Source organism: Carettochelys insculpta, chromosome 2, assembly GCF_033958435.1.
Source record: "Carettochelys insculpta isolate YL-2023 chromosome 2, ASM3395843v1, whole genome shotgun sequence".
Classification (NCBI taxonomy): Eukaryota; Metazoa; Chordata; order Testudines; family Carettochelyidae; genus Carettochelys; species Carettochelys insculpta.
Window position 1 is genome coordinate 115,218,677 of NC_134138.1, and position 72,089 is coordinate 115,290,765.

The 72,089-nt window shown below is 45.3% G+C and overlaps 1 protein-coding gene across 4 annotated transcripts; it reads left to right on the forward strand.

The window, feature by feature from the left end:
- The first annotated feature begins 476 nt into the window (after positions 1-476).
- Positions 477-54,541, forward strand: KIAA0319 (KIAA0319 ortholog). 4 transcript variants are annotated; one of them, XM_074985882.1, is made up of 19 exons: positions 477-1,187; positions 3,968-4,163; positions 9,745-9,832; positions 11,399-11,525; positions 13,022-13,109; positions 14,624-14,716; positions 16,406-16,538; positions 19,134-19,362; positions 24,276-24,399; positions 26,142-26,274; positions 27,552-27,700; positions 29,303-29,454; positions 30,885-31,023; positions 33,737-33,896; positions 38,206-38,348; positions 41,018-41,140; positions 41,950-42,040; positions 50,476-50,567; positions 51,320-54,541. In XM_074985882.1, exons 1-19 carry the CDS (start codon positions 492-494, stop codon positions 51,496-51,498), a joined length of 3,135 nt encoding a protein of 1,044 aa, XP_074841983.1. In that variant the 5' UTR covers positions 477-491; the 3' UTR covers positions 51,499-54,541. The 4 variants fall into 4 exon arrangements, with proteins under 4 accessions (XP_074841983.1, XP_074841985.1, XP_074841986.1 ...); XM_074985883.1 differs by having other exon boundaries at positions 492-1,187; positions 9,745-9,843; positions 11,428-11,525; XM_074985884.1 differs by lacking the exon at positions 9,745-9,832 and having other exon boundaries at positions 11,428-11,525.
- The last annotated feature ends 17,548 nt before the right edge of the window (positions 54,542-72,089 follow it).

A 72,089-nucleotide genomic window follows, 5' to 3' on the forward strand; every position in this document is an offset into this window, starting at 1 on the left:
ACCTGACATCTGGTCTGTGAGTATCACAATATATGTCTTTTGCCGTCAGAGTTCTAATGTTCCCTGCTCGGTTACTAGCTTGCTGAAGGATGTTTTGCAAGTCTCATAACTTCTTTGCCTCAGCATCTGTATTTAGAAAATAGGATAAGAGCTATTGTGTAAGAAGCTTTGAGACAATCTGATGAGAAATGAGTCCCAAATATCACTCTTAATACATACACATCTTCAAGAATTAGCAAGGACTGTAAGAAAAATAATGGAGAAACTTGTGCATGGTAAAAGAATTTATATTCAATCTTAATATGGTTTACCTTTTTCCCCCTTGTATGAAAAAGTCCTTCTCAGGGATGATGACAATTTATACAACTGTTTGATTGTACTTCTCTGCCTAACATCAGTCTGTTGTTTCAGGATATTTCTGTGAGCAGTGCAGGGAAGGAGCCACATACTCAGACGCAGTGATATCTCCTAATTTAGAAACCACTAAAATCATGAGAGTTCCCCATGCCGTGTCAATGTCCGACTGCACAGCGGCTTGCTGCGATCTTTCGGGTTGTGACTTATCCTGGATGTTTGAACGGCGCTGCTACATTGTGAACTGCCAACATCAAGAAAACTGTGAACCTAAGAAAATTGAAACAGTGAAGTCTTACCTTACGTTTGTACTTAGGCCTCCTCAGAGGCCAGGCGCGTTCCTAGGGTATGGAGAGGTGCTGCCCAAGAGGCTGCACTCGGTGGGACTACAGGGTGAGCCCTCCGAGGAAGTGAGTAATCTGAAGGAGCTGTCTTTGCTGGGTAAGGATCACAGGCTAGAGGAGAGGCCTGACTACACCGATGACTACAGGGACTTGGAGCAAGACCCCTTTCAGCTGAGCATCAAGCATGAACAGAGGGAAAGTACTGATTACACGGACTGGGGCCTGGTGATGACCAGTGAAAATGACTTCAACTCTTCAGTGGCTGGTACCAATGACAACCAGGAGGATTTGGCTGAAAAGCAGAGGGAGGGTGGTCCCCTGGAAAATCTCATGAATAAAAGTGGGTCCAAATCAAGTGTTGTTCCTGTTGAACATGCCAAGGAGAAGCTGCCATCTCTCACTCAGATGACACCACTCCCAGCAGAGTCCTCAGAAAATGAAGCAGTCAGACAGCCATCTTTACAAACCAGTGACAACCTGGGGAAAGAGGTAACACCTCAATAGCATCTTCCGAAATCCCTCGTTAACGTGCCCCTTCTGGAAGGGAGTGGGTAGTGTGGCTACAGCCCTAGAGAAATAGGCAAACAGTGAGGTGGCAAAATTTGCAGATGATTCTAAAGTGCTCAAGAAGGTAAGAACAAAACTGACTGTGAAGAGCTTCAAAAAGATCTCTCAAAACTAAGTGACTGGGCAACAATATGGCAAATGAGATTTAACGCTGATAAATGTGCAGTATTTTACACTGAAAAGAAATAATCCCAACTGTACATGTAAAATGATGGGTACTAATTTAGCTAGAACTACTCAAGAGAGAGAGATCTTGGAGTCATTGTGGCTAGTTCTCTGAAAACATCCACTCAATGCGAAGCAGAAGTTAGAAAAGTGCACATGGTGTTAGAAATCGTTAAAGAAGGGATAGAGAATAAGACAGAAAATATCATTTCTCCTCTCTATAAATCCATGGTATTCCTGCATCTTGAATACTGTGCACACATGTAATTGCCCCATCTCAAAAAAAGATATATTGGAATTAGAAAAGATTCCGAAGGGCGACAAAATGATTAGGGGTTTGGAATAGGTGCCATATGAAGAGAGATTAAAAGGGCTGGAACTTTTCAGTTTAGGAAAGAGGAGACTAAGAGGGGATATGATAGAGGTCTATAAAATCATGACAGGTATGGAAAAAGCGAATAAGGAGAAGTTACTTACTTGTTCCCATAACAGAAGAGCTAGAAGCACGAAATGAAATTAACAGATAGCAGGTTTAAAACAAACAAAAGGAAGCTTTTCTTTATGTAGCACACAATAGGCCTGTGGAACTCCTTGCCATAAGATGTTTTGAAGAATGGGACTGTAACAGGGTTCAAAAAAGAACTAGATAAATTGGCATCCGTGGCTATTAGTGAAATTACGTAGGAATGGTGTCCCTAGCCTCTGTTGTCAGGTGCTGGAAATGGATGACAGGAGAGAGATCACTTGATAATCACCTGTTCTGTTCATTCCCTCTGGAGCACCTGGTATTGGCCACTGCTGGAAGACAGGTTACTGGGCTAGGTGGACCTTTGATCTGAGCCGGTGTGGCCATTTTTATGTTCTCATGAAAGCTACTTTTTGAAAATGGGAGAATGTGGACCTTTCATTGGTAATATTTTTTTCTTCATGTTCAGCATATTCTGGTAACACAAATCACTGGGCTCCCTTTACGCATAATGTGTATCTCTAACAGTGTGAGCTCTCTCTAGCACAGTGCCTCCTGCTGGTCTGTCTGGGAGTTAGCCTTGGAGCACCCCCTGCTGTCCAATGTTTCCTCCTCAGTAACTTGTCCTCTTCTCCACCACTTCAGGCCTATGTCACTCCTGGCCCATGGTGTCCCTTCCCCTCACAGCACTGCCCCATGGCAGTGCCCCCACGCTCTGTGGTCCTTCTTTCCCCGGGATCCCCACCCCCTATACCCACTTTGCCTGAGTGACCAATTGCAAATCGTCATTTAGCCCCTAGTTCGGGGCAAACTTCAGTCTAAAATGGTCACTCATTGTTGGCAAGGAGATGTGGACTTCTGCCTTCTGCCCTGGCTGCCTCCCTGCATCCCTTTTACCCCTCAGGCCATGAAAGCAAGACCTCAGCCTGAGAGTTCCTCCCACCCCTCCTGCTGCCAGTCTCGCAGCTGGGACTGCTGAGGTGTTGGTACTCAGTACTCGGTACCACCACAAAAAAACTCTGACACTGTATTCACTGGATCCCCCTTGTCTACATGCTTACTGATTCCCTCAAAGAACTCTTAATAGATTAGTAGGGGTTCTGCCTGCCCTTCCCAGCAATGCTGTGTCTCAGGTACCCTTTCTGGCCCACCAGGCAGCCTGGTCCTTCTGGCTCCACAGCTGGAGCCAGAGTGTCTCCATAGCTGCGTCTACACGTGCACGCTACTTCGAAGTAGCGGCACCAACTTCGACGTTAGGCGGCGAGACGTTGAAGTCGCTAACCTCATGAGGAGATAGGAATAGCGCCCTACTTCGACGTTCAGTGTCGAAGTAGGGACCGTGTAGACGATCCGCGTCCCGCAACGTCAAAATTGCTGGGTCCTCCATGGCGGCCATCAGCTGGGGGGTTGAGAGATGCTCTCTCTCCAGCCCCTGTGGGGCTCTATGGTCACCGTGTGCAGCAGCCCTTAGCCCAGGGCTTCTGGCTGCTTCTGCGGGAGCTGGGGATCTATGCTGCAGGCACAGGGTCTGCAACCAGTTGTCAGCTCTGTGTATCTTGTGTTGTTTAGTGCAACTGTGTCTGGGAGGGGCCCTTTAAGGGAGCGGCTTGCTGTTGAGTCCGCCCTGTGACCCTGTCTGCAGCTGTGCCTGGCATCCCTATTTCGATGTGTGCTACTTTGACGTGTAGACGTTCCCTCGCTGCGCCTATTTCGATGTGGTGCTGAGCAACGTCGAAGTTGAACATCGACGTTGCCGGCCCTGGAGGACGTGTAGACGTTATTCATCGAAATAGACTATTTCGATGTCGCAACATCGAAATAAGCTATTTCGATGTTGGCTGCACGTGTAGACGTAGCCCATGAGCTCAGCAGCTCCTGCTTATACTGCCGCTGCCTGGCCCTGATTGGCTGCTACCTGGCCTCACCTGTCCTACCACCCATGGTCGCAGCCCTCTCCCAGATCTGGGTGTGATCCTTATTTCACCGGGGCGGGGCGATTACCCTGCTACCATATCTGAATAGGAAAAATGATTAACTCATCGTAATTATACCGTTACTGTTCCTCTTTTAGGTTCTAATGCCTTCCCACGTCCCTCCTTCAGACGCTTTGGAATCTACCCAAGCTATTGCAGAGAGAACCCAAATCCCGACGGCAGCCCCATGGAGAGCAACACAAGATGGGATCACATCACTTCCAGCGAGTGCCCTCATCTCTCAGGCCACTGTTGCACAGCTCCTCCCATCTCCTACACCTGCTGCCAAAGCAGGTAACTTTTCCTCCAGGCAGAACTTTTTAAAATAAACAGTAGAGAAATGTTCATTTTAAGGTGGTGACTCAGGTTGCACAAAAAAAAAAAAATTGAGCGCCAGAGTTCACTGGCATCTCTTTGATGACGGGGAGTATGGAAAGGTGTAGAAGGTCCTTTCAGCTGAGAAGGACTGACTATGAAACAAACCTCCAGAGCAGAGCAGGCTAATCTAGAGTCTTGTAACTGTCACCGCATGCTGCAAGACTGGCCCCGTTGGATAAAGCATTCTCGGTCTGGGTCTGTCTGTGGTGCACTCTGAGCTTGAGGATGTGGCATTTGCACACCACCACTTTAGCTTTCACACTGCATTGCAAACCCGGGCTTACCATTGTGGGGACTGGGCATCACAGCCATGCGATCACGTCCATGCTGCACTCGGCAGACCTTCTGACTTGCGTCTTAGGCTTTAGCTGCACCCATGCTGCAAAATAAAGAGGATTTGGACCTGAGTCACAGCAGGACTTGGACTCTGGGCCAGTCTACCAGTAGGGTCCTAGGACCCAGTTCTGAGTGCTTGCTGACCTGAGTCAGATTGGGTTGCACGGGAGTAGCAGGGGGCCTTGGACCGAAAGCTGCGTAATAATGTCCGTGTGCAGACCTATTTTAATCAGTCAGCGTTTAGCTTGGCCACTAGTAAAACTCGAGTTCAGCTTAGAGGAGATCAGGTAGACGAGGAAAGTCATTTGCTCCCTGCTGCTGCTGGAGTACCCGGCAGAGGGCCTCTGTACTTTCTTGCCAGGAGCCTTGAACATCTCAGCAGCACATCCAGGCCAGGGATCTTTGCTGACTTTGTGCCTTGAGCCAGGAGCAGCAAGCTGAACCCAAACCTGCAGGAACACAAGACCTTGAAGCTGGTTTCATCCCCCTCACTACCATGACAAAGGGGAAAACGGTAAAACGGACCCCTGAGCAATGAGAAAGCCCCACCTTTTGCAGTAGTGGGTGGCTGCAACCCCAGGGCAGGCACCTCTTTTCTTGTACACACCTGCCTGCCCTCAGTAGCACACATGAAGGGAGAGGAATGAAGAGGACTCCAGAGCTACGTCTACACGTGAAGCCTACATCGAAGTAGCTTATTTCGATGTAGTGACATCGAAATAGGCTATTTCGATGAATAACGTCTACACGTCCTCCGGGGCTGGCAACGTCGATGTTCAACATCGACGTTGCGCAGCACCACATCGAAATAGGCGCTGCGAGGGAACGTCTACACGCCAACATAACACACATTGAAATAAAGGTGCTAGGCACAGCTGCAGACAGGGTCACAGGGCAGACTCAACAGCAATCCGCTCCCTTAAAGGGCCCCTCCCAGACACAGTTGCACTAAACAACACAAGATCCACAGAGCTGACAACTGGTTGCAGACCCTGTGCATGTAGCATGGATCCCCAGCTGCAGCAGCAGCAGCAGCCAGAAGCCCTGGGCTAAGGGCTGCTGCACACGGTGACCATAGAGCCCCACAGGGGCTGGAGAGAGAGCGTCTCTCAACCCCTCAGCTGATGGCCACCATGGCGGACCCCACAATTTCGATGTTGCGGGATGCGGATCGGCTACACGTGCCCTACTTCGACGTTCAACTTCGAAGTAGGGCACTATTCCCATCCCCTCATGGGGTTAGCGGCTTCGACGTCTCGCCGCCTAACGTCGATGTTAACATCGAAATAGCGCCCAACACGTGTAGCCGTGACGGGCGCTATTTCGAAGTTAGTGCCGCTACTTCGAAGTAGCGTGCACGTGTAGACACGGCTCAAATGAGACTTGGAAGAAGACAAGAGGCATGTAGCACTCTACCTCCCTTCTCCTCTAGTTGCTCAGAGCCGCATCTTTACTTCACTCTCTGAAGATTAATCAAGTGCTGCCATGGAACCATAGGGTGTCTCTTAATGCACTGATGCTGCATCCATTTGAGCCCCTCAGGAAGGTCTCCATGTATTTACTCTCCACCAAGAACTCCTTGCTGGGAGGCATTACCTCCATTCAGAGAGGATCAGAGCCTGGGGCTTCATCCGAGGAGAAGCACTTTACACAATGGTAAGATGGCTTTTCAAAAAGACACAGCCCGTATCCCCAAAACTTGCTCACTTTTTTCAGAACTAAAGAAGTTGCAACTCTTTCCACCCAAGAGAGAAGGTCTGGCAAACACTGGATATTCGTGGAGACCTCCACTCTAAGTTATACAAGCCTTTTGCAAGTTCAACACTCAATCTGCTCTCTGTCATTCAAAGAAAAGAGAGCACCAAAATCTACTGTAGCAAGATGGTTGGAGCTGTGCCTATCTGAAGCCTTCAGGACAAGACTCTATCTCTAGCAACCGCCATCAAAGCCCTTTTACTCAGAGTGGAAGCTGCTTCCTGGACTGAGAGAGCTCCTGCACTGGATGGGGAGGCTTGCTGGGCAAACCTGCTCAACATTTATGAACTGGATGTTTAGGCATCTGGCAGTAGACTGCTCCATGCTGTGCTCTCTCAATAGACTCATGGAACACTAGAACTGGAAGGGACTTCAAAAGGCCATCAAGTCCTGTCTCCTGCCCTCATGGCAGAATGAAGCACAGTCTGTCATCCCTGTTAGATATTTATCCAACCTGTTCTTAAATATCTCCCATGATGGAGATTTTACATCACCCTCGGCAATTTATTCCAGTAATTAGCCACCTTGACCGTTAAGAAATTTTTCTTAATGTTCCATGTAAACTTTCCTTGCTGCAGTTTAAGCCCATTGCTTCTTGTCCTATTTTCAGAGGCTAAGGAGAATTAATTTTTCCCACCGCCTTTTAACACCCTTTAACACCCTTTTAGGTATTTGAAAATGCCTATCATGTCCACTCTCTCTCAGCCTTCTTTTTTCCAATCTAAACAAACCCAGTCAAACATGTCAATAGTACACAGGTGGTGGAAAAGTGAGGTCCTATTGCATTAGTTAAGTGTTGTTTTACTTTATTCGGTGTAATCTTTTTTTAGTTGTGGCTGGGCTGCTTGTGATTCCTTTGGAATGCTTCCAAGAGCAAAACCATTAGAAACTGTTCCAGAAGCCTGTTATCAGAATCCCTGAGAGTTGTCTAATTGATGACTCTGGAACACACATGCATGAATTGAGGGCTGATTTGTGCCTTTAAGCACAACAGACACAGTTGGGTTTGGCGGTCTGTGTAGAGCTCTGGAGGCTGAGCAGATGCAAGCTGGGGTATACTGCAGAAAAAGAGAATGCCCTGGGGCATGCTAGGGAGAATGCATGCAGCAGTAGCATTTATGGGCAAAAAGAGTCAGCACTGATCTCTGGGTGCTAGCAGGTCTGTTGGAACTGACTGTTTTGATTCTGCCTGGCTATGCCTTTTTCGAAATTTAGTCTGCTTCTTAATTTGCTGCCTAGTTCCTGGTCTGTACTAAATGAACATGACCAATGAGTGGCTTTCTGGAAGCATCTTTGGGATTTGCAGATTGGAGCAGGCTTCCTTTACTCTCTTCTTTCTATAACAGGATTAGCCAAAATATGGCCCTTAATTGGCTGTGTGCATACCCTCTAAAGAAATCAGATGGAAATGGGAAACTCAAGGAAAAGTAAATACAGATCAAATGCAGCCATGCTCTGAGTCTCATACATGTCCTTTCTAATTCACCATTTTTACTCTTCAGTCTCCCAAATTTCCATACTTTTGTGAAGAGAAAAAAACACCTTTTCTGTGGGGGAAAATGATGTTTTTTGTTTTAAAGTAAAATGAATATAGATAGTGTCACAAGGCTGGACTTTTATGTTGGGTCTAGAAACTATTTCATATGCCCAGTGTGGCTGTTGGCCCCAAATATTGTGCTAGGGGTGCTATGTGAGGTTCAGATGAAAGCTGATGATGCCCTGAATCTATATAGGCTACTTGTGTATCTGTCTCATGTATGTCGGTAAAGTTATAGATTTTTAGCTCTGCAGCTATGTGAGAAATGTTTCAGTGCTGAGGCTCACAATGGGAGGTGTGGCTCCACCCCAGTCAGGACAATAGACTGAGCAAAGGCCCAGATGGCCAACACCCATTTTGTGATGGTGGGATTTTCCTACTGGGACTGCAACAAATGGAAACTCAGCACAGTGATCCACCTGGTCAGGTGGTAAGACGAGGCCTATGGAGAAGAATGGAATTTTACCTCCACACATGAAGAGCCAAAACATGGGCCCTGGCAGGAACTTTCTTTGTTCTTCAGTCCTCATGAGTTAAGCCTGTCTAGACTGGAGGCCCATCCCTCAGAGGGATGATGTGGATTTAGCATTGGAGGGGTAGCCGTGTTAGTCTGGATGTGTAACAGCAACGAAGGGTCCTGTGGCACCTTATAGACTAACAGAAAAGTTTTGAGCATGAGCTTTCATGAGCACAGATTCACTTCATCAGGTGCCCAAGCCAGAAGCCACAAAAGCGAACCCACAGACTTCTCAGCAGCTGTACCAGCCCAGACCAACAGCCCCCAACTTAAGGTGAGAAGCTCTTAAGCCTATTTCACCAGACACCAAACAGGTTCTTCCAGACCCCAAAAGGGCCCTGATGAAGTGAGTCTGTGCTCACGAAAGTTCATGCTCAAAACTTTTCTGTTAGCCTGTAAGGTGCCACAGGACCCTTCGTTGCTGTTTGTGGATTTAGCAGTGTCCCTCTTGAATCTTTTGTCTTGTGGCCTCCAAGGGTCCATGTCCCAGCTTGTGGACCCCAGCAGGCCAGGATCTACAATGCTCCAATGACTGAATCTTTGCGACCTGAAATGAACTTTCTGAGATTCTCAAGATTCAGCAAGTGACATCTCTGGCCTGCATCAGTAGCCATGACTGATGCATGTAATGTATTGCTGTAACAATTCTTCTCTCTAACCCTGTTCTTCCTTTTTTATTAATAAACCCTTAGATGTTAGATCCAAGGATCTGACTTCTGTGTGGTTGTTTGGGTAAGATCCAAGTATATATTGACTGGGGTTTGGGGCTGGGCCCTTTTGGGGTCTGGAAGAACCTGTTTGGTGTCTGGTGAAATAGGCTTAAGAGCCTCTCACCTTAAGTTGGGGGTTGTTGGTCTGGGCTGGTACAGCCGCTGAGAAGTCTGTGGGTTCGCTTTTGTGGCTTCTGGCTTGCCAGTGGGGCTTCTGGCTTGCTGTAGAGGCTGGTTGGATTTGCCTTAGAAGGAAGGACATCCCAGCCTGGGGCTGTGAGTGGTGTGGATTTTAAGCAAAGTTACCCTGGGTTGATTTTCTCTGCCTGGGGCCAGAACCCTGTCCTATTACAGATGGTGTACCAGAAAAATCACAAACTGATTTAAAACAAAAATGAATTAATTCTGATTTCAGCTTTTGGGGGAGCCATTCTCAGATGTATGCTGATAAGAGAAGATTAATCTGTAATCAGGGCTATTCTTAATATTTTATTAAGAAAATTAAACTCTCCCCTACCTTCCTCCAGAAAGTCACTGGATAATGTACAATAAATATGCAAATCTTGTTATGATTTCTTTCAAATCCATTTCCCCTTATTCTACTTTTTAAAAATGTAATGTCTTTATCTTTTTTCCTTACAGTAAAAGAACTTGTGGTGTCAGCTGGAGATAACATACAGGTGACTCTACCAAACAATGAAGTTGAACTGACTGCCTTTGTTGTGCCTCTGCCCCCCACAGGTGAATTTAACTCTCTTTTTGAACAAGGAGACACAAAATATTGACACATGAACACAATTTGGCTTTGAGGCTGTATGTACAGCCACAACTAGGAGGTATCCATGGGACAGAACTTCCCTTTCTAATCTGCGGAGACATTTCTCTGTGGGACCAGCTGCAGAGGGGTATTTCAAAATGGGTTTTAGAGATTAGTGGGTGTGGTTTTGTGTTTCAGCATGCAAATTAATTAACCAGAGTCTTCTCTGGAGCTACACAGATTTACACCAGGGTGACCCTAAATGAATTTGTCACTTACAATACCTGCTAGAAACAAATTCATGCTGCAAACCCATAAGCTGAACTTTTCTTAATGCTGTTTATTCTGGAGCTCCTGATGCTCTTTGTGTGTGAGTGTTTAGCAACAGGACAGTTCAGGAGCTCATGTCGGTGTTGAACAGAGTCAGTACTCCTGCTAAAGTACCTGCAGAATGCGTTAATTTGTACTCCTCTGCCCTCACCCTCTTTCATACTACTGAGTTACAGCATGTAACAGCAGCCTGACACACACTGTGCAGCACGGTGATTCCAATCACAAACTCAAACATCAGGAATTTTCATAGAAGAGAGAGAGAGGGTAAAAAGCGGAGCCCTGGATGGATTTGAGCTGGTACCAGTGCTCTTCAACATAGTTGTAAAGGATCTGGAAAAGGGGGTATACAGCAGGGTGGCAAAATTTACAGATGATACAGATTATCAATGATAGTTAAGTCCAAAACTGACTGTGAAGAATTACAAAGAGATCCCACAAAACTGGGTGACAAGGCAAGAAAATGGCAGATGAAATTCAGAGTTGATAAATGCATAGTAATTCACCTTGGAAAACATGCAGACGATGGCAGCAAAAATTTTTAGGATATGGAATTTTCTATAAAAGTAGAGATTCTACAGATTGGGTCTGTCCAGTTTTTTGAAAAATATGACTGAAAGGGGGATAAAATCATGAGTGGTATGGAGGAAGTGAATAGGAAGGATTTATTTACCCCTTCCCAGAACACAAAAACTAGGGGTCACCAAATAAAATTAATAGGCAGCAGGTTTAAACAAACAAACAAGAGGAAGTACTACTTCACCCAGTACACAGTCAACCTTGGGACTCTTCACCAGGAGATACTGTGAAGGTGACAAGTGTAAATGAATTCAGAAAACAATTAGATATGTTCATGGAAAATAGTTCAATCAATGGCTATTAGCCAAGATGGTCATGGCCATAATCCCATGCTCTCGGTGTCCCTGTGCTTCTGCCTAATACTGGACAGGGGCATGGATCTTTCGATAGTTGCCCTGTTCTGGTCGTGCCCTCTGAAGGACCTGGCATTGGTCACAGTTTGAAGACGACATACTGGACCGAGCAGACCATTGGTGTGACCCAATATGGTCATTCTTTGTTTTTATTAAGTGATTGATTGTTTCTGATTACAGTATTATGAATAGTAAACATTCAACCTCACTTTATTGTTTTCCCCATGTATCTGTATAGCTGTTTAGATTGAAGGCAAGGCTAAGAATTACAGTACAGGTTGTTTTCCCCCCCGCCCCCCCCAACAGAAACAGCCTACAGCTATGAGTGGAGCTTGATCAGTCACCCTGCTGACTATGAGGGTGAAATGGAGCGGAAGCGTACCCGGGCACTGAAACTCTCTCAGGTAAGTGGGATGTGATTTAGTGTCCCTTCACTTTCAGAATCACGGCGTGAGATTTTGTAGTCTGCATTGGAGGGAACTTTCGTTCAGTATAAGTACCACAGTTGTGCATTCTTCAGCATGTTGTCAGATTCATTTCTACCTGCTGTCCATAAGGCTGCATCATCAGCCCATGTGATCAGCATAGCTCTGCTGAAGGCCATTGCAGTGTTATGCGCTCTGTTGACATCAGCTGAGGATCTGGCCTAACATTTCTGAGCAGAATGAAAAAGTAGGTGAGCTGTAGAATTAGAGTGAAATGAGACCCTCCATATTTTTAATTTGTATGTTGTCCATCACAGAGAAGTTTTTATTCTTGTGTTCCTGACTGTCAAGGTTCTCTTGTTTCTTCTGCCCATATCACAGACTTCACTCAACATATAGCTGCATCTATGCTAGCAGGGTGTTTTGGAAAATCAGGGTCTTTTTTGAAAGAACACGTGGAGCATCTGTGCACACAAAATGCATCTTTTGATCCAAAATCGAAAGAACATGGCCCTTTTTCCAGAAGCCCTCTTCCACTCCCAGATCAGGAAGAGCATCTCCTTTTGAAAGCATCTTGTGGGGTTAAAAAAAGCACATGTAGACACTCACAGGTCCTTTTTTTCCAAAAGGCCGGTGCTCATGATGCTGCATTTTGTGATTCCTGGCCTGCTCTTTCAAAAGAGTGGGGGCTGTGTGGACGCCTTCTATCAAAAGAGTGGGTCAGTCTTTGATTGGCTTTTGTGTGTGTGGATGTGCTCTTTTGAAAGAAGATCTTCCAGAAGACCATCTTTTGAAAGATTGCTGTAGTGTAGATGGGGCCATAAAGTTTTCAGAAGAGTCTGATGATCTTTTAGTGGAAAGCAAATGTGTCTTAAATGACTCTGTCTCAGTCCTGGAAAATGACCAATGCACTTTGGCTGTGGTCGCACTTGGCCAAAATTTTGAACTGGCCATGCTAATGGCCAAATTGAAGAATACTAATGAGGCACTTAAATGAATATTCAGCACCTCATTAGCATGCTGCTGGCCGCGGCACTTCAAAAGTGCTGCATTTCGCTCATGCGTGGCGGGGCTATCCAGTGGTCCTTTTTGGAAGGCCCCTGCAGATTTCAAAATTCCCTTATTCCTATCAGCTGATTTTGAAGTACGCATGGTCCTTTCAAAAAGGACCCCCGTGTAGCTGAGCCGCGCGCAAACAATACACGGCACTTTTGAAGTGCTGCGGCCAGCAGCATGCTAATGAGATGCTGAATATTCATTTCAGCACCTCATTAGTATTCTTCGATTTGGCCATTAGCATGGCCATTTCGACATTTTGGCCAAGGGTGGCCACAGCCCTTGTGCGTGCCTTTATAGATGGAGCCCTGGATTTCAAGTTGTTCGTTTACTGTCAGATGCGTAAATCTGTGAATGTTCAGATGATCTCTGTGTGAAACACCAGCCTGTAACCTGAAACATTCTTCTGTATGTTTCAGCTATCAGTAGGCCACTATGCCTTCAAAGTGACTGTTTCTGGAGAAGATGCATTTGGAGAAGGATTTGTAAATGTCACAGTCCAACCAGGTAAATCAGTTTGCCAGAAGAGCAACTAGATTTTTCAACACAAGAGCTCATTTGCCACCATTTATTTGAAGAACCATTAGTGATTTAATGAAATAACTAGTTATCTAGCCCACACAAAAGTATTTGCATTTGGTCCCATGCTTTTCTTCAGGAAACTTGTTCTAAACTGGATTAAGTGCAGTGTGTGGAATCCCAAGCTGTTCCCCTGCACCTGTGCAGAGGGGTTGGGATGGCCTTACTTCACCTGTCTCCCTGTAGACTTCCCCAAACAGGGAGACAATGAGGGCTGTTGAGGGCTGACTGGTTTAACTTAGGCCATTGTGAACAGTCAGTGGCCATAATCCCTCTAATTTTTCCCATTCATGTTGCAGACTGAATTTTATTCTGTGTATCAGTGTGGAGTTGATAGGTGGCAGGGGTGGGGATGAGGGATTTGGAGTGTGGGAGAGGGTTGGGGTGCAGGAGAGTGAGAGCTCTAGCTCAGGTGTGGGCTCTGAGGTTCAGCTGGGGAAAAAGGGTTTGGGATGCAGGTTGCCCTGCCATTGCAGTGGGGAGAAAGGACTCGCAGTAGCTGGGGAGAGCATCTCTTGCCACTTCTCCCCAGAAGCAGCACCTCATGTCTGGGGAAATGTGTGTCTCCCCAGTGCGGCTGGCCTGGACCTGTGGTCAGGAGAGTGGCACCTCTCGTGTTGGTGGCTAGGGAAGAGGCATCTCTGCCCCTCTACAGCCCTGAGTGCCTGTGTGGCCCTTGTTAGGCTGCTGCGTGGCTGAGCAGCTTAGAAGTACTTAGGACACCAGCCTTGGGCTGCTGGAGCATAGAGCATGCTGAGCTAGTACCTTTTCACCTGCCCCGCCCTACAGTGCCCCAGAAGGTACAGTAGGTTTTCTAAACCTGCCTCTGCTAACTGTATGCCACTAGGGCATTCCCTGCATCAGGGGACTTCCTGGACACGCCATCGACACAGCCTTAAATCCACTTTGTGTTGCTAGAATGGCACAAACAAAGGCTTAGCCTGGGCTAAAGATGTGGACCAGTAGTGGTACAGGAGCATGTTGTTCTTTCTCCCTCATCTCTGTGGTCTGGATGCTGAATGTAAAATGAGAGGGATTACTGTGTGTAGACCTGCAGTACGGCTCCAGAACTTCATGGAGTACTTCAGGTATCCAGCAAACTTAATTATAGGTCTCAAACTTTACAGGAAATCAATTTTCTGGTGGTGCTAGATGATCATTTGAGCAAAGCTGATCTGTTTTCTCTTGTTTAATTATCTGGCTCATACTTCTTGCAGTATTTTAGGTGCTGGTCTTTAGCGTCTAACCCTAGAAAATAATAAATTGTTGGGTGCAAAGTTGCATTTGATTTCACACAAAACCTGCATGATTTCCCCCACTGCCTGAGCATTAATCTTTTTGCTTAGTGCTTAGATGTGGATTCGGCAAATAGCTATATCAGCAAAATAGAGTCCTACGCACAAGTCTTTAAACATAGTTTTCTTCTCCTTTTCTTTGTACAGCTTTCAGAGTAAACCAGCCACCTGTAGCAGTTGCCTCCCCCAACGTACAGGAGTTGTCTTTGCCTACAACTTCTACCTTCATTGATGGCAGTCGTATGTACAGGGCAACTCTTTGTTTTTATGCTGTGATCCATATATAGAATTGTAATGTTGTTGCTTATGGGTAGCAAATGTAATGTATTACACCACCTCCCACACCTCATACAATAACCTCAGTACTGCCTGTTTACAACATTACATCTGCTATCTCTGTCCTGCTGATGAAGTGACATTTGGTTATGATGTTTTGAACCCCATCATTTCTGTTCTAGTTTTTGTTTGCTTTGTATTATTTTTTTGAATATGAAAGCTTTTCACTCTAGAGCCATTTTCAGGTGGAAAGCAACATGGCATAGATGGGGCTTGATTCTCCAGCACTTGTCAGTCATTGATTGCTGGGAATGTGAGTGTAGAATGCTTTCAAGTCAGCACTCATTCACTCTTACTGCTGGTAGTGTTTTACATTCACTTTGCATGAGGGTAAGCTCCTGATACACCTAGATACTTAAGATGTGCCTAATTCCCAGCATGTGAGTGGTTCCACTGACAGTGATGGAACTACTCGTGTGGTTAAAGTTAGGCTTGTGTTTAAGTACTTTGCTGAATGGGGGCATATATGACTAAACAAGGGGCCTGCCAGGAGATAATCAGGCCGAATATGGGTAAGAGGTGAGGCTGAATGAAGTTCATGTGGAATAATCCACTCTCGAGCTCTCTCATCCTTTGTTTCCTTCTACTCACTTCACCTGCATAAAGCTCAAGCAATGGGGCTTCATACGATCAAGTTGCACAGAGAGTTGGGAAGATGAAACGGCTCCTTCCATTTTGAGACCAGAGTGCAGAGCTGTGGTGCAACTCCCTCAGATGCTTCTCCATGTGAGCATTGTGCTGGGTGCCATTGGATAGATGCTGGCCTCATAGCTTGTCCTTCCTGCAGTTGCCACTGTCATCCTCCATACCAATCTATGCAGAGCCACTATGAGAATCTCTCCATGTTACACTGGAGATTTTGAGGCCTCTTGTACAACCACTTCTCCAGCTGCTCCTACTGTTCACAGCTTATTATGGGGTTAAGCTATGGGAAGGCTCCTGCCTGCCTTTGTTCCATCTGCTTTGTCTTGGTGCTGAATCAGTCTCATTCTTCTTCTTTTGAGCTGTTCTTTTAGTTTTCACTGGTGTTAGTGAATCTCTAACCCTTGAGCCCCAATCGTGTAAACACTTACACACATGCTTAACTTCACGTGCACAGGTAGTCCTACTGATCATAAAAAACTAATGGAACTACTTGCATGTCTCAAAACTAAGTAGGATTGAAGCCTAAATAGGTAATTACTTAAATGCTGGAGTGGAATTATCTGGTTCTGTTAAATTGTAGGCATTTTATATCCTCTCATGATTTTTTTCCTTGTTAGAATTGCATAAGGAAGCTACATATACCCACTTCTAAATGTAATTGTTGTATTATAGACCTGCCTATTTATAGACTTGTTTCCATTTAAAAAAATCAGCATCTACCACAACATAACAAGAAGTTACCTTGTTCTCAGTATAGGGAAATACTCTGGTGAGTCAGATGCTGTGATTTAATGCCTGTTGGCAAATTAAGATTGCTCTGGGTATTGGTGTGTATGTGGCCATATCTGAAGAGATAAATATAGAAAACCAATTAAAGTTTCATGCTATGAAAATTTGTAATACTCATATTGTTAATACTGGACGCCGGTATTTTTTTAATTGGTTTAGAAAGTAGAGATGACACTAAGATAGTGAGTTACCACTGGGAGGAAATTAAAGGTCCCTTGAGAGAACAGAAGGCAGCAGCTGACACACCCATTCTGCACTTGTCTAACCTTGTTCCTGGAAACTACACTTTCCGGTAAGTGGGGTGCTTTTCTCCTGCATTTCAAGCCTCACATCATGATTTCAATTCAAGATTTTCTTCTTTTTGTATATCCTTCGGAGCAGGGACCATCTTTTTGTTCTCATTGTAGGGTGTTTGGCACACTGGTGTTCTGGTACTTGATTAGAGCTCTGAGGTGCTACAGTTGTCTGTCTGTCTCTGTACTATGTTTGCTCTTAAACTGTGAGAGCTCCAACCACAAAATTTGTCATGCAGCTTCCTCTTACCTTAACTTAAACCAAGGTCAGGGTTTGGTTCTGCCTGGAGAGTAGGAAATGCCTGAAATTCCAGGGTTTCCTGGAACATGGAAAGGTGGGGGACAGAAGGCGCTGCCCACACTCCTCAGGAGGAACCACTGGCAGAGATGCGCTGCCATGGCCCTTTGGGAGGAGTTGCTGCCATAGCAGCATCACCTTCACTGCCACGGGTGGCCCTGCTAAACTGCCCCTCAACACACACACCTTCCAGCGCCCTGTTCTGAGATTTCTGCCTCACTTCTGCACCTCCACCCCCCACCTTGAGGCCCCACCAGCCCTCTTGCCTAAGCCACGCAGTCCCTGTCCTTCCCCACCTCGGAAGTCTCACTCCAGCCTTCATTTCTGAAAAATACTGTCATTGGAAAAAAGAGCACCTACGCTTTTCATTTATTTTCAACGAGGTTACTTCCATTAAAGAGCTGAGCAGCGCTGGGGACACCTGCTAGTACGAATAATAAAAGGCAGGCTTTGTCCAGGCATTTGAGGTGTTAGAACTTAACAAGACTTTGTAGACATATTTGGAAAATGTGGGGCTCTGTGAAAAGTTTGTGTGCTGATATTTGCATACATATACAGATCCATGTTCAGTTCTCGGTTATAGAGATGTAAGTCTGGTGCCACTCCAGTGGTTTCATGAGTTACTCCGTATTGACGGTGCTGTAAAGGAGACCGGGAATTGAGCCAATGTTGCCCATATTGGGGATGCTAAAATGCCTTCCCAGTAAGGGTCTTACAGTACTCTTGAGGCTAATGAGTGAAGTCTCAAAAGACTTATTATCTGGTGACCATTTATTAGATCCATGCATGGGAAATTGAAGTATAGAGACATTAAAGTGACCTGTCCAAAGCCACAAAGGCAATCTGTGGCAAAATTGGGAATAGAACCCTGAAGGGATTTTTCACTATCCTCCTGCTCTTGACAGAATCGCTTTTGTACTGGTTTTGTCCAATTTTTTTGGGACACTGCAAAGTGCATTTGCCTCCAGGCGTTCTGTTGTGTATAATAGGCACAACAGAACCAATGTTAACATTAAAGATGTGTTCAGCTACCACAACAAGAAGCACAGTATAAATGCCCAAACAGGTAGCTTTACCTGAGAATTTCATTCCCTTGTAGATAAATATATCATTCTTAACGTATAATGGGATTTCCATTTTGTTTATTGTTAGCAGTAATAGCACTTCAGACCAGTGTTTCTTAAACTGTGTTCTGAGCAACACTGGTGTTCTGTGAACAACCCAGAGGTGTGCCATGAACATTTGGAAAAATACAGGAGAGGTATACATTTTGTGTTGTTAGAACCAGACACAATGTTACTTTTCCATTGCTATGACACCTGATTAAATTACTTCATTTTGGTTTTGCTGTATATGCTGCTGATTGGTTTTTTCTTTTGATCTGACATCTTTTTCTGAAGAAAATTTTCCTGGCTGTTCCACATAAAAAATATTGTTTGGAGTTCTGTGGTCTCACAAATTTGAAGAAACACTGCCTGAGACTGCATCGTTTTGGTACTGGAAAAAAGAGTAACAGAGAGGGAGCCGTGCTAGTCTATATACTATCAAAACAAAAGAGCAGTTAAGTAGCACTTTAAAGACTAACAAAACAATTTATTAGGTGAGCTTTCGTGGGTCTGTCCCACGAAAGCTCACCTAATAAATTATTTAAAGCTCACCCAATAAATTATTTTGTTAGTCTTTAAAGTGCTACTTGACTGCTTTTTTGTTTGGAAAAAAGAGGACACTGTGAATGTTACTTCCTTTTAGCTTTGCTGTGTTGGGTGTCTAATTTTAGAACTTCTCTAGCAATCTTTTCTTCAGTATATTCAGATTGGTCTGAATATACTTTAGATGGGGAGTTAAATCCTGGGGTTCTTACTAAGTTTTGTTAAGAATTTTGGGACTTGGGATGAAATGTTGGCTCTGTTTCAAGTCAATGGGAGCTTTGCTGTGGACTTAAAGGGGGTAAGAATTTTGTCTGGGGTCCGGAATGGGTAGAGTTAAAAATTACAGGTATATTTTCAGTGTAGTCTAAGGCAGTGTTTGGAAATCAGTTCCTCCTCATTTACATAAGCCCTTTGTTTAGGAATCTTGATTTCCCTTCTGCCAGTTGATCACGTTAGAAACACCTTGCACCAGTGTAGGAAAGTACTCTTGACTTTGCTTTGTTTAGCTTTGTTTTAGGTGTTGTGTGTGGTGGGGTTTTTTTTTTTTTTTTGCCCTCTTCTGTTGCAGGAGGAATACAGGCATATAAACTCAGATCTGAGCAGAAATCCAAACTAGTGGATTTTCACTATCCCCCTTCCTCCTATAGGTTAACAGTTATCGATTCAGATGGAGCAGCTAACTCCACAATTGCCTCCCTGACAGTCAACAAACCAGTGGATTACCCACCCATTGCCAACACAGGACCAAATCAGGCAATAACTTTGCCCCACAACTTCATCACACTGAATGGAAACCAGAGCAGTGATGACCATGAGATTGTCAGCTACGAATGGTCACTTAGCCCCAAAAGTAAGGGCAAAGTGGTAGCCATGCAGGTAAGCTGATTTTTTGTTTAACATCAAAAGCTTGTTTTATCTTTGTTTCTAGTCACCAAAAATAAATGTCTGGAAATTGTCACCACATTTGCAATTTGTTTTACTTAAAATGTATTGTTACCCCTGTTGACCCACATAAAGTGTGCAATTCCTGGTTTAAATGCTTTTGAGAATCTACAGAGCTTGTTTTCATTCCTTTTGCTGGTGTTTTAACTTATTTTGGCCATCTTTGATTTCTGTGAGCAGCTCCATTATTGGTTCCCTTTGGTTTAACAAGAATACCGGCTCCCACTTTCTCTCCTTGGATCCAGCTGTTGCAGCATTATCCCTTCTGACTCAAGCTTTCAGAGTCATTCAAGCTGTTTCCATTAGGAGGAGAAATTGACAGTGGAGTGTTTCTTTGACACAATCCTGTTTTATGTACAAAGAACGTGCCCAAAGTCATGTTTCTATGAGCACAATAAGAACATGTCAGAGGGCCGTTTCTTTGCTCACGTTTCCAAACTTCTTTCCAACCAGATATTTGCCTAAAAAAGCTCTCACTTAACTTTCTTTCAGGGCCACATTAGAAGGTGCTGAGTCATCCCTGAACTAGAGTTCTGATTGAGCCACATGCACTGATGAGACATTCTGTTGTTAGGCTCCAGCCAGTCCACATGCCAGGAACTGGTCTGGTGACTCTCAAGGCCGGTGTATACATGTCTCAGGAGGAACAGTAGCTCAGTCTGCTCAGTGCTACTCCAGGGCTTAGAACCCTCTCCCACCTGCCTTAGCTTGTCCCAACCTTGTTCCTAGTCCTGCTCTGGCCTGGCTCTCATTCTGGGCTCGCTCTGACCCTGATCAGGACTTCTGATTCCAGTTCTGAACCCCCTGGCTCTGATCCCTAGGTCTGACTGCCACAGCTTTTATCACTAGGCTTGACCATCCCGACCTTGGTTTCTGATATTACCAGTGCTTCCCTAGCTGGCTGCTTCTCCCACAGAGAGATCTTCACCTCACAATTCTCAGTCCCCTGTTTTGCATTGAATCCCCAGTGAAATCCCCATCTACATGCCACACTTTCTGACCAGCATTTCATGTGGCCTATCTTTTGGGTGGTGGCTCCTCTTGTTTCAGGCTATCTTACTGCAGAAAGCGGTTTGCCTGCTTAATACATTTGTCGTGAGTGGAAGGCAGCTCTTAGGTTCTTCAGTTTTTAGTCCTTCAGCATCCCTCATAACAATATCTTCTGCACTCAGGAAGATTGTCCTGTCCGATTCACGTTAAGACAGTTTATCTTCTGTCAATTTTTGACTGTTTTATGGCTGTTCTCCACAAGAACTCTCTCTGTAATGAAATTTATCCTGGACTTCTTACACTCTGAAAGGCTACAGAGCACAACTCTGCAGTGAACTGACAAAATTTCCTGGTCAGCTGAACCACAGAAGCCACTTTTGTAGGGTATATGGGCTTGTGGGAAATATGGATGTTTTTGTACCATTATAATTACATTTGGTTTAGAACCTGATTGCAATTAAATTGGTACAGCCCCTTAATATGGGCTGAGTTATTCCCGTTCAGTTTGCCTTTCATGGCAGCTTTGCACTGCTAGAAATGTTCAGAATAGAAGATTGTGCTGATTTTAGCCGTATTGGTTATATTGATACAGCAGTTCAGAAAGCGCTTATATAAGTGCTAAGTCTGAGACTTAAGGTGTTTGTACCACCTATAACTATAGCTCTGGGTGTTGTTACAGCCCAAAGCAATTCTGCTGTTTGAATGGGACAATGGCTCAAAATGTCTTATGGGCTTATCAGTTATCCAATGTTGAAATGAGAGGGAATATTACAATTTCTGCTTAAGAATTGGAAATGGACTTTGTGACTACAAAGCTGAGGACATGTGGGCTACGTCTACACGTGAAGCCTACTTCGAAGTAGCCTATTTTGATGTGGAGACATCGAAATAGGCTATTTCGATGAATAACGTCTACACGTCCTCCAGGGCTGGCAACGTCGATGTTGAACATCGACATTGCGCAGCACCACATCGAAATAGGCGCAGCGAGGGAACGTCTACACGCCGAAGTAGCACACATCGAAATAAGGGTGCCAGGCAGAGCTGCAGACAGGGTCACAGGGCGGACTCAACAGCCAGCCGCTCCCTTAAAGGGCCCCTCCCAGACACACTTGCACTAAACAGCGCAAGATACACAGAGCCGACAACGAGTTGCAGACCCTGTGCATGCAGCATGAATCCTCCACTGCAGCAGCAGCAGCCAGAAGCCCTGGGCTAAGGGCTGCTGCACACGGTGACCATAGAGCCCCGCACGGGCTGGAGAGACAGCGTCTCTCAACCCCCCAGCTGATGGCCGCCATGGAGGACCCCACAATTTCGATGTTGCGGGACGCGCAACGACTACACGGTCCCTACTTCGACGTTGAACGTCGAAGTAGGGCGCTATTCCCATCCCCTCATGGGGTTAGCGGCTTCGACGTCTCGCCGCCTAACGTCGATGTTAACATCGAAATAGCGCCCAACACGTGTAGCCGTGACGGGCGCCATTTCGAAGTTAGTGCCGCTACTTCGAAGTAGCATGTACGTGTAGACACGGCTGTGGAGTGTTTTATTTGCATGTAGCTGATTTTTAACACAGAAATGAGAGTTGATGGTTAATTAATAAAATGACATCTTCATTCAAAGACATAGGTGGCATTGTTACCCGCACAAATTTCATCATCCCTTCCACACTTCAGGGACACACACACCTTTACCCAATCCGTAGGGTTCCAGGCGTGATCCTGTCCATTTTTAAACTCCCATCCTTACTCACATTCCTAGGGCTCAGGGTGTAATTCCCTGCAGGTATGCAGGATCTGTGCCACTGAAAAAGCCTTATGAAGTAATATTCTTATTCTCTATTTATTTACAATTACCAGGAAAGCAGAATACATGCTAAGCACACAGTATCATGCTCACCAATCCTGATAAGGCAGGCAGGCAGACTTCCACTGCTGGGACAGACATAGTCACTCTCTGGATGCTGGTTGCTGCACCTCAGGATCTTGGGGGTTGAGTCCTCCTTAAGGTGTTCCTTCTTCCATCTTTCCTGCTTGACGTTCTTTCCTTCCCTTCCTTTTTCTTTCTTGGTCCCCAGTTTAAGTAGTAAAACGTTAGTCCTCTTTAGCTTTATCTTGACCAATTATTTTAGTATAATTTTAGTAACTAATCATAACGTACAGCAGATGGGAGCAATTACAAACCAGACAGAGATTATACAGAAAACAGTAGAAAAGTGAGGACAATCTTTATAGAATGGTGATTGCACAACCTCAGTTATTGATAAGTTGTTGCTTGCCAGATGAAATGCTGTTAACTAAGTTTTCTTTACCCTTCTTGATATGTTTTTTTATCTGGTAACAGTGGGTGGCATTAAAATGTGGTCTTCTAAACAGCCTGATAGCAACAGAGAGATAGCTGTGCTAGTCTATATACTATCAAAACAAAAAAGTGCTACTGGACTGCCGTTGGTTTTTTATTTATTTATTTATTTTTTAATAAACAGCCTGATGTGACACTATTGTACTGAAGTGTAGATGGAATGTGAGTATCTGACCTGTATCTTCACAGTTAATGGCAGCTGCTTCATTCTGGCTGCAGCAGAGCTCTACGCCTCTCAATATGGCTATAGAGAAACCATATTGGTTATACTCCTTACACTACATTGCATCATAATTTGCTGTGGTGTGCATTTTTATGATACTGCAAATGATCACTTATTAATATGGTTGATCGGTGGGCTATAATGGGTCCAATGTATTTAAATTTCAGATTATTATGCTATTAATTGTGTGATAGGCATTATGAGAGAGCACCTTCTGGGAAATTTACCTCTGGGACCACGTCCTGATCCCACTGAAGTCAGTGGCAAAACTAACTATAATGTTAATGATATTAACTTCATTGGTCCCAGGATTTGATTCTTCTGTATTCTAAATATTTTCTTCATTGATATTTTCACTAAAAGACAATGTACAGTATAATGTTATAAAAAGTCTTATTGATATAAAATAGCTTTCCCCATATTATCTTCCCAATATGAATACAGTCAGACCTGTTTTTGCATTTTAAAGCTATGTTTTCATATTAACTGAGAGAAGCTGTTCTTTTCATAAATATTACATTTGATCAGCTTTGCTATGCTTAAATAAAAACACGTAATCAAGGAAATGAAACAGGTCGTAATAATGATGATCATAATTTAACTTGCTAGTTACGAAAGTAAATGTCAAATGCTCCACTGGAAATTATTTTGTTCATTTCCATGCTTTTAAAAAAACAGCAATTATTGCAAAATAAATTTAAATTTGGCTGGATATGAAACAGTACTGTCTTTTTGCATAACAGTCTGGGTAGTGTACAGGTTGAACCTCCCTAGCCTGGCACTCTCTCCTCTGGCAACATCCATAATGTGTGTGATTTTAGTCAGCTAGACAATAATTTGTCATGGATGTGGCCAAGTTTCCTGTGATCCCATAAAGTTTGTTAACAGCCACTAGTCCTGGCTCTCAGTGTTCTGTGCTGTTGTTTAGCTCTAATTTACCCCTAAATGTCTTCTAGGAGGCTAGTAAGCAGTGGAATGTTGGTAATTCTGCTAGACAATATTGACCTCCTGTGGTCTGGGAAATCCTCTCGTTCGGCACTGGTCAGGGTCCCGATGATACTGGCTTGAAGAGGTTCAACCTGTGTGTGAAATTTGCTTTTAAATTGATTCTTTCCTTGAGGCATATTTGGTTGGATAAAATGTTTATTCCGGTTATGAACTAAAACTTTAAGTTGGTACTATACTATGTTGTGTTGCTTGGACCATTTTGTACCTTTTTTAATTTTTCTTTCTTCATCTCCTTTAATCCTCTGTTTTACCTAATGACTAGGGAGTGCGGACTCCATACCTCCAATTATCTGCAATGCAGGAAGGAGATTACACGTTTCAGCTGACTGTTACAGACTCATCTAGACAGCGGTCCACAGCTGAGGTCACAGTGATTGTACAGCCTGGTAGGTAGACTGCAAACAGGTTTAACTTTGTAGATGATACATAAGCATCATAATTAAAAAACAATGACGAGTCCTGCAGCACCTCAAAAACTAACTATTTATTTGGGCATATGCTTTCAAAGGTAACAACCATTTCATCAGATACACAGAGATGAAGGGGTTTTCACCCACAGAAGCTTATGCTCAGATAAATCTGTTAGTTTTTAAGGTGCCACAGGACTCCTCATTGTTTTGTTTTGGCTTTGTTTCAGATAGAGACTAAAATGGCTACCCCTCTGAGACTTATAATTATAGCTGTTCTTGAAGGCTCAGTTTACCTGAGTCTTTTCTGCGTTGACTGTCTCAGTGGGCACACAGCATATCCAATGATCACTGCCTCAAAGACTCTCTTGCTTTTTCTTTTACAAGTGGACAGCATAGCTAAAAATAAAATTGACTAAAGTATGTATGTCTGTGCTGAAAGCTCCCACTAAGCAAGTCACGTAAGGCATTCATCACAGAGCCACATTTTAACTGAATCTTCGAAAGCTGAAATGCAATTCTGTGCTGAAGTTCCTGCACTGCCAGCCTGCTCAGCGAGGTCATTCAGCATGTAAATCAGGGCTTCACTCAATTGTCGCATTGCTCTGTGTTTTCACCTTCAGGATTCCTTTTGTAGTTTTAATTCGCAGTATGCCTGCTTTATAAGTGAGGCTGGAAATTTGCACGGTCAGTTTTCAAAACTTTTCTTTCAAATGATCTTCTGGTTTTGAACCTGACTGATGGACACCTCCAAATGGCCTCGGTCTCCTCAAATTTTCCCGAAGGTTTAATTTGGGTAGCACATTTGCCACACTTTAGGACCCACTGAGGTGGGAGGCCAGAATTAAAGAGCCCCATAGACTGAGTCTAATAAGTGCTAGTCAGCTGGCACAGGCCAGCTGCAGGTTTTAACTGACAGCTAGACGTAACCTAAGAGTACAGCATTATATGCTGCAGGTGACCACATTGCAAGAAGGCTCTACTACAGATGTTTACTGCAGTGATCAGGAACATAAATCCCAGGTGCAGCCCAGGTCTGTCCATTTAAAATTGAGGACAGTGTGGCACTAGGAGAATTTTACTCATGCAATGTGGACCAAGGATGACCCGATATTCTGGGAAAAGAGCTCATGAGTGTGACCCATTGCTGTCACAGCAGGGATTATAAGAAGAATAATCGGAAGCACATTGCTTGAACATATCCTCAGGTGTCATAAATTGGCAGAACTCCATTGAAGGCAGTAGAGTTTTGTTGATAAAGATCTGGCTCAAGATTACTTCTGTATAATCAAGGACCACATTCATGTTGGTGGGAGTCAGCGGACTTCCACAGGTCTGGGTGAATCTGACTCCACATGCTGAGTAGGGGTATGTTTGAGTGGCGTAGAGAAAAAAAAATACCCCAAGACTGATGGCGCAAAGCATTTTAAAGGTTCGTAAGAGAAGATGCAAACGCTCTTTCATTGTGATTGTGCCGTGAAAAGTGATATCCCGCCTCATTCTGTACACTCCCTTATGTGCCAGGCAGAACATGTTCCACTCTAAGGTTTCTGCAGAACTACTTACTAACACCCTCGAAGATCTTAGTCGTGTATAAAGCAGATCTTGCCTTCACAGTTCTTGAACAAATGTGTACGCATTAAAAATGGCCCCCGTCATTGATAATTCCCACAAGTGACTGATTAGGAAATACGTTGTATTTTTAAAAATTATTTTTACAGAAAATAACAGTCCCCCAGTAGCGGTGGCTGGTCCAGATAAGGAATTAACATTTCCGGTAGAAAGCACTATACTGGACGGAAGCAAAAGCCATGATGACCAAGGCATTGTATTCTATCACTGGGAAAATATCAGGTATCTAGTCAAAATGAGGTTAGTGCTTGGCTGCTTGGCTGAAAGAGTATCCAACACTATTGTCAAGGAGATGCAAGACTGAGAATAGCTTTGGGAGTCATGCTGCTTTGCTTGATGGAGGATGGGATAGCAACTTGAGAGGGGTGAGAATACATGAAGGGTTTAAACAGAGTAAACTGATGCCTTGCAATGTTGGCTGGAAACACATTTAGCCCATTTATTTTGCTCTTACACACACACGTTTGAGTAAGTTGACTCACAGGAAAAGTAGCACTGTTTGTACCCAGACAGGAAGAGGATGGGACAGAAGGAAGGATCACATCCTGGTGCTGGTCCCTCTGTGTCTCTGCCCACAATGAAAATATCAAACCAAACAGTGTTGGATGTCCTGGATGCCATGTTAGGCTGTTGCATGTATGTGCCTTTCTGCTAAGTGTGATTAGCAGCATGTCTGCTCGTGACCTGCAGGAATGTTGGATTCAGCTTGAAAGCCTGTGAGATGTCTACCTGCATCTTGTAATGAGTCATGGCAGATTAGTACTTAGAAGGTTTGTTTAAAAAATGGCAGAAACTCAAAAGTCCTCCTTTAGAAAGTGAATAAGAGAGTTGCACATCAGTAATGTATAGTCATTTTGTATGTTCCTAGATTAGTCTTCTCAGTGAATACAGTGAAAAACTAAATGGTAGCTTAAATTCCTAGTATGTTTGAATCTGGGTTTTCATCAACCTAGGGCTGGATTGTTGCTATGTATGGATTGTATTTTAACTTTTACATCTTTGGACAGTGATTTACAGTATTTTACAAAATTTTGTAATTGGGTTTGTATGTATAAAGTGACTTGATGGTTTTTTTTTTTGTTAATGTAGCAGCTGTCATACTTTCCACATGTTGGGCAGTGGGCATACTGGCATTCAGGATATTATTATTGTTATTATTATTATTATTATTATAGTGACTGCGTGGCACTCCTGTGATTATGGCAAATGTGTCCATAATTGTTTGTTGACATATTAGAGCAAGAGAGTGGGAATCATTCCTGGATGCTTTTCCTGCTCGTGAGTTGATGTGTGAATGTGGGCACCTCAGTTTGCCTCGTTCATCTGTAAAGCATATATAAAAATTCAAATTCTGGCTGCCAGATTTATGTCTGGTGTAATTCTAGTGCTGTTGGTGTGTAGCCACTGCTTTATAAATGCGAACAGAATGAATGATGGAATAACACCTAGGGGAGAATTTGTCCTGTTGTGATTATTTGCATGTGGTGTTTTTGTTGCAGTGGGCCCACCACTGTGCAAATGGAAAACACTAACAAAGCAGTGGCAACTGTGAGTGGTCTACAAGTTGGTACCTATTACTTCCGCCTGACAGTGAAAGACAGCCAGGGCTTGAGCAACACAGCTACGCTCTCTGTTACTGTTAAGGAAGGTGAGCCAAATTGCCTCTTCATGGACAAAGGAGTGGGACTTCCCGGTTATAGTGACCATTTAGAAAATGAGAGAAAATTCGCAGCGTGCTCGATGACCAATTTGGTTCCACGTGAACTCAGAGAAACCCGCCAAAGTAAAACCAGTATCTAATCAAGATCCATTGTTTCTTATGTGACTGTAATATAATTATTTCTAGGGCTTTCTTTAAGTTACTCGCATATACAAATAATATATTGATTAATTGTTTAAAAATGTCTGCAGGAATGATGTTAACCTCAGTATGTACTCTTTGTGAATAGAGTAATATTGCATTCTCAGAAAGTTAGCAGCAGCTACCTGTGCAATTAAAATAATACTAAAAAAACAAAGGCTCAAGTGCCAGTTGAACTCTCACAGTAAGTACATATTTATTTGTTTATAGTACAGAGATGGAGAAACAGTGATTTGCCCCACATGCCTCCCTGTAGAAACCCTCCTGTCCTTTTTCCAGTGTGCTGCAGGAGTGGCCCAAGTACACCTCTGGAGAGAAATGCAATGTAGGCTTCACTCTGCAGTTTGTGGTGTTCTTTAATAGGGAGATGGAACGGGGGGCAGGGGGGTCAAAGCACTTCTTGTTCCCTCTTGGTCTGAATATCTTGGGGCCGATGACCTACATGGACTTGCTTCACTGTGTTATAGATGCACTCTGTTTTACTGCATGCAAATCAGCTGACACCCTTGGTGCACAATCTGCTTGTGTGTATTCTGTCATGTTATTTCTTTGTAGACTTACACACCATCCCACCATGTAAATATGGCATCTTCTTACTCAACAGAGCTGCTCTGTGTATTCAGAACCGTAGCAGCTGGCTTTAGTGGCAAAAATGTGTTTTAGGGCTTTTTTTTTCACTCCAGCTAGCACTGCAGTGCCAGCAGAGCTGGTGGAAAGAGCTGGCCCATATCGCTTCAAGTAACTTATCAGCAGAACTGTTTACCAAATTTCAAATACAGAGCCAATCGGGGACACCTGTGCAAACCCACTGATGGCAAAGAAGCTGCACAGGTATTGCCAAGGACATAATTTGAAGACAGCATGTCCCCAAGGCCTCACTTGAGCTGTGGAGGCTGTCCATGTGTTGCTGGTCAAGAAGAGACGAACCCAGCTTGACTCTAAGACCCTGAGTTGAATCGGTGGGACGAGCACTTACGAAACAAAAATCGTATTTGTAAATTGAGAGAATCTAATCTGGAAGTTATTGAGAGAGAATCAGTGTAGGACCCCACAATGCCATGTTTACAGGGTTGCTTTCCAAAGTGTGAGTATCCTTCTGCAGTAATCCTTTCAGTAATGTAGCAGTGTTTCTCCAGATTGCACTGTGTGGTCAAACACAACACTGCCACTCCTGCTTCCTTAACTTCTGTAGAATCGTATGCCTTTTCTCACTGGAGCTGAATTTCACCTCCTCCCTTGCTGACGCTTTTATGTTTGTTGTCCTTGACTGTCTGAAGCTCAGGGGATTGTACTATGAGCAGGCATTGTGTGTTTCTCTGCTGTCGTGTATCATTTAGCTCTTGCACCTTTTGAGAGAAATCATTCCCACTTTATTGTCTTTGTGGTTAGAAAACAATAGTCCTCCCCAGGCGCGTGCTGGAGGCAAACACGTCCTTGTGCTTCCCAATAACTCTATTAACTTGGATGGCTCATGGTCTTCTGATGACCAAGGAATTGTATCATATCTGTGGATTCGAGATGGCCAAAGCCCAGCAGCTGGCGTAAGTATTTTGAAAGTATTTAATTGGGAGCAAAATGTGTCCTCTCTGACATGCCTGCAAGCCCTCTGACTTCAGTGTACCATGCTGGCAAATGTGTTCAGTTAGTGGCTATAGTAGGGATTGTTGTTACATCTGCTTTTATTTTACAACTGTATTAATGAACTGATACAAGGCACTTTAATTATTGTTGCAGGTTATAGTCTCTTTGGAGGGCTAGAGCAGTGAGGACAGGGCAGCCACAGTACTAGAACGAGAGCTGAACAACATGGCCATGTGATAGTAAAGTGAGATTAGGCTGGGAAAAATACAAACTAATGAGCCAGGGGGAAATAATGTGGAACCCAGATATTCAAGAAGGAGGAAGATTGTTGTAAAGCAAAGATGTTGATTAAAGCCTGAGAAATTTTCAGTGAGGGATGATGACAAACCACAGTGAGTTTGTCATAGACCAAAGAGCTGATAAGCTAGCTCAGTCAGACACCGGCAGAACTACCCCCAGAATGCTGAGTCTGGATCAGCGCTCTTGAGTATCAGAAGGACGACAGATTGGCAGGAACTGGGGGATGGGGAAGAAGGAGCAAAATCGTTATGAATCAGAAGGGAGTTATTCACTGGAGAACATTAAAAGAATGGTTTAGTGTAATAACACATAAGAGAGAAGATAACAGTCTGCATAGATCTAAAGGTATAAACACCCAGAAAGGGGGGAAATTGTTCAGAGCCCATGGAGGCAGAATAAAGAATATTGGGATAAAATTGAGAAATAAAAACGAAGAGTGGGTCTTATTTTCAAACAAAAGTGCAGCTAAGCATGTCTGCCTTGAACACAAGCTCTCCTTCTCTTACGAGCTTCATGGAAGACATCCACACTGTATGGGCACGTACGCACCACTGTGACTACGTCTGTGCTGCAACTGGGGGTGTAATTTGCGGTTTATGGTGCTGTCGCTAATCTAGTTTGCTGCATCCTCGCTATTTTTAGAGAGCTAACTAGACAAACTGGCAAACTGCAAATGACACTTCCAGTTGCAATTGTAGATGTAGCCTCATTACCACTCTCTCATGTACATGGGTTCATTGTAAACTCTGGCAGTTCTAGGAAGGGTTATTTTGAGGCGGTCTCTCTGTTGTCTGTATTTAAAGGCTGAAGGTGAGCTTTGTGGTGGATTCCTCCTGGGCTGACAATTGTTAATGCAAGACTGGAAGTTTCTCTAATAGATCTGCTCGGGGAATTATTTTGAAGATGCTCCATGGCCTGTGTTATACAGCAGCTCAGATTGTCCAATCACAGTGGTCTATTCTGGCCATGGAATCTGTGGATCCACATTCTGCAGTCAGATTGATGTACGACTTGCTTGCCTCAGTCCTCTCAAGGAGTATAACCTCTGCCACTATCTCTTTATTTTATTTTATTTAATTTTTTTGTGCAGGATGTGATACATCACTCAGGCCATGAGGCAGTTCTGCAGCTAACCAATCTTGTGGAAGGTCTCTATATTTTTCACTTGAAAGTCACAGATGCTAAAGGAGATTCAGCTATTGACACAGCTACGGTGGAAGTGCGGCCTGGTATGATCATTAAAAGGTCATCTGTAAGCTGTGTGTACCTCCGCTTTGCTTTTCTTTGCTGTTGGCAGGTTCCTGTCAAGTTAAAAATCATGGGTTTGATTCTCCACCACATTCTATTGTTGTTTGCACACATTCAAAGTGGGTGTAAAATACAGTGATATCTGAGTTCTCTTTTTAAGTTTATCTGTGATATTATTGTACATCCACTTCTCACAGGTATACATGCTCGCACCCTTTTCAGTTAGTGGAGAATAAGGCCCCATTGTTTTTAAAAAATGCTCTCTTGACTATTTTACAAGTGACACCTTTGCTTATTAAAACTGAAACACACATATATTACTTTTCATTATTGTTCGTGTTACATTTCAGTCCATTTGGACAATGCAATTAGACAAATCACTTTTATTTTTAGTCACTTACTGCCCAGTTATACTTTCTGGGTCTCATACCAGCCATGTTATGCCTCATGGCTGAGAGCAAACTGTCGACAAGATGCATTTTGTGTGCTGAAGTTCCACCAGTTTTTTGTTGACAAAACCCAGGTTTTCTCAGTAAAACTCACTAGTGTAACCAGAGCTTCAATGTTCTTTGCTGTTATTTAGCTGTACAGTCATTCCTCATTAAATGAATACTTGATTTACGAGTACTTGCTTAAACGAGGGACATGTATGCCTCCCTTAGTTCACTCTGCAAGTGAACTCCCCCTGCCATATGAGCCTTACCCTCCTCCCCATGGCCCCAAGTCCCCTGATCTGACCCCCCTGGAGCCCCAACCGGCTGCAGCCAGACCCTCTGCTGGTCCCACAGCCTGACCTCTCTCCCCCACCCCCGCAGCCCCAAAATGTGGCAGCCTGACGCCCCTGCTGGCCCCACAGCCAGACCCTCCCCAGTGCTTGATTCCCCCCACCCCCGCAGCCTAACCCCCCTGCTGGCCCCAAACCGCAACAGCCTGAATCTCCCCCACTAGATTTTAACCCTCCCTTCTGCTCATGGCCCCAAACTACCCCCAGCCTTTAACTCTCCCCATCCCAAGGTTCACTTACCTTTCAAAAGCGGCGCCACCTGCTGCCGCTCCTTTCCCGAGTTAGGAGCCCTAGTAACTAATCAGAGACTTTTACATGTAATTTAATAGGAATGTAGTGTCCCTGTTATGAGTTTCTGCCTACAAGCAGAAAGTTGGGAATCAGTTGTGCTCGTATAGCGAAGGATGAGTGTAATTTACTCCTAAACGTCTTCTAAGAGCCCAGTAAGCAGTGGAAGTGTTGATAATACTGCTAGACAATGTTGACCTCCCATGGTTCAGCAAATTTTCTTGTTTGGCACCAGTCAGGTCACAAGGGTGCCGGACTAGAGAGGTTCAACCTGTATATAAATACTCACCCGAAAACTGAAAACCAGGAGAAAAATGTTTTACGCCATATATATGTTTATAAAATAGAATTATATATACACAACATTTTTTCTCTTGGTTTTACGCTTTTTGTAAAAATATGTGGGGATGGACAATTCTGTGGTGAAGGCATGGGGTGGGTATTTGGAAGATGTAAATTCTAATCCTGGTTCTGCCATGGATTTTCTGTGTGATTTGTGGCCAAGTCACTTAACCTCTGTGCCATGTTTTCTTCTTCTGTACAATCTGGATAACACTTACTGGCTGTGTCTACATTACCTCCCTACTTCGAAGGGAAGATGGTAAGTAGGTGTCAGGAGATTATGAATGAAGTGCTGCGCTGCATATGCAGCACTTCATTGAGCTAATTCTTCCCTGCGGCAACTTCGAAGTGTTAAACTTCAAAGTGCTGGCTTGTCTGTAGCCGCGGCTCACCTGCTGGTACTTTGAAGTGCCTGGGCAACTTCAAAGTCCCTTTACTCCTCAAAATTTCGCCCAGGCACTTTGAAGTACCGGCCTGTGAGCCACAGCTACACATGAGCCAGCACTTCAAAGTTGCGATGGGGGAGAATCAGCTGAATGAGGTTCTGCGTATGCACCGCAGCACTTCATTAATAATATCCTGACATCCTACTTAGCATCCTCCCTTCGAAGTAGGGAGGTGGTGTAGACACAGCCAATGTGTGACTGGGTTGTTGTGCAGCTTGCGATGTTCATAAAGACCCACAGAATGGCAACCCCTATTGAAGAAAACCTACGTTATCAAGTCAAATTTGCTTCAACTATTTGTTTAACTTTTTCTGCCCCAAGTTAGTATGAATCTATATGAGTAATATAAATCCATGAGTGCTGCATTTAAGCACATGCTTAATTGCTTTTCCTGACTTTAGGCCTTAACGATGGTTGAGACAGCATTGAGGGAGGCTTTTAGGGGAAGGTAGCGTTAGGGTTGTTTGTGTGAGCTCTTACTGTCAGGCTTTTATGCACAAAACTCAAGCACTTAACTGTGTCTGCCTCTGTGCATGAGCAAGCCCTGCAGGACAGCTGATGAAGAGCCTTGACATTAGCTCTAAGGTTCATTGATTCTCATTCCTGTTTGTAGAAACAATGCTGGATTGTAACTAACTTGGGCAGATGGGAATGAGATCGAAACTTAGTTCATTTTGAAGCAAACCAGACTAAGTACTCTTCTAGATTACCTTTCCCCATAAAGGAAAAGGGTAGAGGTACCTGGGTTACTAATCATGCCCACCAACCACAGATGAAATATTTGTCAGTGTGTTGGGGGGGGGAAAGCAAGTGTGTGTGTGTTTGTTTTTTCAGACCCTAAAAAAAATGGTCTGGTGGAGTTGATTTTGCAAGTTGGAGCTGGCCAGCTAACTGAGCAACAAAAGGACACCCTGGTGAGACAGCTAGCGGTGCTGCTGAACGTCTTGGATTCAGACATCAAAGTCCAGAAGATACAAGCCTACTCAGATTTAAGGTATATAGATATCAGTGCATATGATTATGGACATGGCAGCTGCCCTGTGACAGTGTAGTTAAAGCATCATTATTGTGGTAGGAGCTAAGGGGTTGCGTGTTAGGGATCCCTTGTCTATAAGTAGCTAGGGAAACTGCAAGCCCTAAATTACAACTGGATCTGCTCCAATCCCACTGACAGAGAGAAACAGCTACAAGATCTTTACCAAGCATTGTTAAAATGTAATTACACACCCAGAGAAGTGGTGAAACAGATTGACAGAGCCAGATGATATCCAGAAGTTAGTTACTTCCAAGTAGGCCCAACAAGGAGGAGAACACCACTTGTCATCGTCTACAGCCCCCAGCTTAAACCCCTCCAGCGCATCATTGACAATCTACAGTCTATCCAGGAAAACAATCCCTCACTCTCATAGACCTTGGGTGACAGGCCAGCCCTCACCTACAGACAGCTGCCCAACCTTAAGAAAATTCTCACTGGCAGCCACATGCAGCTCCACAGAAACACTAACCCTGGAACCTATCCCTGCAACAAACCCCTTTGCCAGCTCTAGCCACATATCTATGCAGGTGACACCATCATGGGACCCAAACACATCCACCACACCATCAGGGGTTCACACACCTGTACATCCACTAAGGGGACATATCCCATCAAGTGTCAGTAATGCCTCTCTTGTCATGTATCTTGGACAAAGTGGACAGTCTCTGCACCCAAGGATAAATGGACACAATTCAGACACCAGAAATTGAAATACACGTGAATCTCTAGGGGGAAGGCTTAAGGCTCTCTGGACATTCAGGCCGTGTCTACACTAGCTGAAAACTTCAAAATGGCTATGCAAATGGCCATTTCGAAGTTTACTAATGAAGCGCTGAAATGCGTATTCAGCGCCTCACTAGAATGCCGGTAGTTGTGGCTCTTCGAAATTGACGCGGCTCATCCAGATGGGGCTCCTATTCGAAAGGACCCCGGCAACTTTGAAATCCCCTTATAGGCCATTTTTTGTATGGCCATTTCGAAGGTTTTGGCTAGTGTGGATGTAGCCTCAATCATGGATTTAAAAGTAGCCATTCTTCAACAGAAGAATTTTACCACAAGATTACAGAAGGAGACATCTGAACTGGAATTCATTTACAAGTTTAACAAATTTAAGCTTGGCCTGAATAGAGATCTTAAACTGGCTTATGCATTACCAGGACAACTTCCCCACCTTTTGATATTCACAGGCATGAGATACTTCCAACTTAACTTGCCTCATTAACTGGTCCGACTAGTACTCTACCCTCCCACCCCCGACTGCTCCCTTCTATATAAACTCTGGATTCTGTTATTTCTTTCCATTTTCATCTGAGGACGTGGGTTTTATCCTCAAAAACTCATGACCTAATAAATTTGTTAGTCTCTAAGGTGCCACAGGACTTCTTATTATTTGTGAAACTACAGACTAATATGGCTACCTCTTTGAGACTTTGCATCCGGAGAGTCATTAAGGAGAATGTGACTTGAAGCATTCTTTTTTGTCTGGGCTTTCAGACCTTCCCGTGGTTCTTTTGGGGTGCAGAGAAACTGAACATAAGGGAACAATTGTCCATCCATCTTTTCCAAATCTTGCAGTTCAAGTGGACGTATTGGACTAGGGGTTTTCCAAGTGAAAAGTGATGAGGTAGAGAGAGAGGTAGCTGGTGGCAGTTGCATCTTGGGACAGGAAGTTGAGCCTTACATGAGCTTTTTGCAACAGGGGCCGTGTCTACACTAACCAAAAACTTTGAAATGGCCATGCAAGTGGCCATTTCGAAGTTTACTAATGAAGCGCTGAAATACATATTCAGCACCTCATTAGCATGCAGGCGGCTGTGGCACTTCAAAATTGACGCAGCTCGCCGCCGCACGGCTCATCCAGATGGGGCTTCTTTTCGAAAGGACCCTGCCTGCTTTGAAGTTCCCTTATTCCTATGAGCAGATGGGAATAAGGGGACTTCGAAGTAGGCAGGGTCCTTTCGAAAAAGAGCCCCGTCTGGACGAGCCGCATCAATTTCAAAGTGCCGCGGCTGCCCACGTGCTAATGAAGCGCTGAATATGTATTTCAGCGTTTCATTAGTAAACTTCAAAATGGCCATTTGCATGGCCATTTCAAAGTTTTTGGCAAGTGTAGACATAGCCAGGGAAGTATTTGAGGCTTGTATACATTTTATAAATAAATAAGCTACACTGACTCCCAATCTACACTAGAAACTTTGGATACTTTAGCATAGCAGCATGAGTCAGGGTTATGTTTTTTAAATTCTGTAACAGCAAAAGCCGCCCTGTAGGTGCACTTCTGGTGGCATAAAAGTGCTGTTGCCAACATAACTTACTATTCTTGAAGAATGGAGATAAGCCGTACTGGCAAAATAGTACAACAAGATTTTTCCTTTCAAAATGGCTTTTTCACTGACAGTATTTCCTGGGGTGCAGGATGGCTGCAATTAGATTTTTAAAAGACTGTTTTACTTCTAAAAAGAAGTAAATGAGCTTTGTGATTCTTCTTGACTCTGCCAAAGCTGATAATTAGTGGTATTTTGTGCAGCTATGTGGAAAAGTAAAGGGAATTTGAGAGAGATTTCCCTGGAGCATATGCATTAGTTATATCAGTTCTTCTACAGTTGTTAAAATCCAAGAGGTAGCTCTTTGGTGCTTAGCAATCTGGAACTGGAGAACCTCATTTTAAAACAAACTCCCTGCAGACACTTCTTTCCCTCTATTTCACAGAGAGTGCATTTACTTGTCTTGACATCTTTGTTTCATTTACTGCCTTTGTCCCTCCAAAGGCTAGGCAGAGTGAGTCAGATAGAGACTGTCACAATAAGCAAATGTACTTGTCTGGCTGAGGTCTGTGGGGCCAAAGCTCCTTTTTTAGTTTGACCCCTCAAATTTGTGACGTCCCATGTGTTTTAGATGCTTTAGATCTCATCCCCTAGGTAAGTGGTGAGTAGACGGTCACTGGACACGCTCAGCAGGCTGCTTGTTTCCGAGTAGCGCTGAGAAGTATATACAGTGGACTCACATGAGTGACAGGTCCGAGCAGAAAGACTGGAAATGTTTGTGCACAGCTGAGCCTGCCACAGATTTCTGGGTGGTTTGCACATCTGCTGAGACCTGACAGTGTGGTTGATGGAATCTGTTGAGATGACTAGCCTTTAAATGATGTCCTCCTACATTTAGTTAACTGATTGTGTTAAAATCATTTTTGCATCTATTCAGAGCCACATATACCTCCCAAAATGTACAACACAATTAGTATTAGATTTTTGATCATTACAGTATTTCAAACTGCAGTGACCAACTTCCATTAAGGGATTCAGTTCCTCAAAACCAAATCATCCCACGCCACTGCAGCATAACATCACATAATGATTTCAGACTGGTTCTCTCTCTCTCTCTCTCTCTCTCTCTCTTAATTATCAGCCCCAAAGTTATTGATACCCACCCCTTAATGCCCTGATTCTGTCTTCTCATTGACTGCAGTGGGCCTTGGATGCTTATGGAATTTTGGGGGGGTGGGGGGGTGGGGGCTGGGGGATGTGTGGCTTGCAGTGTACCTGGAAGATTAAAATATCCAGGCTTGTGAGGACAAGGGAGGAAAGTCTCATGTTAGGCTAGGTCTATACTACTACAGAAGATCAACCTACTCAGGGTCAATCTTCTGGGGTTTTGTTCTGCTCATGGGCAAAACGGCACTTTCTGGGGTCAAAAGCAGACCCTGGAACTCCTTGTGAGTGGCAAGGATTAAGGAAGGCCAACAGGAGAAGCGCTCCGGCCAGCCTTCTTCTGTATAGCCAGACATTGAAGTCGACCACTGATAAGTTGTGTAGACATAGCCTCAGTCTATAGTTTCCCAAAACAAACAAACCCCACAGTCCTGTTGCACCTTAAAGACTAACAATTTTATTTATTTGGTAATGAGCTTTCATGAGTCTTGCCCACAAAAGCTCATTACCTACTAAATAAAACGGTTAGTCTTTAAGGTGCTTCAGGGTTTCTTGTTTGTTTTTTAAGAGAGGAAAGAGTGTGTCCTGCTCACTCAGCCTTCTCCAGTGACTTGGATCTAGAGATTTGTTATTGCTCCTGACCTGCATGGTAGTGCAATAGTCCTGTCACTCCAATGAATTTTGGTTAACCCAATGGCAGATTAAATAAAATACAGACATCAAAGACAATGGTTTTGAACTTCTGATTTCCAGAGTCTGGGTTTCTACGGTCAAACTGAAGAATATTTAGCTTCTGGCACAAAGTACATCTCAATTTTGTTTGTCTGTTCTCTCTGCAGCACAGCAGTTATCTTCTATGTGCAGAATGGGCATCCTTTCAAAGTAAGAAGGGCTTCAGATGTTGTACGGATGCTGCATGTACAGCTGCTGAAGGAGAAGGCTGACTTCCTGCTTTTTAAAGTTCTGCGGGTTGACACAGCTGGTAGGTTCTGTCTGCTGCTTCCTATTTCTTGAATTGTACAGCCATCAGAATATTAATTACCATAGGCAACATGGCAGTGGTGTGTCATGGCTTTCTTGACTTAAACCCTTGTACTCCAAGTGAGGCACACGTCATCCCACAAGTCTCCTCCGCTTCACTCTGTCTTGGGACAAAGCTTCTATCTGACCTCAGGAGTACCCCAGTTGTTGTTCTTCAGTCTCAGTAGCTCTTCTCCATGTTGTCCCAGGTTTTCCTCTTTTGTGTCTTTTCTTGCTGCACCCATTTGCATTCAGTTTTCTGAAAGATGAGGCTTGCAATACGTGTTTATCTAGCACAGACCTTTGCTATTTATTTGCTTTCCTTTTAAAGATACAAGTGGCAAAGAGTGTGATGGCTGGCAATCATTTTGTAAATAAGGCTCATTTACAGAATACTAGGAAATGTACCATGGTGGGGAACTATGTTATAGCAATATACTTTTTCCAGCTGAGTTATAACATTGTTTCTTCTTGCTCTGAGGATTGGACAGACCTTACTGTAACTCTAACATAGCATTTGTGTTACAGGAGCCCCCCCACCCCAAGTTGCAAACATCGAACTTCAGAACAGCCGCATATACAAGCAAAAACAGTCTGTGGCATCTTATACACTGACAGATTTATTGGCGTGTAAGCTTTCGTGGATGAAGACCCACTTCTTTGCCCACGAAAACTTTTGGTCCAATAAATATGTTAGTCGGTCAGGTGCCACAGGACTTCTTATTTTCGCGGATACAGACTGACACGGCAGGGGAGCATGCAAGTGGAACAGCTGGTGGCAAGTGGCAAAAGTACTGGTTGGAGGACTCTAGAGGAGCAGAGGGTGGTTGCACAGCCAGCGGCCGGAGAGAAGCAGCGCTTTGAAGAAACCACCGTTTCTCTGCAGCTGCTGGCTGCACAGCTGCGCCCTGCTTCTCTGAAATCCTCTAGCCTGAGCTCACACCATTTGTCACCACCTGGTGAGAGGTGGTTGGGTGCAGCCCAAGGGGGAGGTGTGGAGGAAGGGGGGCTGTGGGAGCTGGCACTGACCTCATGGAGGGGGTTGCTGGACAATGGACCTAGCCACAGGAGCTGGCACAGAAGCAAAACAGATGCTGAGGGGCAGGGGATGGCTGAGGGGTGCCCAGAAGTCCTCTTCAGGCTCTCCACTTACCTCCTTGTTCTCTTCTAATTAAACCTGCCTTTCCTCAAGCACCAGCTTTCCAGAAAAACCTATTTCTACTATTTTGCATTGCAAGTTACAGTATTTCAGCTACACTATAGGTTATATAGACATGTGTGGGCTAGCCTGGGAACCTAATCAACATTTAGAACACTGTTTCTATGGGGAAAATGGGTTCCAAGTTCCAAACAACTGACTTACAAACGAACTTTTGGAATACAACCTGTTCATAAGATGGGAACTTCCCGTATCATCTTGGTTTCTTTAAGGCTGTTACACTAGTCCCCAACAGGATTCTAAGGATTCATACTTACCCTCCAGGCAAAATGGTCAGGCCTTCATTTCATCATAACCCCATCCCCTAGAATGGTATATACTGTGGTGTACACGGATTCCTGGTGTTTCTTCATAATTGAGAGCTTTTCACAGTGATAGCTGGGCTTTCAGGCTAAGTTTCAAGTTTTAATTAGCCATAAAGTCACAGTGCTGCTGGTAATTAGAACACTGCAGGACACTTGGGCATTACAGATATGAATTTGTTATTTATAGGCAAAAAGGAGTTATGTTCAGGGTCAGAATGTGAAGGGAGAGAGACAAGCTGTGGCTTTAAAATAGTCGTGGATTAATATGGTTTATTTTTGTGTTTCCTCCCTGAGGAGGAAATTTTTTTTTCCACTTTGAAGAAGAAGAAAACTGGAGGCTTAATTTGCAAATTTGCCTTCACTTAATTTTTAATCACATAGCAAGCTTTAAGACCAATAAAATGCTGCAAGTTTTGTTTGGAAAGCAATTTATTTTAACTTCTATACTGTCATTCAAGAAATGCATGCATCATACTGCTCCATGGTGCATTTACAGTGATTAAAGATGAAGTATATGAATGCCATTCCCTCAGAAGTTGTGCTGGTATATTTTTCTCAGGTATTTATATGATGTTTATTGTGGTGGTATTTGGACACACCAATATTTCCCAAGTACTCCAGTATTATGGAGAATATACACCCAGGATATACATATAATAAATAATACATAAATAAAACTGAAGTTCCTGACTCAGGATGCTTTCTGGATCTAGTGTCAGTAAATTACCTTTGGCTCGCTGGCTGGCTGTTCAGTTGATAATATATTTTTATCTGTCTGATCCTGTCCACCAAACTACGGTGCCTTTAATGTATAGCTGACTAACTTAGATCCCCCAACAAATGACTGGCAGATTAGGAGCCAACAGTGGTTGTTTATAAATGACAGTAAAAACAATGGTTTGGGCGTCTATTTATTTACCCATGATTCATGGAAACACCTCAGTGAAGTTTCCACTGTTCAGCTTCTAAGTGACCTTTTTGTTTGTCAGTCGGTGCCACTGAAGTTATGGGCAAGAGAACACACCATGCGTTATCAGCTCAGAAGAGTACACATTACCATTTGCCCTTTTACACCATGTAATTATCTTCACATTGTTTTGTTCTTAGTTTGCCTTTTGAAATGTTCTGGACATGGTCACTGTGACCCCATCACAAAGCGTTGTATTTGCTATCAGCTGTGGATGGAGAACTTGCTTCAACGTTACCTAAATGATGGGGAGAGTAATTGTGGTGAGTTTGGATGGCACTGTATGGTATTTTCGAAGAATGATTTCCCTTGTCTGTGTGTAGCAGTTTAGTAACTGTATCTCTGCATATTGTGCATGAGAAAGGTCATCTAACAACACACAAAACTGCCTTCCGGAACCAACCAACAAAACAAAGAAATACAGTTGAATGACATCAGAGGAGCATGACTGTCTCCTACTCTTACGTTGAGAAATACATTACTCCTCATGTCGTCTGATTAGTTTCTATAGGATCACTATCAGAAATCGGGCCCATAAGTGCTACTGCAGTTGTAATAAATTATAATAATAATTAATAATACTCTGAAAAGTGACTATAAAGATGGGATTGTGGGGTTTCGTGTTTGTTTTGTCTCCCTCATCCTATATGGTATTTTCTCCACTTGTTCATGTGAAGGTATCCTTTTTCTAACAGCACACTACCACTAAACACCTGACCAGTCAGAGCTGTACTGTACAGCAGGTGCACAGAGGTACATCCTTGCTTCACTGAGATGTCCCAGCTGGAAAGAGCCCAGTTTGACCTTCAGATCTCAGGCTGGATTTCCTAGGTTGGCAGGAGAAACGCATATATTTTATTTACAAATTCTGACTATTTGGTCTGGAGGCCTAAGGCCAAGTAATGACCAGTAGGGACCTTTTGTTATGTTATTTTGACAGATTCCCTTTTAAGATAACTACTCTCAAATTTCAATCAGTCTTAATGAAGAACAAAGCCATTCTCCACCTCTTCGGATTAATTATTACAACAGCTACATTCATGACTCCTTTGCACATTGTTTTATGTTGTAGAATGGAGCATACTCTATGTATTGGTATCCGCCTTCATTTTGGTTGTGCTCTCGGCAGGCTTAGCATGGCTCTGCATCTGCTGCTGCAAAAGGTAAGTGTGTTGTGGTGTTTGCAGTGCACTGTGTTAAAAGTGGCATCCCTGTACTCTGTCAGACAGTATAGCCAGCTTCTCAGTATTAAATCACTCTGCTCTTCTGAGACATCACAGCCCTCTGGAGGTATGTCTTTCTGTCTTTGGGTTTATGTACTTATCCCAAGAAAAAGCACTACCTGTCCTTTGCCTGAGGTGTTCCTTGACGCACTTCAAAAAATAGAGTTATAAAAGAGATTCTTCTTCGAGTGTCCCCGTGGGTGCTCCACAATAGGTGTCGGGCTCGCCTGGCGCCGCAGATCGGATCTTCCAAGCAGTTTCTGCCGGACTGCGCATGTGCCAGCGCGCTCCGCTCCCTTGCGCGCTCCTGGCCACGTGTGCGATCTGGTCCCCGCCAGTTTCTCTTAACTGCCGTCGGCTGCAGACGGAATCCGAACTAGGCTAAGGCCAAGTTAGCATATTCAATGGTTTTAACTGTTTTTCTTTAAAGTTTTCAAATTCTTAGGCTACTGTTAAGTTAGCCAGTTGTTATTTTTCAAAAAAAAAAAAAGCGGGACGGCATTCAGTCCAGTCCCAGTAACAAGCGGAACACCGGAGGCCAGGAGCCTAGGGCCATCAGCCCTCCTGCCGCGGCAGGCTATCGGAGAAGGGGAAAAACAGCACAGAGAAGGTGCTAAGTACCCATTAACAACTGAAAGACTCACCAACAATGTCCTCTTCAGGATTTAAGAAATGTGAGTCCTGCCGAGAGGCAATGCCAGCGTCTGATGGGCACAGTCACTGCATAAGGTGCCTGGGGGAGTCCCATGTCACGCAGAAATGCTCCTTCTGTGCAGAATTAACAGCCAGAGCAAGGAAGGACAGGGAGATGCGGCTTAAAATGCTGCTCTTCGACAAGGCCCTCTAGCCAGACATGCTGGAGCAGCCGTAGCCGGAGGGACCCTCCGGGGCCCATAAAAGGAAAGCCGCCTCCCTCACCCCATCAGCGCAAAAACGGAGGAAAGCCTCCCCAGCCCGATCCCTGCCGGCAGCAACAGCGAGTGGGACGGGAGGAGCGCGCAGCCCCCAGCCGCAGCAACAGCTGATCGGCGGCGGCACGGAGAGCCACGTGGAAGCGGCTCAGCCTCCGATAATCAGCCAGCCGCCCCGCACCGCACCGCAGGCAGGGCGGCGGCTAAACAAGCGCCGGTACCGGCGGCACCGCAAGCAGCGGCACCGACCCCCAGGGAACCGGCGGTGCAGAGCGTGCAGGCACGCAGCCTGCAGGCACCAGAGGACACCGCCTGTGCGGCACCACCCATGAGCATGCCGAGCACGGCGCGGACGGGGCCGAGATCCCCTACACACCAGGGGGCGGAGTTACCTCCGCAAGGGAGGGGGAAGGCTGCACACAAAACGAGGCACCGCAGCCCCTCTCCAGACAGGGCTGCGGAGTTGCTTTCTTTCAGCCCTCCGCTTATGCTGCAGACTCCAACCAGAAGGCAGGGGTCCCCCCTAGCCTACCCGGAGCCCCCGTCTCCATTTTTACAACCAGCCTCGCCCTGGCTGGGATCACCTTCACCCTTCCTGGGGTTTGAGCCGCTGGAATACTATCCAAAATCACTCTCTCCAGTGTCCCAGATCTCTCGACGATCTCGCTCCCCCAGACACAGAGGGTATGCACCAAGGGAGTGGTCTAGGTCACCTTCCCAAGAACAGTGCCCATGCTGCCATGGTCGCCCCTATCACGCGGGGCATAGACACCACCGGCAGTCTACCAGGGAAAGATCCCCACAGACGATCTCGTATCCCCGAGGGCAATCGCGAACGGGGACAGAGACTCAAGTATCTCAGGGGGGACTGGTTATGGAACCCCGAGATTTTCCCTCACAAGCCTCTAGCGAGCGGGTGTACCATCACCAACAGGGACCGGAAGGGTCCAGAGAGGCGTACCCTAGTGGTTCCTCGTTCTCCTCCCCGGACGAGGCTACGGCCCCGGGGGACGTCCATCCTCCGGACGATCTCAAACAGTTTCAAGAGCTGTTTAAGAGGGTGGCCTTCACGCAAGGCATCCAGACAGCAAAGGTGCAAGAGAAACACCATAAGCTCCTCAAAAATCTGAGACCTCCGGCCTCCTCCAAAATAGCAATACCGCTTGATGAAGCAATCTTGGAGTCCGCCACTACGATATGGCAGACCCCTGCGACTATTCCGCCTGTCCACAAGAGAGCGGATAAGAAATACTTCGTGCCGGCGAAGGGCATGGAGTTCCTGTTCAGCCACCCACAACCAAATTCCTTGGTGGTGGAGTCGTCGCAACAAAGATCAAAGACATCTCAATTCAGGACAGGGGGAACAGACAAAGATGCCAAGAAGCTAGAGCTGTTCGGCGGAAAGGTCTATTCCTCCTCCACTCTACTGTTGCGAATGGCAAATTACGCAGCACATTTAGCGAACCATAATTTCGACAACTACACTAGGTTAACCTCCCTCATGGACTCGCTTCCAGAGGACAAGAAACCGGTGCTCAAGGCCATTGTGCAAGAAGGCTACGCGGCCTCGAGGACGGGAGTTCAGATCGCCCTGGATGTTGCGGACACAGCAGCATGTTCCACAGCTATGGCAGTGGTGATGCGAAGGGAGTCCTGGCTCCAGACTTCGGGTATACCGAGGGATCTGCAGGCAAAGATAGTCGATCTTCCCTTCGACTTGCAGAAGCTGTTTGCTGAATCAACTGACTCGGTCCTTCATTCCAGTAAAGATTCAAGAGCCACACTTAGGACCCTGGGGATTTACACCCCTCCATACAGAAAGAAAAAGTACTACCCTCAACAAAGATGGTACCAGTACCAGCAACAGCGTCCCCAGTACCACAGGGGTTATGAGCAAGAGCGACATCAACAGCACCAGCAGTACAGAACTCCCAGGCGACGTTCACAACAGAGCCATGCGTCCTCGGGGCAGGGCCAAAGGCCACAAGTTTGACACACAGATCCAGGGCTGCGCCATCACTACCATCGCACAAGGTCATCCGAAGCGGCTATTCCACCATCGCCTCCGACCATTCTACGACCAGTGGCAAAGGACCACCACAGACAAATGGGTGCTGGAGATCATAGCCACGGGGTACGCCATCCCCTTCCAGTCGCTCCCACCGCCACGACCTCCACCCAGGCCCCACCTCCAGGAGGCCTCCCACGTAGCGAGGCTCAAGCAGGAGGTAGACCATCTCATGCTCATAGGGGCAGTGGAAAAAGTACCGGAGCAACTGCAAGGAAAAGAGTTCTACTCAAGGTACTTCCTCACGGAGAAAAAGACAGGAGGCTGGAGGCCCATCTTAGATCTTTGAGGCCTCAACCGGTACCTGCGCAAGCAACGCTTTCGGATGATCACAATCGCCTCCATCCTTACGGCACTGGACGATGGAGATTGGTTCGCAGCCCTCGATTTACAAGACGCGTATTTTCACATAACTGTCCATCCGGCTCACTGGCGATTCCTCCGGTTCATGGTAGGCAAAGAACATTTTCCATACAAGGTCCTACCGTTTGGCCTCTCCTCGGCCCCCAGAGTCTTCACCAAGCCCTTGGCAGTGGTGTCAGCCTACCTGCACAGACAGGGGGTATTTATATTCCCGTATCTGGACGACTGCCTACTCAAAGGGGCCTCGAAGGAGGAGGTACTACGCATGATACGCATCACAGCAGGCACGTTCTCTTCGCTCGGCCTGGTTATCAATCTGGCAAAATCAAAGATAGACCCCACACAGGACATAGAGTTCATAGGGGCACGCATAAATTCTATTACAGCGAGAGTATATCTACCAGAGACTCGCTTTCGGGCCATCGGCTCCCTCGTGCAGGTCATCACCTTCAGCCCTACGGTGCCAGTCCTGACGTGCTTACAGCTGCTGGGCCACATGGCAGCGGCGACGTTCGTAGTACAGAACGCCAGGTTACACATGCGCAGCATGCAGCACTGGCTGGCGAGCGTATACAAACTGGCAGCACACACCGTTCACAGGGTGGTGTCGCCCACAGCAGAGGTGCGCAAATCCCTGCAATGGTGGGTAAACCCCAAGAACTTGCTAACAGGGGTACCCTTCCACCAACCACAAATATCGGTTTTTCTTACTACAGATGCCTCCCTCATAGGGTGGGGAGCACACATGGGCGAAGAGGTGACTCAAGGGCTGTGGTCCTCCATGGAGCAGTCACTGCACATAAATACACTGGAGCTCAGAGCAGTGTTCAACGCCTGCAGACACTTTCGAGACCATATACAAGGGAAAGTCGTTGGGATCAGTACAGACAATACCTCCACCATGTTTTATATAAACCGGCAAGGAGGAGCTCGGTCCCGTGCCTTATGTGCGGAAGCAGTCCGGTTATGGAACTGGTGCATCGCCAACAATATAATCTTGAAAGCCTCGTACTTACCAGGCACTCACAATGTGAAGGCAGACCAGCTGAGCAGGCGTTTTGCACTCACGCACGAGTGGCAGATCCGTCCCGATCTGCTACGACCGATTTTCCACGCATGGGGTTTTCCCCAGATAGACCTGTTTGCCACTCAACACAACAAGAAGTGCCCACTATTCTGCTCCAGGGCAGGACTGGGACGGGGGTCCCTGGGGGATGCGTTCGCGATCTCGTGGAGGGGCCCCCTGCTTTACGCTTTTCCTCCCACAGTGCTGATCCACAAAGTCTTGCAGAAAGCCAGGAGGGAAGGAGCCCGAATGATCCTGATAGTCCCAACGTGGGATCGACAGCAATGGTTCCCCCTACTCCTGCGCATGTCGGACCGTCCACCGATGCCTCTTCTGGTGGCGCTGGATCTGCTCATGCAAGCCCAGGGGTCCATAGTGCATCCGCACCCCCAAGGCCTGCGACTACAAGCGTGGTTAATCCATGGCTCAGCTCCCTAGAGAGCACATGCACGGAGGAAGTGCAGCAAGTCCTAGAAAGTAGCAGGAGGACTTCCACCAGGAAGACCTACAAGCAGAAATGGACTCGCTTCACGGCTTGGTGTTCTACCAAACAGCTGGCCCCCCTTTCGGTGCCTATACCTGTAATATTAGAGTATTTACTGGACCTCAAGAGAGGAGGACTCTCACTATCCTTGTTAAAGGTCCACCTTGCCGCCATTTCGGCGTTCAGACACGAGGAGGAAGGGCACACGGTGTTCGCCCATCCCATGGTTACCAGGTTCCTCAAAGGGTTGGTAAACCTGTACCCCCCTCGGAAACCGCTTCCGCGTTCGTGGAACTTGGACCTGGTGCTTAACGTGCGAGCCCTTGGCCACGGTTTCCCTCCGCCTCCTTACGATAAAGATGACCTTTCTTCTCGCAATTACGTCAGCTCGCAGGGTGAGCGAGCTTGCGGCAGTTATGGCAACGCCACCCTGCACTGTTTTTTCCAAGGAGGCGGTAACCATACGGCTGCATCCAGCCTTTGTTCCCAAGGTTTCTTCTGAGTTTCACATTAACGAACCTATTGTTTTACCCTCGTTTTATCCAAAGCCTCATAACTCTAACAAACAGGTGCGCCTACACCTCCTGGACGTGAGGAGGGTGCTAGCCTTCTATGTAGACAGGACCAAGTCCTTCCGGAAAACGGATAGACTCCTAGTCTCTCTCGCTCCCAAATCGAAAGGAGAAGGTCTCTCTTCGCAGAGAATCTCGAAGCACATCGTATCCTGCATAAAAATGTGCTACGAACTCAAAAAGACTCCTTTATTGGCCACTCCCAGGGCTCATTCCACTAGGGCGGTGGCGGCATCAGCAGCCTTTTTCAAGGGCGTTGAGCTAAAAGACATTTGCAGAGCGGCGACCTGGTCATCCTATGACACCTTTGCCAAACAGTACGCCCTTCACAGGGTATTCCAAGAGGATACCCGTCTCTCGACAGCGGTCCTCTCGGGGACAAGCTGCACATAATCCGATTACCCACCTCCTATCTTGGGTTAGTGCTGTGTAGTCACCTAATGTGGAGCACCCACGGGGACACTCGAAGAAGAAAGACAGGTTACTCACCGTAGTAACAATGGTTCTTCGAGGTGTGTCCCCGTGGGTGCTCCCCCACCCGCCCATCCTCCCTGCTTCGGATCTCTGTCTAGTGTTTTGCAGGAGCATCCAAGGCGGTTGGTCAAGGAACTGGCGGGGACCGGATCGCGCACGTGGCCAGGAGTGCGCAAGGGAGCGGCGCGCGCCAGCGCATGTGCGGTCCGGCAGAAACTGCTTGGAAGATCCGATCTGCGGCGCCGGGCGAGCCCGACACCTAATGTGGAGCACCCACGGGGACACATCTCGAAGAACGACTGTTACTACGGTGAGTAACCTGTCTTTACTGCTGGAACTTCTCCACATAATAATTAATGTGTATCCCAGCCCAGCAGCTGAAAACATATTTAAGAGCTTCAGCCTCCTCCTTCTAGAGTCTTTGTAGCCTTTCATGCAAGGCAAAGCTATATGTCCTGGAGGTCACTACACTATGAGGGAATGAAACTGTAAAGCACAGGGCGCCTCATGGAGAATGAATATAGCTTGTCAGCTTGGGTCTGGCTTAGGTCCAAGGAAGTGAGTGTACAAAGTATGCTAATGCTGTGTGTCCTAGGAGTTTCTCCCTGCTTCCAGCTCTTTTTCAGTCTGCTTCAATACACTTTTTCTGATCTTATTATCAGTCTCAGATGGGTCTTTGCTAGAGACTATGCCGATTCACCTACAGCAGCATCGCCATGCCAGCAAAAACCTGAAGGGTAAAGCAGCCCCCTTGGATGGAAGGAATTTTTCCCATTCATATAGGAACTGCAATAGCTCTGAATGACAATAGCTATGGAGACAGAAGCATTCTTCCCTCAACATGCCTGCATCTGCAGTGAGGCTGGAATAGCTAAGGTGGTCTAGGGTGTGATTTTTGTTCTCACCTCCCACTGAGGTAGCTATGTTGACCAGTGTAAAACACGTGTCAGTAAGACAATCAGTAATTCTCTCCCAAGTCACATGGGTTTTCCATTTGGTTCTCACTGGTGTTAGTCATTGGTAAGCATGTTTTTGTTGCTTATCAAATAGCCCAGCAGAGACAGTTTTGATGAAAGAAAGAAACAAACAAAAAAACAGAGTGGTCGTGGTGTTTAATCTTCCCCTCAAAGACATTCTGGTGAGAGATACAGGATGTTGTTTGCAAAGCTGTCCTCCTTGGACTGCTCTCTCTGACACTGTGTGGCCTGCTATGGACTTTGCATAGTGACATATGGCAAGGAGTGACGTAACACTTCCATGAATTGAGCCTCAGCTGCATCTGTTCATTCTTGCCTCAAAATTTAGAGAGGGTATCTGAATGGTCCAGAGATTGACCTGGAAAGAAGGTGCAGGGGGTGTCGAGAGGGAGCAGTGGTAGGTGATATCCTTGGCTCTAAGGAGTTTGTAAGAAAAAAAAAAATGGCCTGAATTTCAGGAATTTGATGTTTTTAATAGGACCTTAATTGACATCTCAGATTAAATCAACCTGTCTGGAGAGTGCAGAGTTCACATTACTTTTATTATGCAGATTGCTCCCCTATGCGATATATGTTTAGCAAACAGACAACATCAGTCCCTGCCCTGAAGACCTTGCAGTTTAAAAACAAAAATAATAACAAAAAAAATCCCACCAGCAGTAGGGTGTGGGAAAGGAATGCAGTATACTAGCAAAGTAATCAGTGATGACAATGCACATCCTGTTAGATTATGTGCATCCCTAATTGTACATGCTAAAGTCCCTTACCCGTACCTCTATCATTCAACCCCTTGTCTTCCCCCGAGCAGCAGTCTCTGCTTCACTTGTAGTGTCCTTATTCTTCTTTTCCTCCAGTCATTCGGCCCCCTCCCTCCATGTGGATGAACAAGTAACTCCTCGGATAAAGATATGACCCAAATTCAGAGATGCTGCTGGAGAAGTGAACCTTGATGAGGGATTTAAATGAGGAGCCACTTATGTCTCTGCAGACCAGAGCAGTATGGTGATTCCATGCCTAGGGGAATATCTCCATTTTGATTGGGTGCAATCAGAGATGGGCCCAAACCAAACTTGGTGGAAATCCAGATCTGAAATTGGCTCTCTCTGAGGACTACATCAAAATGCTGGATCTGGACACCCCTCAGCTTGGAGAAAGTTTTTATCCTGGAGCCAAAGTGTATGTCTCAAGCCCATCTCTAGTAGTGTAGGGGACTACTCCCTAGTTAAGCAGGCCCACGTTGCCCACTTTCTGCATGCGAAAGAAAGACTTGCACTCAGTGATGCATATACTGCTCCCAATTACATCAGCACAAATCAGGAGTGACTCTTGGAATCAGCGGAGTTACATCAGTGGAGACGGCATGAGAGCAGAATTGGTTTCTTGGGCTGTCCCTGTTCAGTGCGTGCGTGTTTATTTACTGTGCATGAAAACTTGATTTACTGGTACAACTTTTCTTTTAGCAGAAAGAGGACAAAAATAAGGAAGAAAACCAAATACACCATCCTAGATAACATGGATGACCAGGAGAGGATGGAGCTAAGGCCCAAATATGGTAAGATTTAATTTTTAATTGGGCCCCTTTTTAGCTGTGGATCATTAAATCCCTGTGTTTGTCCTAATTTTATAGCAGTTAGTTTCAAAGATCTGTTCTACACACATTTTCTTCATTGTAACAGAAAACGTAACAACCATTTTTTGTATTATAAAGTTAAAACAGCAAAGGTGCAAGGCCCTAATATGTCTCATTTAACATCACAGGGCTTTAATCATGCCTGAGTTAACAGCTTCCCTTGACAATGAAGACTTTAATTTTGATTTCCCTCAGTCTAATGGAGGGGAAGTCCAGTGGAGGAAAACCACCTGAACAGCAGGCATCCTAAAAAGTAATAAATTCACCCAGGCGCACAGAGTTTTCATGGTCCGGTTGGATCAGTCATAGAACTGTCTTTGTGGCTACATGTATGTGATTGGTTCACGTTAGAAAGGTCTGTGCTGCGTGATGAGACGCTTTAAAGGATCTGAGCATTTGCAGTAAAACAGAGGCAGAACCAAGTATGAGGTGCTCACTGATCAAATAGTATCAATGGGTGAAGCTGCACTGCAGTCAATGGAGGATCTGGCCCCTGATATTTAGTGTTCACTTGCACAATGTTTAACATGGGTGGCGGTCTGAATAGTTATTCATAGAGGCAGGGCAGCACAGCATTGCTGATGTTGTACAACATGACACAGGAGAGAAGCTACTAAATTTAAATGTACAACTTTCCAGAGAGCCGTTTGGTTCAATTGTTTGTTTATTTTCAGGTATAAAGCACAGAAGTACAGAACACAATTCCAGCCTGATGGTTTCAGAGTCTGAGTTCGACAGCGACCAGGACACAATCTTCAGCAGAGAAAAAGTCGAAAGAGAATATCCAAAGAACATCACAAATGGTTCCGTCAAAAATGGAGTTTCCTTCCACTACAGCTCAAAAGACAGATAATTGAATGAATGTAAAATGAAGGGACATTTTGATCTGGCACACAAGAAAGTGTTGATCCACCTTTTTGTTTTTCAGAATAAAAATCTTCCTAAAATATGTCCTAACAGTAGATGAAGTAAATTTCCAGTGTAGTGGAGGGGGCCTTAAACAGACAGCTAACTCTTGTCATTGGTGTAAGAAACTCATTTAATTTCTCCTTTGCTCTAGCATAAATTTCAGCAGACATTTTTCCTATAGCAGACAGATGAATCACTGCTGTGATCACAGCCAAAAGACTTTGAGCTATATACAGGTTGTGTCTTTGCTTGTTTTCCATCACTCGGAGCACTGTTAAATTGTGTAACTATTGTAAAACAGTAAAAGCCAGCATTCAGAATTTCCCTTGTATCTGCCAAAAAGCAGAATTTGGCTACAAATTCCATCTTCATATACAGGTTGTAAGTTGGATACAGGAAGGGGAAAGTCTATAGATGGCATTTTAGTACATAGTATTTACCTCAGGTCTGCGGTTTTTAGGGTAGCATGCACAAAGTGAAAATACCTCTGTTTTTAAGGGGCATTTACTATCTAGAATTTTCACTTAATCAGCTGCAAGCTAATGTGATACATTGGTATCCTTTCAATATTTGAGGTCTTTATATTTACTTTTTGCTAGAATTTTGGCTGTCTTTGGCCAGGAATGAGAGCAAGATTCTCCTAGGTTTTGAGGTCACAGTTGTTCATAATTACTATACTGCACCCAGGTAAGTAGTGCTCCAACACCTCTTTGAGAGATATATGAGGAGGGACCCAGTTTGTATGTAGACTTCATTTGTTCATTGCTCAAATGGTGTGACATACCGACACATCAGCTTAACTTCCGTACCTGGAAAGCTAATGGAGCAAATAATCAAACAATTTGCAAAGAAAATACAACATCGTAACAGCATGGATTTGTCAAGCACGAATCATGTCAAACCAACTCACTAGCTTTCTTTGACAGGGACTACCTAGCCTTGTGGATGGGGAAGTGGTAGATGTAGTATATCTAGACTTCAGTAGGGCTTTTTGTCTCACATGACCTTCTGATAAATAAGGTAGGTGGAGCTACTGTGGAGGGGGTGTATAACTGGTTGCAAAACCCTTTCTAAATAGTAGTTATTAAGGTTCATAGTCAAACTGGAAGGGCATGACAAGTAAAGTCCTGCAGGGATTGGTTCTGGGTCCAATTCTGTTCGATATCTTCATCCATGATTTAGATAATGACTTAAAGTACACTTACAACATTTGCAGATGATAACACCTGGGAAAGGTTGAAAGTGCTTAGGAGGATAGGCTTAACATTCAGAATTATCTGGGCAAACTGAAGAATGGCCTGAACTAAACAGGACTAGAGCAGAGTACTCCTCTTAGGAAAGAACAATCAGTTGCACACATGCAAAATGGGAAATTACAGCCTAGGAAGGAGTATTGCAGTGAAGGATCTAGAAGTCAGAGTGGACAACAGCTAAGTATGAGCCAACAGTCTAATGCTACTGCAAAAAACAAAACAAAAACCAAATGTAATTCTGGGATATATTAGCAAGAGTGTTAAGACATGAAACATCATTCTTCCACTCTACTTGGCAATGACTAGGCCTCAATTGGAGCACTGTTCCAGTTCTAGTCACCACATTCAGGAAAGATATGGAGAAACTGGAGAAGGTCTAGAGAAGAGCAACAAAAATGATTAAAGAGCTAGAATATATGACCTATGAGGGTAGACTGAAAAAATTGGGTTTATATTCTGGAGAAGAGAATACTGAGAAGGGACACTGTAGATTTCAATTGCATAAAAGGTTGTTACAAGGAGGAGGAAAAAATTCTCACTGACCTGTGATGATAGGACAAGAAGCAATGGGTTTAATTTCCAGCAATGTTGGTTCAGGTTGGACATTAGGAAAAACTTTCAAATTGTCAGGATGGCGAAGCATTGGCATAAACTGCCTAGAGAGGTTGTGGACTTTCCATCACTGGAGCCTTAAGAGCAGGTTAGACAAACATTTGTCAGCGATAGTCCAGATCAGAAGTCCAGCTTTGTGTGCAGGGGACTGAATTAGGACAGCGGCTCTCTACCTCTGAAGCTGAGGGAATGCTGAACCGGGTGCAGAATATGTCCTGTGCTGTGGAACCTCCCATTGTGGGCTATTTTGGAGACAGTCAGTGATGGAGGACAGCTGAACAGTATGGTACCAGTGGAAGTGAGAAGTGGAGTTTCTGGAAGCTGGTTTCAAGACACTGAGTGCTTCTGGGAGTGCAGTTCTCTAGATCAAACCTCACTGTGCAGAACAGTTTGGAGAAAACTTAGGGAGATGAACCTTGAGGGATTTCCTACTAGACAGCTCCCTCAACATAGGGATTTTTGGGGGGTAGTGGCAGCTGATCAGACATTAACGAAACGAAATCAAATGAGTATGTATAAAAAGATGCTGTTGGGCTGACTATCTCACGTCCTCTATATTTCCCTGTGTTTGGTGTTGGATGTAAGCCAGGATTAGGCTTTCTGGTTTAGTGAGTTAGTCCAGTTTCTTATGCTGGATGTGAGCAGGAGGTAGCACAGCAATCTGTTTTATAAGATCTGTTGTTTTACAAACTATGAAGCTATAGAAGGCATACATCATACTGCAGGAAATCTGAAATGTCCAATGAAGTCAGGCATATATTAAGAACAGACATAACAGGTCAGACCAATAGTCCATCTAGCCCAATGGCCTGTCCCTGGCAGTGGTCTGTACTAGAGCATCATGGGAAATGTACAAATTAAATGACCACCTCCCTCCTGGCATCTGTCAGTGAGGCTAAGGAACACCCAGAACATGGGGTTGCATCTCTGAGCCATCTGCATTAATAGTCATTGAAGGACTTATTCTCCATGAAATTATCTAATACTTTTTTGAACCCAGTCATACTGTTGGCCATCCCAACATCCCATGACCAGTTCCACAGATTAATTCTAGATTTCATGAAAAACACCTTGTTCATTACAACTGGCAGCCTTTCATTTTCATCAATGATCAGTTTTTGGTTTTTTTTTTGTATTGTGAAAAAAGGGGAAAAATACCTTTCTATTCACTTTTTCCACACCATTCATGACTTTAGAAACTTCTGTCCTATTTACCATCAGTCTCTTTTCTAATCTCTCCTCATCTGGAAGCTGATCCATTCCGTTGATCATTTTTGTTTCCCTTCACTGAACCTTTTCCAGTTTCACTTTATGGAGTGACCAGAACTGCATGCAGTATTCATAGTGTGGGATCACATTTATATAATGGAATTGTGAGATTCTCTGTCTGACTTTCTATGCCTTTTCCTACTAGTTCCTAACATTGGATTACCCTCTTTGGACACTGTTAGTGCCGTGGAAGCTTTCAGGAAATTATCCATGGTGATGCCAAGATCTCGTTCTTGAGTGGTAACAGCTAATTTAGAAGTCACCATTATATATATATGTGCAGTTGGGATTATATTTTCCAATGCACATTATTTTGTACTCATCAGTGCTGAATTTCATCTACCATTTTACTGAGTTTCTTTGCAGTCAGCGCTAGGTTAAAGTACAGGAGAAGCTTGAATTTTTTTGGCATACCTGGGGAACAAGGGCTGTCAGACAATCCAATTTTCCAGTTAGTTGAGCAGGCCTGCTGGCCACACTCAGCTGACCCTGGTGAGGGGGCCAGCCCCCGCCCCCCAACCTGAGTGCTGGGGAAGCTGCCCTGCTGCCACCAGCCCTGGCAGCACCACTGGCCCTGCTCTGCTTGCCCCAGCTGGGGTGGGGGCACCCCACGGTGGCCACCCTACAGCCACCGGCCCTAGCCTGGGGAGAGGGTGGCCCTGTGGCAGCTGCCCCAAGGACCAGTTAGAATGTGTCAGTTACCCAATATACAGCTTTTACTGTGTATTGAATAACTGTGTTCAATCTGCAAACTTTGCCACTTCACTTGTTTGCTCCCTGGTCCAGATCATCAATGAATACATTGAACTGCTCAGGGCCCAGGACAGCTCCTTGGTGGGGGAAAGGGTATTTACTTCATGTTGAAGACTGGCCATTTATTGTGACCTTTTGTTTTTGATCCTTTAACCAGTTACTGATCCATGAGAGCCTTCTTACCCCATGACATCTTAGAGTCTTTGGTGATGGACCTTGTCAAAGGCTTTCTAAAAAATCCAAGTACTCATATTTACATGCTTGTTGATATGCCTCCATCGGTCTATTAGACTGCTGACGGTGACTTGCCTTTACACACGTCTGTCATCTCTTCCAAAACAAATCGTTTTGTGTGTCTGATAATTCTCTTCTATACTATGGTTTCTTCCAGTTTGCCTGGTAGTGACATTAGGCTAACCGAGCAGTCTGTCCCTGGGACCGCTTTGTTTAAATAGCCAGTCAGCAGGTACACAGTTTTGCATCAGTGATAGGTTACATACTACAGTTAGGCATTCATATTTGAGTTCCCTCAGAACTTTTGGGTGAATACTAGCTGGTCCTGGTACTTATTACTGTTTATCTTCTATTGACATCTCAGCATAAGAATAGTGTGTAAGCTTTGCTGTCCAAACAGAATAGTCTGGGAAGGGTGGCCATGTCAGGCTGTAGCTTAACAAAAAGCAAGCAGTCCTGGAACACCTTAAAGACTAACAAATTCATTTATTAGGTAGTGACCTTTTGTGGATACGACTCACTTCAGATTTCTGAATTCAGTATTACACCCATAATCTCTGCAGTGAAAAAATCGATACAAAGAATTCTTTTGGCTTCTCTGCAATGGCCTTGTCTTCCCTGAGTGCTCCTTTAACATCATGATCATCTAGAGGTGCTATTGTCTGTTTGGAAGGCTTCTTGCTTCTGATGTACTTTTAAAATGTTGTTCTTACCATTAACCTTTTGTCTTCAGCAAGTTGTTTCTCAAACCCTTTCATGGCCTGGAGCAGACTTGAACCTGTTATCTGCTGGAGTTTGTGGCACCTTGCTCTCCTATTATCCTCACTAGGGTTAGACTTTCAAATGTTAGAGAGAGACTTTCTGCTCCTAACAGCCTCTGCTGTTCAGCAATGGTGATGTTCTTTTGGTCCTCATTTTTTCAGATTTGTGGTACAGCTTTAGTGAGAGCCTCTGTTTTGGTGTGTCTAAATAACCCCTATTCTGCTTGCAGGCCTTTGGCCCTTGTAACAGCTCCTTTTGATTTCCATCAAACAATGCTCATTTTTCTGTATTTCTCCTTTGGAAAGTTAAATGTTAATACTTTTTTTGGCTCTGAGAACTTGCGATATCAAATGTTAATGTCCTCTGTGGTCCTTTCATCTAGCATGACTCTTGTCAGGAGTTTAGGACTGAATATACCAAGCCCTGGGCTTTGGATCAGTGTAATATTTATTTGTTATACTGAATTCTTGCAGCTTCTGCTGAGGCAATACTCAGAATTAGGAGGGAAGGACTATTTAACTGATTAAAATGCATTTGCAGAGCTGAATGGAAAAGTCTACTTACTTTTACAGACTCATGGTTCTCTATGGCTGACAAAAAGTGTTAAAAATGCTGCAGGGTGCTTGGAACTGCTCAGAAAAATCATCTACTTACCTCCTCTACAAGCAGCTAAGGTTTAAGATGTTAATGCTCTACAAGAAAGCATCAGTATTTTTGGGATGGACAAGTGTGGCAACTCTGTTGTTGCTTGCATGCCTTCATTACTGTGAGATGCATTTAGTAAGTCCCCACACTAATTGTTGCACATGGGGGCATCCAGATTTACAGAACACAAACTATTCCACCATAAGCAAGCCAGTCACTTGAGGTGAAACTTAGCTGGACATATCTGACAAAAAAAAGTAAAAGCAAAGCCTGTCTCATTCATGTCTTGATTTAACTGAGTCATTGCTGATATTAACTGTTGACAGTCATGACCAAGTTACATTTGACAAGCTGCTGTTTGATCTTGTTTCATATTTGACATGTTTCCAACTACTTTCTGTGAGGGCCAAAGGAACTTTAGCAGCCTCACTTTCAAGTGCACCAGAGACAGCTGTAGTTCAGGGACCCACCCCAGGCCCCCCTGTGTTGCCAAATATGCTTGCCTATATGATGCTAATTGTATTTTATTTAGCCGTTTCTGCAAGACAATCTGAGGTGCCCATGGAGGGGGCGAGGGGAAGGGGAATATGTGCAAAAATCCAATTTTATTCTACCCCTTCAAATCTAAGAGCAGCCCAGAAATGCTAAAGCTTAACCTTCCTCAGACAGCTCATAGGTCACAACCTTCAGGCCTCCCATTTGAGGAAAATTCCTGATGGAGGTTCATGGGCATATTGCCTGCATCATGAGTGTAGCTTTTTGGTCTTATTTTCTCCGCATAGTAGGGACTAAGTTTTATAGTGACTTTGAGCTTCTAATAATGATGCAGAGAAAATCATAACTGGCACCCATGGGACAATTTATGGAACCCAGGTCTGAGGGAGATAAATGGTGAGCATCACCCCTGTAGAAAGAGGAAGGGGATAAAAAGGTGGGGAAGGGGGATCCTAAAGCATGAGCAATGTGCTTTAAGATTCTGGACACAATCAGCGTAGGATCCAGATGTGGGAAAGGAGAACAAAGCTCACAGTTTGAAACAGACAGTAAAATGAAAATACATTTCCCAGTAGCATAGATAAGTGCAGGCCAGCCACATGTCAGTACTTAAGCTCTGCGGAGAAGCATGGCACCCTGTGTGTGGGTGGGTGAGCTACTTCACACTTTCTGAAAGGAATCTCTCTCTACAAAATGTTATATAGTGCAAACAATATTACAACTGGAACCATTTCTGAAGTGATCCTAATAAATATCTGTCTTTCCTCTTATGCCACTCAGGCGTGTGTCCTTTTGTGGATGTTGCATTCTTCTGTATTTGACTGTCTCCTGTCAGAGGTTCAATGCTGAGGTCAGAACAAATTGTAAAAGTGACTATATGCTTTTGCTTTTCTGTTCCTGTGCAAAACTGTAATACTTTGTGTTTCACTCTGCTTTGCTTTGAGTGGCAGGGAAAATATATTTCCATAAATGGTAGGAATGAGCTCAGTCTGTTGAAGAGGACAAAAAAAAGACAAAATTATAATTGCAGTTCACAGCGCAATAACTGATGGAAGGGACAGGGGCACTTCCTGGCAATTACATAAAGTGGAGGGGATTAACGTTTTGGGTCAACCTGACAATGAACTTTTTAGTGAATTGAAGTAAAGAGATTTTTTTGTTAGACTGAATATTTTTTAGGAGAGAGGCAGAATTTTAAAAATATTAAACAAAATTGATGGCCACTTCAAATAAAAATGTTGTCTTAGCTATTTAAGTATACCCTGTTTTCTTTTCCACAAGCTGAGTATTGTAATAGCAGACAGCCATTTTCAGATAAATAGAATAGCCCGATTCTGCAATTTCTCCCAACATGTGGATGGATACAAGTGGCAGCTCCATGCCATGCTCCAGGTAAGAGGATGCTGTAATTGTGACTTATCTTAGTTGACTGGGCTGTAGCATTCAGAACTGTATTACACTGAAACAAGCAAAAGCCTGCTCCTCCGTTTCCTTAAATACTAGGAACAAAAAATTAATTTTGTTTAATGAAAACAGCAATTACCAAATTTCCCCTCAGTTACAAATAACATTTGTTTACACGTAAAATGTCCGATTTGCCAGCTGTGCAAGCTTGGCCTGAGATCTGAACGTTGTCACGTTCTCCTTTGTCACCTTTTTAAAAAAAAAAAATTAGCCCCATTCTCCCTTCAGTACACTCCATTGCATCTCTGTTCTGATAAACAGGTAGTTAAAACTGTCCTCCATGTAGTTACATTTGATCCTGTGGCAATAACTTAACAATTCTGATCATGAACAGAAAGGAATAAGACCACAGCTTCTCCTCAGCTGCAGTACGTCTGCAGTACTAAGAGGAGTAAATAAATCCCTCACTCTTTTCATCCATCAGTATAGCAGCCACGTATGTGGAATACACACTGGAAATAGAGCTGCTCAGTAAGAAAGAACTATGTTTACAGTCAATTCAGAGCAGGACTGTACTTTCCGGTCAGAACTATGCTCAAGTAATCAAGACAGTATGAGCTGATCAAGCCCTTTGCCTTATCAGTGCTTCCCAGGAAAAGGTGTCTTGTATAGGAAATGCTATGGATAACAGCCAAACTTTAGCCTAGTAGTCTGTCATACTTAATTCTCTATGAAGTTTGTCTACCAAACATCTCAGGTGAGGGAAAAACAACATACCTTATGTTGTCAAATTGTATGGCTGGGGGTCAAAGTTATTTCCTAGTGCTTCACCAAATGAAAATGGTCATTGCAAGATAGAAGGCTATCCCAGAGTCAAGTCAATGATTACTGAGCGCTCCTTACTCATGGAACTGCAAAATTTCCTTAATGGAACACCTTCATGCTAGGATGGAGAAACGTATCAGTTATTTCACAGTGGTAGCTTAGCAGACAAGCCCATTGGCAAGTTTCACAAAACTAAACTGTAGAAACTACAATGTGCCTCTAAAGAGGGTTGATTTTCCAAGTTTTCTTAAGAGGTGAGTATGCAGCAGCGAAGTTACTTGGTTGATGTAAGATGTTAGACTTGTACATGTCACAGGGGGGTGGTGGGAGGGGAGAGGAGGGGAGAAATGAAAGTGCAGCACAACATGCTAGCTACTTTCTCCAAGCAAGGTTAAAGTTCTCACAGATGCCAAGCAAATTTTACATATGAAGTTCTGCAGATGTATTTATTACTGTAATACATGTTGAATCCCACACAATATGGTGATGAACTGTTTTATTGCCTCTGCAGTACCAGCTTTCTGGAAAGCCTTAAGATCAAGAGCTTCCTTCACCTATTTTGCTCAAATGAACTACGTTGGTCAGGTCAGCATATTGGTGGGGAAATGTGTTTAAAATAACTTACTGAAAAAGCATTCCTACAATGGGCAGAAATGTTCTTGTGCCTACTTTGGAGAAAAAAAAAAACAAACTAAAAAGCTACTATGTGTCAAGCATCTATGGTGAAAGGTCCACCATCCTGATTTTAAAATGCATTGGTATTATTAGTTCCCTAGTGCATGGGCTATTAAGAGTCTATTGCATTGTATTTGAAAAAAAAATTTGTAAAATGCACATTTATCTTTCATCTGAACATCTTCAAGCAAATTATCTTCCAAAGTGATATAACTGAAATTCAAGAGATTACCATGTGGTGGTCTAATCTGACACTTATAAAACAGCCTTTGTTCACTATACACAGCATGCATTTTTTCCGCTCTTTAGCTTATCGGAAATAAATGAAAATTAATGCAAATCCATGGAATCTGGACTTAAACAGCAACTGATTATTAAACAGCCTAATTAATCAATTAACACAGCTATTTTTCAGATGATAGACATTTATTAAAAACACAGGTGTATTTCTTTCATCAGTATGCATTATTTGAACACACAACACCTTTCATTAGAAAAAGTAAGAATCAAAAGCTAATACACAAACTGAAATGTAAGAATTCAAGTACTGCTATGTCTTTTGTTAAAGGATCACAGTTTTTGCTACAACATCTGTAAGAAACATCATTCTGTGCTCTTTAATGTAGACATTACCTAGATAACCACATATATGCAACACTGGAATCCAGGCATGGAGGAAAACTTGACAATTTTTTTTTTAATGTTAATCTAAGATACTACTAAAGTTATGCAACAAAGATTTGTGCTTTCTGTTGTCAGACATAGTTTAAAAGTATTTTGTGCTGGCTATACAGTAAAAATTTGCTGAAGTTTTATTTAATTACATTCACAGAAGAAAATTCAGCCTCAAGACAAAGATTTTAAGACAACTAACAGTGTTGCACTTGACATGGGGCAACTAGTCAGAACAGTGCAATTTGAGCATTTTGCTGAAGTGACAGATGGGTCCACTTGTGTAGATACTTCTGAAAGAGCCTGTGCGCTTACAGTATTTTAGCTATAGCACTTCGGAATGTGTGCAGCAGGACAGCAAGAACTGGTTTTATTTTTGTGCAGCATTCTCTGCTGACCAAGAAATGAGCAAGACACTTTGTTCTAGCTGTCCTACTTTCATATATGCCGTAACACAATGCTCTCAAATCAGAGCACTATGTATACTTACCTGCAAGAGTTTAAAACTGGTTAAAAACAAACAAGTAATCTGTATTGTTATTAAATGCAAAAGGACACATTGCAGTTGATAAAGCCTCAGTGCCTTAATTTGCACATGTATTGCGCATTAGGGACAGCTCTAAGGGCAATGAGTGTCCTTTTCAAACCCCTTTTATGGGATCATTTCTTCACAGTGCACTCATATATTTTATACTGGCAGTACGGAATGAGCTCCAAGTCACACCCAGTCATACAAAATTGTCCAAACACCATTTAAAATTTGAGTAGCAATCAACACTACTGTGTATACTTGAAGGCTCTGTGAAGCTTGGCTCCACCCTGCTTTTCTTAAAATTAATTTCTGTCCTATTCCTACCTTGCTAATGGGGGGGGAGTTTTGAGAGGAGCCCAACTTAAATGTATGCCCCACAAATTAAAAAACAGAGACCTAAAAACAGCCATCATGGCTTAACAACCATGTAAAAGAAGCAATGAGAGATAAAAAAGCATCTTTGAAAACGTGGAAGTCCAATCCTGGTGAGGTAAATAGGAAGGAACATAAACACTGCCAAAGTCAGTGTAAAAATGTAATACGAAAAGCCAAAAAAGATTGAGGAACAGCTAGCCAGAAACTCAAAGTAATAGCAAAATGTTTTTAGAGTACATTAAACACAGGAAGCCTGCTAAACAATTAGTGGGACCCATGGACAATTGAGCTACAAAAGGAGCAATCAAGGATGATAAAGCCATTGTGGAGACACTAAATGATTCCTTTGCTTCAGTCTTCACAGCTGAGGATGTTAGGGAAATTCCTAAGCCTGCACTGTCCTTTGTGGGTGATGAATCTGAGAAACTGTCCTGGTTTGAAGTGTCAATAGAGGAGGTTTTGGAACAAATAGAAAAACATAACAGTAATAAATCACCGGGACCAGATGGCATTCACCCAAGGGTTCTGAAAGAACTCAAATGTGAAACTGTGGAATTACTAATTGTGATTTGTAACATATCCTTTAAATCAGCTTCTGTACCCAAGGACTGGAAGACAGCCAACATAAAGCCAATATTTAAAAAGGGCTCTAGAGGTGACCCTGACAATTACAGACCAGTAAGTCTAACATGAGTACTGAGCAAATTAGTTGGAACAATGGTAAAGAATAAAATTGTCAGACGCCTAGAAGAACATAATTTGTTGGGCAAAAGTCAACATGGTTTCTGCAAAACAAAATGTCTTACTAATCTATTAGAATTTTTGAAGGGATTAACAAACATGCAGACAAGGGGAATCCAGTAAATATAGTATACTTAGATTTCCAGAAAGTCTTTGACAAAGTCCCTCACCAAAGGCTCTTGTGTAAATTAGGTTGTCATGGGATAAGACGGAAGATCCTTTCACGACTGAGCATTGGTTAAAAGACAGGAAACAAAGGATAAAAATAAATGGTAAATTTTCTGAATGGAGAAGGATAAGGCATGGTGTTCCCTAAGGGTCAGTCCTAGGACCAATCCTATTCAAGTTATTCATAAATGATCTAGAGAAAGGGGTAAGTAGCGAGGTGGTAAAGTTTGCAGACAATACTAAACCGTTCAAAACAGTCAAGATGAAAACAGACTGTGGAAAAACTTCAAAAATCTCACCAAACTGAGTGACTGAGCAACAAAATGGCAAATGAAATTAATGTGGATAAGTGTAAAGTAATGCACACCAGAAAAAATAACCCCAAGTATACATTGAATATGATGGGGGCTAATTTAGCTACAACTAATCAGGAAAGATCTTGGGGTTATTGTGGATAGTTCTCTGAAAACATCCACACAGCGGGCAGCAGCAGTCAAAAAAAGCAAACAGGAATTATTAAATAAGGCATAGGAAATAAGAGAAAATATTTTACTGCCCTTTTATAAAACTATGGTACACCCACATCTTGAATACTGCATACAGATGTGACCTCCTCACTTCAAAAAAGATATTTTGGCATTAGAAAAGGTTCAGAAAAGGGCAATTAAAATGATTAGGGGTTTGGAACAGGTCCCATATGAGGAGAGGTTAAACAGTTTGGGACTTTTCAGTTTAGAAAAGGAGGAGACTGAGGGGAGATATGATAGAGGTATAAAAAATCATAAGCAGTGTGGAGAGAGTGAATAAAGAAAAAGAGAAGTTACTCACTTGTGTAGTAATGATGGTTCTTTGAGATGTGTCCCCGTGGGTGCTCCACAATAGGTGGTGTTGGGCTCACCCCAGTGCTGCAGATCGGAGATTCTTCTTCGAGTGTCCCCGTGGGTGCTCCACATTAGGTGTCGGGCTCGCCCAGCGCTGCAGATCGGATCTTCCAAGCAGTTTCTGCCGGACCGCACATGCGCCGGTGCGCGCCACTCCCCCGCGCGCTCCCGGCCACGTGCGCGATCCGGTCCCCGCCAGCTCCTCTTAACCGCCGTCGGCTGCAGAAGGAATCCGACTAGGCTAAGGCCAAATAGCGTATGCAACGACTTTATCTGTTTTTCTTTCAAAGTTTTTTTCAGGTACTTAGGCTACTATGAGTTAGCCGGTTGTTATTTTGCAAAAAAAAAAAAAAAAAGAGAGAACGAACAACAACAAACAAACTACGAGCGGGACAGCTTCAGCCAGTCCCAGTAACAAGCGCCGGAGGCCAGGAGCTACGGCCATCAGCCCTCCTGCTGAGGCAGGCCATCGGACGGGGAAAACAGCACAGGGAAGGTGCTAAGTACCCACTTAATAAAACTCAAAGACTCACCAACAATGTCCTCTTCAGGCTTTAAAAAATGTGAGTCCTGCCGAGAGGCGATTAAGGAGAGACAGGGAGATGCGGCTTAAAATGCTGCTTTGGATAAGGCCCTCCAGCCAGACGTGCTGGAGCGGCCGCAGCAGGAGAGACCCTCCGGGGCCCATAAAAGGAAAGCTGCCTCCCTCACTCCATCAGCGCAGAAACGGAGGAAAGTCTCCCCAGCCCGATCCCTGCCGGCAGCAACAGCGAGCGGGACGGGAGGAGCGCACAGCCCCCAGCTGCAGCAACAGCTGATCGGCGGCGGCAGGGAGAGCCACGTGGAAGCGGCTCAGCCTCCGATGATCAGCCAGCCGCTCCGCACCGCAGGCAGGGCAGCGGCTTAAAACTGCTTTTCATAAGGCCCTCCAGCCAGACGTGCCGGAGCGGCCGCAGCAGGAGGGACCCTGCGGGGCCCATAAAAGGAAAGCTGCCAAAAACGGAGGAAAGCCTCCCCAGCCCGATCCCTGCCGGCAACAATAGCGAGCGGGACGGGAGGAGCGAGCAGCCCCCAGCCGCAGCAACAGCTGATCGGCGGCAGCACGGAGAGCCACGTGAAAGCGTCTCAGCCTACGATAATCAGCCAGCCGCCCCGCACCGCACCGCAGGCAGGGCGGCAGCTAAACAAGCGCCGGTACCGGCGGCACCGCAGGCAGTGGCACCGACCCCCGGGGAACCGGCGGTGCAGAGCGCGCAGGCACACAGCCTGCAGGCACCGGAGCACACCGCACCTGCGGCACCGCCCTCCAGCGTGCCGAGCTCGGTGCGCATGGGGCCGGAATCCCCTGTACGTCAGGGGGCAGAGTTACCTCCTCAAGGGAGGGGGAAGGCTGCACACAAGAGGAGGCATTGCAGCCCCTCTCCGCACAGGGCTGTGGAGTTGCTTTCTCACAGCCCTCCGCTTATGTTACAGACTCCAACCAGAAGGCAGGGGTCCCCCCTAGCCTACCCAGAGCCCCCTTCTCCATTTTTTTGCAACCAGCCTCACCCTGGCTGGGACCACCTTCACCCTTCCTGGGGTTTGAACCGCTGGACTATTATGCAAAATCGCTCTCTCCAGCCCTCCCCCAGACGCAGAGGGTACGCACCAAGGGAGTGGTCTAGGTCACCTTCCCAAGAACAGTGCCTATACTGCCATGGTCGCCCCTACCACGCGGGGCATACACACCATCGGCTATCTACCAGGGAAAGATCCCCACAAACGATCTCGTACCCCCGAGGGCAATTGCGACCGGGGACAGAGACTCAAGCATCTCAGGGGGGACTGGTTATGGAACCCCGAGATTTTCCCTCGCAAACCTCTAGTGAGAGGGTGTACCATCACCAGCAGGAACCGGAAGGGTCCACAGAGACGTATCCCAGTGGTTCCTCGCTCTCCTCCCCGGATGAGGCTACGGCCCCGGGGGACGTCCATCCTCCGGACGATCTCAAACAGTTCCAAGAGCTGTTTTACGAGGGTGGCCTTCACGCAAGGCATCCAGACAGCTAAGGTGCAAGAGAAACACCATAAGCTCCTCAAAAATCTGAGACCTCCGGCCTCCTCCAAAATAGCAATACCGCTTAATGACGCAATCTTGGAGTCTGCCACTATGATATGGCAGACTCCTGCGACTATTCCGCCTGTCCACAAGAGAGCGGGAAAAAAAAAAGCAAAAAAAAAAAACTTCATGCCGACAAAGGGCACGGAGTTCCTGTTCAGCCACCCACAACCAAATTCCTTGGTGGTGGAGTCGTCGCAATGTGGGGGAACAGACAAACATACCAAAAAGCTAGAGCTGTTGGGCAGAAAGGTCTACTCCTCCTCCACTCTACTGTTGCGAATGGCAAATTACGCAGCGCATCTAGCGAACCATAATTTCGATAACCACATTAGGTTAACCTCCCTCATGGACTCGCTTCCAGAGGGCAAGAAACCAGTGCTCAAGGCCATCATGCAAGAAGGCTACGCGGCCTCGAGGACGGGAGTTCAGATCGCCCTGGATGTTGCGGACTCAGCAACAGCGTCCCCAGTACCACAGGGGTTACGAGCAAGGGCGACATCAACAGCACCAGCAGTACAGAACTCCCAGGCGTCGTTCCCAACACAGCCGTGCGTCCTCGGGGCAGGGCCAAAGGCCACAAGTTTGACACACAGATCCAGGGCTGCGCCATCACTACCGTCGCAAGGTCATCCGAAGCGGTTATTCCACCATCGCCTCCGACCATTCTATAACCAGTGACGAAGGATCACCACAGACAAATGGGTGCTGGAGATCATAGCCACGGGGTACGCCATCCCCTTCCAGTCGCTCCCACCGCCATGACCTCCACCCAGGCCCCACCTCCAGGAGGCCTCCCACGTGGCGAGGCTCAAGCAGGAGGTAGACCATCTCATGCTCATAGGGGCAGTGGAAAGAGTGCCGGAGCAACTGCAAGGGAGAGGGTTCTACTCCAGGTACTTCCTCACGGGGAAAAAGACAGGAGGCGGGAGGTCCATCTTAGATTTTCGAGGCCTCAACTGGTACCTGCGCAAGCAACGCTTTCGGATGATCACAATCGCCTCCATCCTTACGGCACTATACGATGGAGATTGGTTCGCAGCCCTCGACTTATAAGACGCGTATTTTCACATAACTATTCATCCGGCTCACCTACGATTCCTCTGGTTTCTCATGGTAGGCAAAGAACATTTTCAATACAGGGTCCTACCGTTTGGCCTCTCCTCGGCCCCCAGAGTCTTCACCAAGCCCTTGGCAGTGGTGTCAGCCTACCTGCACAGACAGGGGGTATTTATATTCCAGTATCCGGATGACTGCCTACTCAAAGGGGCCTCGAAGGAGGAGGTACTACGCATAATATGCGTCACAACAGGCACGTTCTCTCGCTCGGCCTGGTTATCAATCTGACAAAATCAAAGATAGACCCCACGCAGGACATAGAGTTCGTAGGGGCACGCATAAATTCTATTACAGTGAGGGCGTATCTACCAGAGACTCCCTTTCGGGCCGTTGGCTCCCTCGTGCAAGTCTTCACCTTCAGCCCTACGGTGCTGGTTCTGACGTGCTTACAGCTGCTGGGCCACATGGCAGCAGCGGCGTTCGTACAACAGAACGCCAGGTTACACATGCGCAGCATGCAGCACTGGCTTGCGAGCGTATACAACCCGGCAGCACACACTGTTCACAGGGTGGCGTCGCCCACAACAGAGGTGCGCAAATCCCTGCAATGGTGGGTAAACCCCGAGAAACTGCTAACAGGGGTACCCTTCCACCAACCACACATATTGTTTTTCTTACTACAGACGCCTCCCTCATAGGGTGGGGAGCACACATGGGCGAAGAGGTGACGCAAGGGCTGTGGTCCTCCACGGAGCAGTCACTGCACACAAATATACTGGAGCTCAGAGCAGTGTTCAACGCCTGCAGACACTTTCGAGACCATATAAAAGGCAAAGTAGTCGGGATCAGTATAGACAATACCTCCACCATGTTTTATATGAATCGGCAAGGAGGAGCTCGGTCCCGTGCCTTATGTGCAGAAGCAGTCCGGTCGTGAAACTGCTGCGTCGCCAACAATATAACCCTGGAAGCTTCGTACTTCCCAGGCGCTCACAATGTGCAGGCAGACCAGCTGAGCAGGCGTTTCGCACTCACGCACGAGTGGCAGATCCGTCCCGATCTGCTGCAACCGATTTTTCACGCATGGGGTTTTTCCCCAGATAGACCTGTTTGCTACTCAGCACAACAAGAAGTGCCCACGATTCTGCTCCAGGGCAGGACTGGGACGGGGGGTCCCTGAGGGACGCCTTCGTGATCTCTTGGAGGGGCCCCCTGCTTTACGCTTTCCCTCCCACAGTGCTCATCCACAAGGTGTTGCAGAAAGTCAGGAGGGAAGGAGCCTGAATGATCCCGATAGTCCCAACGTGGGATCGACAGCAATGGTTCCCCCTACTCCTGCGCATGTCGGACCGGCCACCGATGCCCCTTCCGGTGGCGCCGGATCTGCTCACGCAAGCCCAGGGGTCCATAGTGCATCCGCACCCCCAAGGCCTGCGACTACAACCGTGGTTAATCCATGGCTCAGCTCCCTAGAGAGCACATGTACGGAGGAAGTGCAGCAAGTCCTAGAAAGTAGCAGGAGGACTTCCACCAGGAAGACCTACAAGCAGAAATGGACTCGCTTTACGGCATGGTGTTCTACCAAACAGCTAGCCCCCCTTTCGGTGCCTATGGCTGTGATATTAGAGTATTTACTGGACCTCAAGAGAGGAGGACTCTCGCTATCCTCGTTTAAGGTCCACCTTGCCGCCTTTTTGGCATTCACACACGGAGAGACAGGGCACACGGTGTTCACCCATCCCATAGTTACCAGGTTCCTTAAGGGGCTGGTAAACCTATACCCCCCCCCTCGGAAACCGCTTCCACCTTCGTGGAACTTGGACCTGGTGCTTAATGCGAAAAGGGGACCACCGTTCGAGCCTTTGGCCACGGTTTCCCTCTGCCTCCTTATGATAAAGATGACCTCTCTTCTCGCAATCACGTCAGCTCGCAGGGTGAGCGAGCTTGCGGCAGTTATGGCAACGCCACCCTGCGCTGTTTTTTCCAAGGAGACGGTAACCATACCGCTGCATCCAGCCTTTGTTCCTAAAGTTTCTTCTGAGCTTCATACTAACGAACCTATTGTTTACCCTCGTTTTATCCAAAGCCTCATAACTCTGACAAAGAGGCGCGCCTACGCCTCCTGGACGTGAGGAGGCGCTAGCTTTCTATATAGACAGGGCCAAGTCCTTCCAGAGAATGGATAGACTCCTAGTCTCTATCGCTCCCAAATCAAAAGGAGAATGTCTCTCTTCGCAGAGAATCTCGAAGCACATCGTATCTTGCATTAAAAAGTGCTACAAACTCAAAAAGACTCTTTTTCCTGGCCATGCCCAGAACTCATTCCACTAGGGCGGTGGCAGCATCAACAGCCCTTTTTCAAGGGCGTTGCGTTAAAAGACATTTGCAGAGTGGCGACCTGGTCATCCTGTGACACCTTCGCCAAATATTACGCCCTTCACAGGGTATTCCAAGAGGATACCCGTCTCTCGACAGCGGTCCTCTCGGGGACAAGCTGCACATACTCCGATTACCCACCTCCTATCTTGGGTTACTGCTGGGTAGTCACCTAATGTGGAGCACCCACGGGGACACTCGAAGAAGAAAGAGAGGTTACTCACCGTAGTAACGGTGGTTCTTCGAGATGTGTCCCCGTGGGTGCTCCACTACCCGCCCATCCTCCCCGCTTCGGATCTCTGTTTAGTGTTTTGCAGGAGCATCCGAGGCGGTTGGTCAAGGAACTGGCGGGGACCGGATCGCGCATGTGGCCAGGAGCGTGCGGGGGAGTGGCGCGCACCGGCGCATGCGCGGTCCGGCAGAAACTGCTTGGAAGATCCGATGTGCGGCGCCGGGCGAGCCCGACACCTAATGTGGAGCACCCACGGGGACACATCTCGAAGAACCACCGTTACTACGGTGAGTAACCTCTCTTTTCCAGCTGTGTCTCTTCGGTTTGCGCATGTGCCAATGTGCACCGGTCCTTTGCACACTTTCGGTCACATGCACGATCCGGTCCAATCCGGTTCGCCGACCAACCACCCCGGCTGCTCCTGAAAAACAAAGCAGAACTCCGAAGCAGGGAGGAACGGGTGGGTAGTGGAGCACCCACAGGGACACATCTCGAAGAACCAATGTTACTGGACAAGTGAGTAACTTCTTTCTTTTTCAAGTAGTCCCAATGGGTGCTCCACAGTAGGTGACTCTTTAGCAGTAACCCCAGAAAATTGGAGGTGGGTACCTGGTTATGTGCAGCTTGCCCTTGAAAGGACTGCTGTTGATAGGTGTGTATCCTCTTCCAACACCCGGTGAATCACGTAGTGTCTGGCGAAGGTGTCGTAGGATGACCATGTTGCCGCTCTGCAGATGTCCTTTAGCGGAACTCCTTTAAAGAAGGCTGTCAATGCCACCATCGCTCTGATAGTGAGCCTTGGGCGGAACTAGCAGAAGGGTCTTACGTATTGCACAGCACATCTTTATGCAGGATACGATGCTATTTGAAATTCTTTGCAATGATAGTCCTTCTTTTGATCTGGGTGCAATGGACACCAAGAGTCGGTCTGTCTTTCAGAAGGTTTTAGTTCTGTCTATATAGAAGGCCAGTGCCCATCAAGTGAGTGCAGACACACTACTCTATTTGAGGTGTGTGGTCTCGGGTAGAAAGATGGTAAGATTCTTGGCTCGCTGATATGGAACTCGGAAGAGACCTTTGGAAGAAACGCCGGGTGTAGGCATAGGATCACCTCTTCTTTGGAGTAAATCATATAGGGTGGACCCTCCATGACTGCTGCCAGCTCGCTCACCCTGCGAGCCGATGTGATCACAAGAAAAAAGGTTGTTTTCATAAAGTAGGTGAAGGCGAACGGTGGCTAAAGGTTTGAAGAGAGGTCTAGACAGCATGTCGAGGACCAGATCTAAGTTCCATGAAAGTGATAACGGTTGCTGTGGGGGGTATAAGTTCACAAGGCCCTTCAGGAACCGCGTCATAATGGGATGGGCGAAGATGGTTGTCCCATCTGTTGTGTGACGGAATGCCGATATAGCTGCAAGGTGTACCTTTAGTGATAAGGAAAAGACCCCCTTGCTTTAGGTCCACTAGATAGGCCAAAATTGTGGGAATTGGGACCTCTGGGGGGGGGGGTCAGTTGTTTAGAGAAACACCAGGATGTGAAGTGCTTCCTTGCTCTAGTAGTCAGTTTAGAGCAGTTGGGACATTTCTGGGGAACGTGTGCCTCGCCCAGGCAACGAATACATTTGCTATGGCCATCAGAGGCAGGCACAGCTTCACAGCAGGACTCGCATTTTTTGAATCCTGCCGGAGACATCTTGATGTTAATGGTACTCCAAGGTACTTAACAGGTACTAAACAGCAGGTAAGGCTTAACAACAGTCTATTGCAGGGATAGGCAGGCCACGGACACAGTTGCTATTCCCGCTCTCTCTCTTTTTTTTTTAAAAACTATATACAAGTAACAGTCTTAAACTAATTCTAAAGGAACAGTTTTAACAATAATAAAGGAATAACTTTTTTTATTTTAAATCTGTCTTAGGCATTGGAGCTGAAGCAAGTCCGTCTGCAGCCACTGGCGGTTGAGAGGAACTGGCTTGGACCAGATTGCGCGCGTGACAAAGTGCACGAAGGACCAGCACACATGGGCAGATGCGCAAATGGAAGAGAAACGGCTGGAAATCTCCGATCTGCAGTGCCGGGGCGAGCCTTACACCTACTGTGGAGCACTTATGGGGACCACTTGAAGAAGTTATTTACTTGTTCCCATAATATAAGAACTAGAGGACACCAAATGAAATTAATGGGTCGCAAGTTTAAAACTAATAAAGTTCTTTTTCACACAGGCACAGTCAACATGTAGAAGTCCTTGCTAGAGGAGACTGTGAAGGTTAGGACTATAAGAGAGTTCAAAGAAGAGCTAGATAACTTCATGGAGGTTAGGTCCATAACAGGCTATCTGTCAGAGGGTAGGAATGGTGTCCCTGGCCTCTGTTTGTCAGAGGCCGGAGACAAGCTACTTGACCACGGTCTTCGGTCCACCCCCTCTGGGGCACCTGGCACTGGCCACTGTCGGCAGACGGGATGCTGGTCTCAAT

Bases quoted from the DNA above. Each gene is read 5' to 3' on its own strand.
- KIAA0319 (XM_074985882.1), top strand. From the start codon at position 492: ATGAGAGTTCCCCATGCCGTGTCAATGTCCGACTGCACAGCGGCTTGC. The intron at 1,188-3,967 runs GTAACACCTCAA...TTCCTCTTTTAG, and splicing joins GTGACAACCTGGGGAAAGAG to GTTCTAATGCCTTCCCACGT. The intron at 11,526-13,021 runs GTAAGTGGGATG...TGTATGTTTCAG, and splicing joins GGGCACTGAAACTCTCTCAG to CTATCAGTAGGCCACTATGC.